The 70,477-nt window shown below is 46.3% G+C and overlaps 4 protein-coding genes across 5 annotated transcripts; 3 read left to right on the forward strand and 1 right to left on the reverse strand.

The window, feature by feature from the left end:
• Positions 1-28,396: 28,396 nt before the first annotated feature.
• On the forward strand, positions 28,397-31,854 carry HMX3 (H6 family homeobox 3). The gene is made up of 2 exons (XM_054436311.1): positions 28,397-28,877; positions 29,491-31,854. Exons 1-2 carry the CDS (start codon positions 28,478-28,480, stop codon positions 30,162-30,164), a joined length of 1,074 nt encoding a protein of 357 aa, XP_054292286.1. The 5' UTR covers positions 28,397-28,477; the 3' UTR covers positions 30,165-31,854.
• Positions 31,855-40,574: 8,720 nt separating this feature from the next.
• HMX2 (H6 family homeobox 2) lies at positions 40,575-43,130 on the forward strand. The gene is made up of 2 exons (XM_054436469.1): positions 40,575-41,085; positions 42,008-43,130. Exons 1-2 carry the CDS (start codon positions 40,818-40,820, stop codon positions 42,559-42,561), a joined length of 822 nt encoding a protein of 273 aa, XP_054292444.1. The 5' UTR covers positions 40,575-40,817; the 3' UTR covers positions 42,562-43,130.
• Positions 43,131-46,657: 3,527 nt separating this feature from the next.
• On the forward strand, positions 46,658-57,883 carry BUB3 (BUB3 mitotic checkpoint protein). Of its 2 annotated transcripts, none has more exons than XM_054435484.1 (8): positions 46,658-46,926; positions 47,361-47,555; positions 48,101-48,170; positions 50,210-50,361; positions 52,911-53,069; positions 54,745-54,922; positions 55,121-55,337; positions 57,561-57,883. In XM_054435484.1, the coding sequence occupies exons 2-8, from the start codon at positions 47,361-47,363 to the stop codon at positions 57,568-57,570; spliced, it is 981 nt and encodes a 326-aa protein (XP_054291459.1). In that variant the 5' UTR covers positions 46,658-46,926; the 3' UTR covers positions 57,571-57,883. The 2 variants fall into 2 exon arrangements, with proteins under 2 accessions (XP_054291459.1, XP_054291458.1); XM_054435483.2 differs by having other exon boundaries at positions 46,696-46,926; positions 56,329-57,883.
• A 6,226-nt stretch (positions 57,884-64,109) lies between these two features.
• On the reverse strand, positions 64,110-64,484 carry LOC129006132 (small ribosomal subunit protein eS26-like). The gene has a single exon (XM_054435485.2). It carries the CDS (start codon positions 64,479-64,481, stop codon positions 64,134-64,136), a length of 348 nt encoding a protein of 115 aa, XP_054291460.1. The 5' UTR covers positions 64,482-64,484; the 3' UTR covers positions 64,110-64,133.
• Between the last annotated feature and the right edge of the window lie 5,993 nt (positions 64,485-70,477).

The raw sequence follows: 70,477 nt of genomic DNA on the forward strand, positions 1-70,477 counted from the left end.
ATTGGGGCAATTATCTTTTGTTTTTTAATTTTAGAAAATTGTTTTACTTTCATACTTTTTAGACATAGGGTCTCACTATATTGGTCAGGGTGGTCTTGAACTCCTGGCCTCAATCCTTCTGCCTCGACATCCCAAAGTGCTGGGATTACAGATGCAAGCCACTGTGCTTGGCCTCTTTTGTTTTTTAAATGCTTATTAGGATTTTATAAATAGAGAACATCATAACGAAGAAAATTAGATAATCTTATTGCACAGTGATTTGGTTTGGCTCTGTGTCCCCACCCAAATCTCATCTTGAATTGTAACCACTATGCATCAAGGGAGGGAGGTGACTGGATCATGGGGACAGTTTCCCTCATGCTGTTCTCATGATAGTGAGTTCTCACAAGATCTGATGGTTTTATAAGGGGCTCTTCCCCGCTTTGCTTTCTCCTCTCTCCCTTCCCGCCATGTAAGAAGTGTCTGCTTCCATTTCTGCCATGATTGTAAGTTTCCTGAGGCCTCCCCAGCCATGGGGAACTGTGAGTCAATTAAACCTCTTTCCTTTATAAATTACCCAGTCTCAGGTAGTATCTTTATAGCAGTGTGAAAATGGACTAATATACACAGATAATACTATTGACCTTTTTTAAATAAACGGAGGAAGTACACTTAGAAAGTTCAAGAAGAGAGAGAGAAGTAGCTAATATTTATAGAGCACCCACTATGGTTTTAAGTATACAAAAATTGTGTAAGACAGACACCATTATTACCCTGGCTTTATGGATAAGAACACGTATGCACAGGGAAACAGCATGGCCAAGAGCACCCAGGTCAGAAGGGGCAGTGCTGGGATTTGAATCCCGCCTCTAGTGGAACAACTATGCCCTACTGCCTCTTACATAAAAGGATATTTTAAAAAATTATTAATTTATTTACTGAGATGGAGTCTTGCTCTGTCACCCAAACTGGAGTGCAGTGGTTCCATCTTAGCTCATTGCAACCTCCGCCTCCCAGGTTCAAGTAGTTATCCTGCCTCAGTCTCCTGAGTAGTTGGGATTACAGGTTCCCGCCACCACATCTGGCTAATTTTTATATTGTTAGCAGAGACGGGGTTGCACCATGTTGGCCAGGCTGGTCTTAAACTCCTGACCTCAGGTGATCTGCCTGTCCTGGCCTCCCAAAGTGCTGGGATTACAGGCGTGAGCCAAGGCCCCACCAGGATTTTTTTTTGAAAAGCCACTCACTTCTCCACCCCACCCCACAGAGGGAATCACTGTCAACAGTTTCTGGTAATTTCTTCCAGAAAAAAATAAATGCTTGCAATTGTATCATGTTCTGCTTACAGGCGTCAGAAATGTGAAGCTGCCAGCATGTTTTCTCATCAGCAAAATGGTGAGTTTGTTACAAACTTCACCCCCAGCCCAGCTTCCCTGGGGCAGCTCTCTGGTCTGTTTCATGGGCTGTGGTTCTGTGTATCTGTTTGTGAAGAGGAGTCTCATTGCTAAGGGAAGCAGCTGAGTAATCATTTGCGAGGGTCATTTCCAGGCCCAATGCCCACTTTCTAGAAACATAACATCACCCAAATACAGAGTTGGGCCCTAGTTGCCACTAGAGGAGATAGGGGCAAGAAAGGGGTCTGTGGCCATTGGGGAGGCTCCAGCCAAAGCCAGATTTGAGCTGGACCTGCAAATTAGTGAGGGCAGAAGGGTGTGGTAACCACCAGGAATGAATGTGGTGCAAAGTGACAAAATCACTCTGGAAAGTTCTGTAAATCAGCCTCAAGTGCAGATCCTTGCCATGTTTACTTGCCACGTAGGACACTGGCATGTCACCTCCCAGCAGGCCCAGCTCAGGTGTAGAGGATTTCCTTGGGCGGGGGAGCAGAGCACCATCACGAAATAGCTGACATTTAGGGGCTGGGTGGTGGGAAGAAGACAAACTTGAAATCCGAGAGTCACATTCAACTTCGGTGTGATTCTCACAGTCAGAGAGGGCCCCAGAAACAAGACTTCGGAGGGAAGAACAGGGTCAGGTCCTGGGTCCCACCCTCACCCGAGGGCATACACTCAGACAGAACCAATTTCCCTCACCGTCTGTCTCTTGCGGCATGTACTTACGTTGACCTTATACATGATGCAATTCCTCTGTGATGGAAAATAACCGCAGGTCATCAGGAGGCCGGGCCTCCTTGGGAGCCATCTACTTGTAACAATTCAACTTTTAAGAATTCTAATGGGTCACCAGATTTGCCGTTAGTAATGATGACAATCCTTTGGTGAGCCTTCCTAATGCCAAATGTATCTGCCTAACTTATTTGCTACACCAACAACCAGTGAGAAAATGGGGCACATAATCAGTTTTCCTTGATGTGTCAGCCACCTAGAAAGGGGAGTTTTCTTAGTTCTGTAGCCATTTCTACTTAAGGTGCTATCTCCTGTTTGAGATTTATAACTAATTCTGATACAATTTCAGTGTGGAATTGGGATGGTTATGGCTGTTTTTCTTTGATGGAGAATCAAAATATGTGACTTGAGTGAGTACTTGCCTTTTATTACCCATCCCTGTCTGTAAAATATCTGGTTTATGTGCCAAGGAAAGTATAAACATATGGCACAGTATTGGTTTTTCAGTAACTTGGCTTAAGCCAAAGGGGGGAAAAATCTCATCTTGACACTGTTTATGAAACAATTAATGTTGTCAACAGCCTTCCCACCTGCTGAGTTACACATAGCCTTCTAGACTATGAGGACTCCAAGAAGTGTCAACAATTCTAATATGAAATGTTGAAGCAAATCCATTTGAAAGGACTTATTTCTACAACTTATAAAACCTGATGATAGATAGCCCTTCAACTGTAGAGCACAAAAACTGCCTTATTCTCCAGCAAAATCCCCTCATCATAAAGCTAATATCCAGGTAGCAAGCAATGACGATATGCCATCCATTTCTGCAAATGGTATCTCACTTAATCCTAACAACAGCCAGGTGAGGTAGGTATTGCTATTGTTATCTTCCATGTTATAGAAGAAGCTAGTTCTCATTGAGATTAAGTAACCTGTTCAACCTCATGAAAGTACTTAGAGGCTGAACAAGGATTTCGGATCTGATCTTTGGGATCTAAGGGAGTATATGGCCCAAAGGCAGGTCACCCAGGAGGGCCTAGGGTGAACCTCACCTAAATAAACCAGACATTTCCAGATTTCTTTGTTTAAAACTCAGATTCTCAAATTCAGTTTTTTAAAAGACAAAACACTGTGAAATACATTCAAAAACTGTTTGGCAGTTTCTTATAAATTTAAACACAACCCTTGATATGGTTTGGCTGTGTCCCCACCCAATTCTCATCTGAATTGTAGTTCTAGTAATCTCCACATGTGGTAGGAGGGACCCAATGGGAGGTAATTGAACATGGGGTGGTTTCTCCCATGCTATTCTTGTGATAGTAAGTTCTCTGATGGTTTTATAAGGGAAAGCCTTATATGGGGAAACCCCTTTATATGGGGCTTTATATAAGGGAAACCCCTTTATATGGGGCTTTCCCTTATAAAACCTTCCCCGTGTTTGCTTCCCGTTCCAACATGATGGTAAGTTTCCTGAGGCCTCCCCAGCCCCACGGAACTGTGACTCAATTAAACCTCTTTCCTTTAGAAATTACCCGGTCTTGGGTATTTCTTCATAGCAGTGTGAGAATGGACTGATACAACCCTACTCTATGACCCAGCAATTCCACTCCTACGTATTAGTCAAGAGAAATGAAAGCATATGTCTACACAAAGACTTGCATAAAAATATGAATAGTCATCCTAAACTGAGAACAAACCAAGGGTGCATCAACAGATGAACAGGTGAACAAATAGTGGCACATCCATACAAAGGCATACTAGACTGCAAAAAAAAGGAGTGAACCACTAATACCTGCAACAACTTAGATCACTCCAAAAACATTCTGCTGAGCTAAAGAAGCCAAACACAACAGAGCAGATATCAAATGAGTCCATTTAGATGAAATTCTAGGACAGGCCAAAGTAATCTATAGTGACAGAAAATGGGTCAGCAGTTGCCTGAGTCTGGGAGAGAGAGGGAGACTGCAATGAAGCAGGAACTTTCAGGGACCAGGCAATGCTCTTTATCTTGATTGTAGTGGTGGTTACAAGGGTATATGCATTTGACAAAACATTGCACTATGTACTTAAAATTGGTACATTTTATGGCATGGAAATTATACTCAATAATGTTGCTTCTTTAAAATGCAGGATGGGGCGGTTATATTGAAAAGTAGCATGATTCTCAAGGTTAGAGGACCTGACTGCATCAGCCTAGCAATTTCTTGGACTGGCTGCTTCATCCCTCTGAGCCCCAGCTTCACCTTGCATTAAATAGAGATGAAGATACTAAGGCTATGCTGGGTAGCATGAATTTTGGCTTCACGGAACAGAAGTCCTGTAGCAGACTTCCCAGAGGTGTTTTCAACACCTCCACTTGTACCTGGTTGGCTAAAATCAAATAGCTTGACAATCTTAGCTGCAAGGAAGTCTGGGATATATAGTTCTTTATTCCAGGCAGCAATGTGCCCTCCTAAAAATTGGAGTCTGTTACAGGGAAGAGGAAAGAGAGTGCTGGAGGAGGCATCCAGCAGCCTCTGCTCCAAAGATCTCTTCTTCCCAATTAATCTGAGGAGCCAAATGCCTTCACTCACCTGTTCTGTGGAGCACAGCGCACATAGTTACTAGGCTGGTTATTGATTAGATATTTATTGATTCGATCTTGTTGGTTATTCCTCCTCCCTAATGGAATGTGTTCTATGCAAAAGCTGTCACTTTAGAATTCCACTAAAATAGCACCTTCTTCCACTGCTTTTGCACCAAACTTAATCACTCTCCCAGGAGTCAGAGATCCTGGTAACATTATCCAATTGGTCAAATCTAGGTCTCATCTGCAATAATTATTAAAGTAATAATAAATGTTGTAACAATGATCACAGCAGACATTAATGAGCCCACCCTGTGTGCCAGCCTCCCTGTGTGCCAGCCCACACTGTGTGCCAGCCCCCCTTGTGTGCCAGCTCACACTGTGTGCCAAGAACTTCATATGCATGTTCTCACTTAACTTTCTTCACAACACCCTGGGGTTTCAAGGGGACATTTACCATGTTTGGGCCACCTGACATGAGTTACAGGAGAATCACACCATTGTGTGGATCTTGGAGGTGGAGGCAGAGGAAGCTGAAGTGGGGCAAGTCTGCTATCTTCCCATCGTTGGTGGCTGGGATGAGGCATGTCACCTAGGCTTGACCTATCAGATGCTCCCAGCAGAGACTTTGCACCTTGGGAGAGAGGTGCAGAGATGCGGGACAGCTGGTGTTCTTCCCAGCAGAGGCTGCAGAGGCTGGTGGCCATGCTGGTGAGGGCCTGTGTTGGTGGCTCCCACAGCAGCCATGTCCTCACTGGCAAGACTGTCTGGTGGCACTCTGTGCCTGCTGCTGCCTGGACAGCCTTGGTTCCTGCTTTTTTCTGAGCCAGTTCTCCAGCTGTCCTCTCTCTTCTTGAATGGCCCCATGTCTTTCCAAAGAATTTATTTTGGCCTAATCCCACTGCCACTGCTGTCGAGACCCACCATGAATATTCTAGTGTCTAAGCCAGGGGGTGCTTGAGTCAACTCTGTAAAGAGGTACAAGACTGGCCTCCTTCCCCAGTACGCCTGAGTCCCACAGCCATGCTGCCTGGGCCCAGAGTCTCTCAAATCCTGTGTGACACAGCTCCTCATTCTCGCCTCCGTCTCTGTCCGTATCAGGCTGCAAGCCAGTCCATGGGGTTGGGAAGAATGGGGCAAACACCATGCCATTCTGTGTCTCTTCTCCTCTCATCTCTCCTTCTAGTTGAACAAAAACAAAATAAAACAAAAAAGTCTTACTCCTCTTTCTATCAAAGCCAAAGCCTCCACCCACATCAACTTACTAAATAGGAGACCACCAGGTTGCCAGCTTAAAAAAGAGCGCTGGGCACAGTGTAATCCAGCATTTTGGGAGGCCAGTGTGGGAGGATTACTTGAGCCCAGAAGTTCGAGACCAGTCTGGGCAATATTGTGAGACCTGGTCTCTACAGAAAATACAAAAATTAGCTGGGTGTGGTGGCTTTGCCCGTAGTCCCAGTAGTCTTGGGAGGCTGAGGTGGGAGGATTGCTTGAGCCAGGGAGGTAGAGACTGCAGTGAGCTGTGATTGCACCACTGCACGCCAGCCTGGGCGACAGAGCGAGACCCTATTTTAAAATAAAATTTAAAAGAGCTACATTCTAAATCCCATTGTGCACCTAGCTAGGGACCACCATAATAATAAATACACTGTACTCATATGAACGCACACTGGTAAGTGTGGTCCTCAGATGGAGTCTTCGGGAATACACACCCACGCTCTTTGACTGAGCTGGCTGATCTTGTCCTCAAACAACCAGTTTAATTTATGCTTTGGCCAGGTGTAGTGGCTCACACCTGTAATCCCAGCACTTTGGGAGGTCAAGGCAGGTGAATCACCTGAGTTCAGGAGTTCGAGACCAGCCTGGCTAACATGGTGAAACCCTGTCTCTACTAAAAATACAAAATTAGCTGGTCATGATGGCGCATGCCTGTAATCCCAGCTACTCGGGAGGCTGAGGCAGGAGAATCACTTGAACCTGGGAGGCAGAGGTTGCAGTGAGCCGAGATCACATCTTTGCACTCCAGTCTGGGCAAGAAGAGCGAAACTTCATCTCAAAAAAAAAAAAAAAATTCTTAACCATCAGCTTCACCATTAAATGACTTTCCAATCTACCGTTACTTGTTCAAACTACCATCATTTTGTCCTTAGATTTCAAAGCAAATTGATGCTTAGCAGAAGCCCACACTAGATCTTCTGTGTTCATTTTGTGATTTTATTACAAATAGCATCCCTACTTTATCCTCAAATACTTTCCTTTAAATGTTTTATTTCAAATCTACTTTGCTTTTTTAAAAAAAGAACATTTTTTCTGATTATAAAAATACTTGCTTATTGCAGAGAATTGGAAAATTATACAAAGTACTAAGACTAAAATAAAATTACCCATTATCCCATTATTAAAAAACAAACCCGAAAGTCTTATTATATTTTTCAGGTTCCCTGTCCTCTCCCGCAACACACACACACACACACACACACACACACACACACACACCCCTCCTCTGTCTCTGTCAAACACACATTGACACAGTATTTTTTTTAAACTGTGTGAGAACTTTTCCTTGTCATTAAGCAGACTTCAAAAACCAGTTTTGTAAGTAAACAAACAAAAAACCCAGTTTTAATGGCTTATGTAACATTCTATTCCACCGTTTGGCTATACCACAATTGATTTAACCATTTGCTTATTTACATTTTATTGTATTACAAGTAATAGTAGAATGTATGTCTGCGTATCGGTAGGTATGAATGTGTGCTAGGAATCCAGCTATTTTTTTTTTAGGATATACTGTATTCTAAAGGGAAACTGCTGGCTCAAAATGTTTGAATTTAAGAGCTCTTGATCCATATTGCCAAATTATTTTCTGGAAAACTTACACTGATTTATTCCCAATGGTGAGGTGTAAATATATCATTTACTTTTCATCCTCACCACCATTAAGCATTAGCTTCTTTTCTTGGCTTCGCTAATTTAATAACAGACAGGTATTTCACTGATGTTTTAATATGCATTTATTAAATTCATAAAGATTATGATCTGCTCATTATTTCTGTGACTTGCTCCTTATATTCTTTGCCTAGACTTCTGCACCAGTTAAATATTTTTGCAATGGCTCATAAATGCTTATTTACGTATTTATTTTGGAGACAAAAATCTCACTCTGTCACCCAGCCTGGAGTACAATGGTGCATTCATAGCTTACTGCAGCCTCAAACTCTTGGGCTCAAGCAATCCTCCCACCTCAGCCTTCTAAGTAGCTAGGACTACAGGTGTATACCCACTCAGCTAAAATGGGGACTCGCTATGTTGTCCAGGCTGTTCTCAAACTCCTGGCCTCAAGCAGTGCTCCCACCTTGGCCTCCCAAAGTGTTGGGATTACAGACATGAGCCACCATGCCTAGCCCTATAAATGCGATATATATGTGTGTGTGTATATATATATATGTATCTTTTAGATGGAGTTTCACTCTTGTTGCCCAGACTGGAGTGTAATGGTGTGATCTTGGCTCACTGCAGCCTCCACCTCCCCGGATCAAGCGATTCTCCTGCTTCAGCCTCCCGAGTAGCTGAGATTACAGACAGGTGCCACCACGCCGGCTAATTTTCTATATTTTTAGTAGAGATGGGGTTTCACCATGTTGGCCAGGCTTGTCTCAAACTCCTGACCTCAGTTGATCCACTTGCCTTGGCCTCCCAAAGTGCTGGGATTATAGGCGTGAGCCACTGCACCTGCCCTTGCTTTTTATATATTAAGGATATTAACTCTTTGTCTTATTTGTGGCAAGAAATTTTTCTAATGGTTTTTCTGTATTTATAGGCATATTTTGGTTGCATATGAAGACCATGATTTTTTTTGAAAAATTCTAAACTTCCAATTTGATAATAGAAATAAATGCAGAATTTCTGGACTTGCTATGCAGACTCTCGATTTACAAAACCTATTTCTTTCACAAAGTAGGTACAGGCTTAAGTGACCATGATTTCTTCTTCATAAACTAACTTCTGAACTGAAGTCAATCTTTGTGAAAGACACAGAAGTCAGCTCTATGTCTACACTGACCTCCCCTTTTTGGAACTTTCTGTGTGCTTCCCTGTGGTTCTCATGCCTTTCCTCTCCACTGCCTTCCAATGGCCTTTGCTCTTAGTCCCTGCATTCGAGAAATCTTCCCTGCTTTGGGTGAATATTGTCTCTTATTTTCCTCCCTCTCTTAAATATCTGCTGTCAGAAAGGAAAGAGATGGCCCTTGTAGTCAGGCTGACCTGGGGTCAACTCCATGTTTGCTATGTGACCTTAGGCAAGGCCTCTGAGCCTCAGTTTCCTTCTTTATTAAACATGATTATTGCAGGGTTTAGAGTTCAAGGGAGTCAGACCCAGCACAGAGCCTGGCTCAGTTACCAGCTTCTTTTATGAGTTTGGCTTCCTGAGTCCCTTTTCATCGAATTTTTTTTTTTTTTTTTTTTTTGAGATGGAGTCTCACTCTGTCGCCCAGGCTGGAGTGCAGTGGCACCATCTCAGCTCCATGTAAGCTCCGCCTTCCAGGTTCACGCCATTCTCCTGCCTCAGCCTCCCGAGTAGCTGAGACTACAGGTGCCCACCACCACACCCGGCTAATTTTTTGTATTTTTAGTAGAGACGGGGTTTCACCGTGTTAGCCAGGATGGTCTCGATCTCCTGACCTTGTGATCTGCCCACCTCAGCCTCCCAAAGTGCTGGGATTACAGGCATGAGCCACCGCACCCAGCCTTTACTGAATTTTAAAGATCAGGAAAAGACATATCTTTTCCCCCAGAGTTCTTCCCACTCCTCTGCACTGTAGCTGTTATTCATTAGCTGGGTAACTTGCCAGAGCACTTATGGGTACAATGTTTATACTATACTATTAAAAGTAAAGTTTTCTTCTATTATTTAATAATGATTTTTTGTTGTTGCTATTTTTAGATAATGAAAAATGTGTGAACTCTGTCTCTACCCCTTATTACCAGGTGCTCCATTACTGTAAATTGAAAAATAACATTTTAGGGAGTAATATTCCTTCTTCAGGTGATACATCAAATATACATCATCTTCATTTTTTAATTGATGCTTTAATCCCCCCATTAAGATACAAGCCGAAATAAATTTCATTCCCTTCTCTATAGATGCAATTTCATTTCGATCACATGTCAGTTGGAGCAATAAAACATCAATTAAACAATGAATTCCTGACAAATACATGGCATTTGATGCATAATTACATCCCCCACCCAATCTCATTTTCTTCAAGGCAAAGGCTTCCTCAGCCCACTTATGTTCCAGGTTTCACCCCCTAAAATACAGCATGAGCTTTGCACCTTTTTCCCCGCCCGCAGGACAGGAATCTTGGATACAGCCCACCAAGGAGGAGCTGGGCTGGCAGGGATCTTCTAATCATCTTGGATCTTCTAATCATCATCTTGTTATTGAGATGAGTCTTGGGAGGCAAAAGCGTTGCACGACCCCACCGCCACCCCACCAGGGTGCAAGCCAGGGCTAGAGCTCAAGTGAGCTCACTTTCTGCCTCAGATTCATCCCAAGAAAGGCCAAGAATGCAGGGGGTGGGGTGCATCTCAGAGAAGTGAGGCTCCCTGGGGGTCCCACCACCTGGCTGGGAGGTGCAGAGTAGCAGCTCTTCTCTCCATTCCAAGCTCCCTGATGCATTCCACAAACAGGGTTGAGGGTTCTCTGTGTGCGGGGCTCTGTGCGGGTCCTGGGGACACTGGCTGTGTGTTCGGTGCCGTGAGAGATGAATAAACCCAGTGCGGTGAGGGTAGGGGGAGAGGTGGCGCTCTGAGCCTGGGGAACCTGGGGAGCCAGGGGACGGACCTATGCAGGCACACCGGAAGCACGCCCCGTAAGGAGTGTTGAATGGATTGGGACATTCGGAGTCAGTGACTGCTTCACTACCAGAGCCGCCACCCAATGCCTGGACTGGGAGCAGCACTGCAGCAAGTTGGCCACCCACCCGAGCTGGCAGGCAGGCCCCAAGCTGGACGGCTGGAACCATGATCTCAAGAATGCTAAATGTTTGGGGGCCAAGGCTGCCTCCTGGAACCTAACGGTGGTTCCTTTTTCAGGAAAGGCTGTCATGATTCGACTACAGTGCCTGGTGGAGGGGAGTGGAGGAGGGTGGAGGCGGGGGTGAAATGGGCCGTGCCTGAAGTGTCATTTAAGGGGATGTTTAACTTCCACTCCCTGTTTCTGAAGAGTAATTTTCTGCAGAGACAGGAAGAATAATAGGAGGAACTTGGCTCATTTTGGCAAATTGCTCCAATTTTCCCACAATCTCAGCCCCCTGTATCACCTGCCCCCACCTGTCTATTTGGGCCACTTAATGCCCTGGATTCAGACCTAATAGAGGCTGTTTGTTTGGCCCTGGCTCAAAGGCTAGACTTGTTTTCAGGACAGAAGCTGGAAGAAAAACCAATCTGGACATCTAAATCACAGCCAGGACTCATTACATAAATGATATATTTACACAATTGATCGCTTTTCTACTGGGTAATTAATTCGGCATCGGAACCCTTAACGATTTAATTGTCATGTGTTTAAACTGAAATAGTTGCCACAAATTTCCAAAGACAAGAAGCAGATTGAGGAGAGGGCCTTCTTTTGTCCTCAGAGTGGGAGTGGCCTCCCTTCTTTCAACATTGCCATCAAAAGGAGAAAAACTTGCTGATAGCCCCAAAAGGGCTAACACGTCAGGACTGTGTCTGTTAGGGTGCATGCCTGTCTTGCCGGATTAGGCCATATAAGGAATGAAGGGGCCAGGTGTGAAGAGAACTTAAATCCAGAAACAGTAGGTGGGGCCCTGCTTCCACTCTGAATAGGACAGGCCTATGCCTACCCATATCCCCTGAATCCTGCTCATTCCATTCCACCTCTGCACCCCGGCACTGCTTGCTTCAGGCACTTCAGCTTCCCATGGCAAGCAGCTGTGACTGTTTTGGAGGACAACTGAAGCCATTTTCCCCTATGACCAGAGAGCCAGAGGAGCCTGGGAGCTCATGTTCCCCAGGGTGACCTTGACCACAGACTGCCTGGGAGCAGGAATATGAAAGGTCCAGCGCCCTTGCCTCTGAAAGGGACAACCCTGAGGCATGACTAGTCCATCAGAGCTCTCGGGAGGATCAGGATGAATCTCCTCAACTGCAAAGCTGTGGCCAGGGGTTGATCAGATTGGCTTCCCTTCCCTCCCTGCTCCGTGACTCCTGCCCCTTCCCAGTCTTCCTGGGGGCACTTCCTTAATAAACCAATCCTTCCCTCAGAGCCTGCTCTGGGGGAACCCGACTGAGGACAGCTACTCTCTAGCTGAGTGACGCTGGCAAGGCTCTTAACCTTCTCTGTGCCTCGGAGCGACGCTTCCTAACAGGGGGCACTTATGGAGTGTGTGCCAGGAAGCTGGCATGAAGGCACTTGCCACACTTTGTCTCACTTAATCCTCTCAGCAACTCCAAGAGGAAGCTACTTCCATTATCCCCATTTGACAGATGAGGAGGTGAGGAGCAGAGGAGTTAAGCCCTTTGTCCATATTCACACAGCCAGTGCAAGGGCTGTGTTTTGTGTCCCTCCCAAAATTCGCGTGTTGAAATCCTAACCCTCAATGTGATGGTATTAGGAGGTGGTGCCTCTGGGAGTTGATTAGGTCATGAAGATGGAACCCTCATGAATGGGATCAGTGCTCTTACAAAAGGGACCTCAGAGAGCTAGCTGGCCCTCTTGCCGTCATGTGAGGACACCACAAGAGGATGGCCATCTGTAAGCCAAGAACAGGGACCTCACCAGACACCTGGCACCCTGATCTCAGACTTCCAGGCTCCAGAACTGTGAGAGAGAAAGAAACAAACCACGGGGTCTATGGTACTTAGTTACAGCAACCCAAACTGACAAAAACAGCTGGTGAGTAGCAGGGACAGGATTCAACCCCAGGCAATTTGGCTGCAGAGCGTACCATTGACATCCCTCCCTCGTGCATAGCACAGCCCGCTCAGCAGAGATATGCTGAGGATCAAGAGAGAAGGTTGTGGCAGCACTGGTGATTTGCAGAGGGCCTGGGATCACCCCAGGACAAAGGAGGCCCACCTAGCACCTTGTCTCACCTTAATCCCTAGAGAAGAAAGAGGAGAGTGTCCAGGTCTCGGGCATATTGCCACTGCCGTGGTGCACACCTCATAGTTCTTCAGAGAAATGAAGTGACATGCCTTCCCCCACTTATGTCCTGCAGCCTCTCCTGCCTCCAGAGGCTCCATGACCCATGGACACCTCTCCTCACACTCCCCTACTTACACACATATACACACACGCCCCCCAGAATGGCCAAGCTGGCCTGCTGTCTTTGTGGATTAAAAACATTTGTGCATACTCAGGAGGCTGAGGTGGGAGGATCACTTGAGTCCAGGTGTTCAACACCAGCCTGGGCAACATAGCCAGACCCTTGTCTCCACAAACATTTTTAAAAAATTAGCCAGGTGCAGTGATGTGTGCCTGTAGTTTCAGCTACTCTAGAGGCTGAGGTGGGAGGATTTACTTGAGCCCAGTTTGAAGCTGCAGGGAGTATGATCACACCACTGCTCTCCAGCCTGGGTGACAGAGCAAGACCCTATCTCTAAAACAAAAACAAAAAACAATAACAACAACAAAAAACATCTGTGCGACATAAGGGAGTAGAGGCTTTGTCCTAATGTCATGACCAACATTTGGTGAAAGATAGAACAGGCATGAGGTCAGCCAAGGAGGCAGTGGTGGGGGTTTGATGGACCAGGGAGCCCTTGGCCAGTTCTATCTTCCTAGATTTTTTGTGACTCTGCAAACCCAGTTAACTGCTGAAGTGTAATATCCCAAGCTTTTGGCTTCATATCTATGGGCATTGTCTACCAGGGATATGGTATAGCACAGGTGTGTCCAATCTTTTGGCTTCTCTGGGTCACACTGGAAGAAAAAGTATTGTCTTGGGCCACACATAAAATACACTAACACTAGCAATAGCTGGTGAGCTAAAAAAAAATCTCATAATGTTTTAAGGAAGTTTATGCATTTGTGTTGGGAAGCATTCAAAGCCACCCTGGGCCACGGGTTGGACAAACTTGGTATAGCATAAGTTTTAAGAGCATGGGCTTAAAATCAGATAATGTACATGAAATATTTAGCACCACGACAGGCTCCTGCTGTAAAACACACATGCTACAAATATCCTGAGGGGGTTGTTAGTCATATACACTTTAGTAAGAACCAGTAAAACTCTTCCCAAATTGACAGATAGGTGACATTAAGTTCTTAAGCTACCCTAATCAGAAAATGGAAATTTAGTAATAGAAAGACACACAGAGTCCAAAGACAAAAATGCAGCCAGGCCTCAGGAGGTGAGTAGAACCACGTTCAAGAAAGTCCTCAGGGGCAGCCCCTCCACACTGGACATTTTCTTACTTCTCTTTCTCCAGATCTACTCTTTCTGCTTCATTATGCATATGGTGAGTAAAAGATGTCCAAACATTTCCAGCCAATGGGCATTGTCATGTGTTACTGGGGATGAGAGAGAGAGGGAGAAGGAAGATCAATTCCCAGGAAAGGAGGTATCTCAACAAATTGAGAGCCATTCATGCTGGAAGTGAGAGCATAGAGGCCATGGGTATGAGGGAAGGCAGTGTGGCTTGCAAACAGAATGCTGTGCAATACTTGGAGTTCGTATCCCTGTGCCCCACTTCACTTATAGCTTTGGTTCCTTGGGCAGATCGGTCAGCCTCTGCTTTCACAGATGCAATCCTGCAGAAAGATTAAGATGTAAGAGTACTGAATGAGATAGCATTCATGCAACATGTGCCTCACACTACACCTGCCCTCAACAGATGCCCAGGACATTTTGATGAAAGAGTGATGAAGGAAAAGGTCACTTTTTTTGCTTAAGGCTTACCCTGATCACTAGGCTTAATCTCTAGGTTTGGCAATCTGGAAATAAAATCTATAGTTGAAGTCAAATTATGTGGGAGGCTAAACACTAGAATTATTAAGTAAGAGAATTGTTCTACAATAGTATAGTATTTTTACAATTGCCCTTTTAAGAAACAGCATACCATTACCATTATTTTTTCCAAGTCAGAAATCTTGTTTATTTCATTTACTAATTTGTCTTCCCCACCAGAATGCGAATCTCGGGAGATCAGGACCCTCTGTCCTGTCCATCTGTCTCCCAGGGGATATGCTAGAGCCCAGCACTCAGAAACTACTTGATAAATTTTCATTTTAGAGTGTGTGCCCAGGGTTGACTTACAGTGACAGTGGAACACCAAGTGGTGATGCCATAGTTACCTGGTTGACAAAATAGGGACCAGGTAGAGCTGGACACAGAAACATCACAAATCACTACAGTTTTAGGACATTTATATGTTTTAACAGAAAAGAACTGCATTAGAGTTTTGAAATTATAATTTATATGCACACATATATATAAACACACCAGCAGGTCATTTGTTCAGTATTATTCTTGAAACTTCAGAAATATTATGAATCTAGAATGGGTCACGCCAAAAATATTCCAGATAAACTACTGTCCATTCTATACTATTATTTTCTCTTAATCTGATTATTCTCTACTCCACATATTTAAAACCAGATTCATCATGATTACCCTCTGTATCAATCAGCTCGTGCAGTGTAACAAACCATCTCAAACTCAGTGGCTTAAAGTAACAACCATTTATAACTACTCTCGTGAGTTGGCTGATCTAAGCTCAGTTCTGCTTCAAGCTGAGTGTCCAACTGGCCTTGGCTCTTCACCAAAGATTGGGCTTAGTTCTGTTTAGTCTGAGACCCATCCTAAAACGACAGCAGCTACCCCAGAGAAATTCTCTTCATCACTATGGCACAGAAGGGCAAGGTCCATCATACAAGTACATGTCAAGCCTCTACTTGCAACATGCCTGCCACCATCTCATTGACCTAAGCAGATCAGGTGGCCAAGCCTGAAGTCAGGATTGGTCAGGTACAATTGCCCATTATTAGACCAAAGCAAGTCCAGGGCCAAGCTTGATATCAATGGAGTGGGAGGCACAATCCTCCCACGGGGCGGGGAGTGGGGGATGTGTGTGTGACTGTTTTGAATAGCTATTTAACCTGTCACATCCTCAAACCAAGTTTTCCTCTTATGTTCCCCAAACTATTGTGTTTCCTTAGTTCTAAGATATATGTGCTTTTATATTTACCATTTCTAAAAATGGGATATGAACTACACCTAATATATGCATTTATTGTAGTGATTTCTTTTTTTTTATTTTACCTGAAAAGCTGTAATTGAATTGATGGTGCATCTTAAGATTGATATTGTTTTTAGAAGTGTAGACATTATTTATTTATTTATTGTAAACTCTATTTGATTGGGATAAGAACACTTAGTATGAGACCTACTCTCTTAACAAAATTTTAAGTGCACAATACAGTATTGATAACTATAGGCATGATGTTGTACAGCAGGTCTCTAGAATTGATCTTGCTTAACTGAAATCTTAGGCCCATTGATTAGCAACTTCCCATTAGACCCTAACCCCAGCCCCTGGAAAAATAAAATAGGGAACGCCATTTTACTCTTCTATTTATTTTTATTTTTTGAGATGTAATCTCAATCTGTCACCCAAGCTGGAGTGCAGTGGTGTGATCTCGACTCACTGCAACCTCTGCCTCCCAGATTCAAGCAATTCTCCTGCCTCAGCCTACCCAAGTAGCTGGTACTACAGGCACGCACCACCACGCCCGGCTAATTTTTGTATTTTTAGTAGAGACAGGGTTTCACCATGTTGGCCAGGCTGGTCTTGAACTCCTGACATCAGGTCATCCGCCCACCTTGGCCTCCCAAAGTGCTTGGATTACTCACAGCATGAGCCACCATGCCTGGCCTCTGTTTCACTCTTTAATTCTGTGTATTTGACTATTCTGGATACCTCATATAAGTGGAACAATGCAGTCTTGGCCTTCTGTGACTGGCTTATTTCACTCAGCATAATGTCCTCCGGGTTCATCCATGTTGTAGTATGTGTCAGAATTTCCTTCCTGTTTAAGGCTGAGTAATATTCCGTTGCAGTATCTACCATGTTTTGTTTATCCATTCATCTATTAATGGATATTTAGGTTGTTAACGTATCTTGGCTATTGAGAATAGTGCTGTAATGAACATGGAAGTCCTAATATCTCTTCAAAATCCTAATTTCAATTCTTTTGGATAAATACCCAGAAGTGGCATTGTTGGATCATACACAGTTCTACTTTTAATCTTGTGAGGAGCTTCCATATTGTTTTTCTGTGATGGCTGCACTATTTTTGTGTTCCCACCAACAGTGCACAGGGCTCTGATTTCTCCACATCCTCGCCAGCACTTGTCCTTTGTTTTCCTTGAGAATAGCCATTCTAACAGGTGTGAGGGGATATCTCATTGTGGTTTTCATGCGCGTTTCCCTGATGATGAGTGACATTGAGCTTCTTTTCATACATCCGTTGGCATTTGCACATCTTTCTTTGGAGAAATGTCCATTCAAGTCCAAATTGGCAATTTACGACCCTCCTCCTGAATGTTCTTATCTCAAGCACCTTCAACTCCTCCCTCTCCCTGACTCCCATGGCTAATTAGTCACTAGTCCTGTGGCTCTGCCTTCTCAGTTACCCTCCAATCCAGTTTCCTCTTCCATCCTCAGGGCCATTTCCCTGGCTCATATCCTCACGAACTCTGCTCTGAACTGTAGCCATAAACTCCTGCCTGGTCTCCCAGTCGCCAGACTCTCCCTGCTCCCATCCAGCCTCACTCCATGGCAGATTTATCTTCATGAACTACAGATTTGATCCTGCAGTCCCCTTACTTCCACATCTTCTCTGGCTCCCCATTGCCACAAGAATATCCCAGCTCCCTAGCCTGGTATTAGGATTCTCATGACTTGGAGACAACTTCCATTCTCACTGCCCCTTCTCTCACACAGACTGTGCTCCAAGTACAGGAGAGGGCGAACCCCATTGTGCATTTGCAAGTCTCTGTGTCTCCAAACACGCTGCCCCCTCTGCCTGCTGCCTGGAATACCCTCTCCTCTCTCTCCCATCTGTGCTTATTGAAAGCTCCATCTTAGAGACCTACACCATATCTCTGTGATAGCACTTATCCTGTTCTGACTTGACTTTTTAGCTTTCTGTGGCCCCTGTCTGGATCCTGCCCTAGACAGTAAAGTCCCAAAGAGCAGAGACTATATCTCAATTGAATTCTTGCCCCATTACAGGGTTTTAACACATGGTGGGTGCCTGTATGTGTTTTCCAAATTAGATTCTATTTTTAGCACTCTAGTCACCTCATATTCCGGAAAAACAACGCACACCGCTGGTGGGATCAACATGCAAACCACGCAGATCACAGCATCCTGTGCATTTAAAGATAATCAGTTTATCTGATTGGTCATTACAATCCTTTCACAGTTTTAGAAAACACTCATGTCTTTCAGAGACAGATCTTCAGGGCTAGAGTTGCTCTTGGGCCTCCCATTTAGGGAGAAAATTGGGGCAAACTCTTGTGTTGAAGTGACATCCTCCGTGCTGCCGTTCCTGAGAAGACCAGCCTTATCGAAGGTCAGTTATGAACTGTGAGTATAAGAATGCTGTCCTCTTTCAATTCTGTCCAATCTACAGGAGTTTCTACAGGAAATGAGAAAAGCACACTACAGAATCATAGCACTTTCAGGCTGGATCTATCTACTGCAGCATTTCACTTTATGGATGAGGAAACAAGGAAAATTGAGCTCTTCAGAGGCAAAGGAGTCAGCCAAGCCACACAGGTGGCCAGTGATGAGCAGGACTGACCCATATTCAGCCTTCAAGCACTTCCCCTGTGTTAGGGACTGAATATCTGTGTCCCCTCTCCCAAAATTCATATGTTGAAATGTAATCCCCAATATGATGGTATGAGGAGGTGGGGCCTTTGGGAGGTGACTTGGTCATGAAAGTGGAGCCCTCATGAATGAGATTAGTGTCCCTCTAAGAAGAGATACTGAGTGATTATATCTCTCTCTTCACCATATCAAGTTACAACAAGAAGGTGGCCATCTGCAAACCAGGAAGACAGCCCTCACCAAGAACCCAACTGTGCAGGCACCCTGATCTCAGACTTCCAGCTTCCAGAACTGGGAGAAATCAATGTTTGCTGTTTAAGTCACTCAGTCTCTGATATTTTTGTTATAGCAGCCTACACTGACTGAGACACACTGTCGCTGCCCTCCGGCCCTCTGTGCAGCCTTAACGTTTTGACAGTTGCCATTTACTGAGCATTTATTAGGCGACAGATTCCATGCTGGGCATTCTGCACACACGACCTCATCTCAGCCTCACAACTCCCCTGACAAGTGGCCTGTCATTTAGACAAGGGGTCTGAGACTTAAGAGAAGTGAACAGCTTGCTAAAATTCACATAACCTGTAAGTGGCAGAGTTGGAATCTAAAGCAAGCTCTGTCTGATTCTAAAGCATTTATTCGGTAACTGCTTCCCCACTTTCCAACCCAATTCCTATTCCCTGGCAAGTCCATTAGAACCCACAACAGGAGGAAAGAATTTTCTTTCATGACATCTCAGAAAAACTGAACCCTGTATGAAGACCTCAGCACAATCTGGCAGCCTCTCCGCAGCTAAGGGCCTGGTGCCAATTTCCAATCAATGGATTTGAGCCAAGTTGTCAGGGAGGGTAAAGCCTTGGCAAACTGGATGAAGGAGAGGATGGCAAGTTGCTTAGTATCCCTGGGCATTAGTATTTGTTTCTGTTTTGTTTTCTGAAAGGGAATAATAGAGACCCCTGACCACAGAGTCAGGAGGAAGATGTGGGAGACTGAGTGAGAAAGTGATTTTCAAAGTATATGCCTGACACTTACGTGAGGCACATCAGGGATGACCTGAGCAGTTCTAGGTGCATGAGGATCACCTGTGGGATGCTCAGCTTTCACCCTACACAGGTCCTTGCTTCCTGTTGTCATATGAATCTCTGTCACCTGGTTTTTCCCCTGTGTGTAGAAGGGAACAGAAATATATCCTATGGTCCATAATTCTACTCCTAGAGATGCTGAACAGAAATGCACACATATGTTTGTTAGAAAATATATATCTATCAGTTGTAAGTATAACTGCCCCAAACTAGAAACCGCCAATAAGTCTATCAAAAGCAAAATGAGTAAATACATTTTGTTGTATTCACCCAATGCAATACGAAATAGCAACGAAAAAAAAAACTTAAATTGCCTGAAACAAAATGACTACATCTCACTAACATATTCTTGAGCAAAAGAAGCCAGACACAAAAGATAGAAAACTACATATGATTCTATTTATATAAAGTTCAAATGGACCGGGCATGATGGTTCACACCTGTAATCCCAGGACTTTGGGAGGCCAAGGTGGGGTGGATCACTTGAGACCAGGAGTTTGAGACCAGCCTAAAAAACATAGTGAAACCCTGTCTCTATTAAAAATACACACACAAAAAAATAGCTGGGAATAGTGGTGCATGCCTGTAATCCCAGCTACTTGGGACACTGAGGCACAAGAATCGCTTGAACTTGGGAGGCAGAGGTTGCAGTGAGCTGAGATTATGCCACTGCACTCCAGCTTAGGTGACAGAGTAAGACTGTATCTAAAAAAAAAATAATAAAATGTTTTAAAATAAAGTTCAAATGCAGGCAAAACTAATCCATGAATTGTGATTATTCTTGTTGGAGATGGGGGCAAGGATGATTGGATGGGAATACAAGGAGGCCTTCTGGGATTCTGGTATGTTTGGTTTCTTAATCTGGGTGCTGGTTTTATGGGAGCATTCAATTTGTTAAAAATTGCTGGTAGTTGAGGTCCTCATTAACCACCGCCTAACAAGCCTCCTAGCCTCCTGGTCCTCCCTGCTCTGACAAATCCTTCACTCTATTTAAATGGTCTTCCTAGAACATAATCTGATCAGGTCCTCTTGCTTCCTGTGGCAAATCCTTCTATGGCTCCCCATTGCTTAGGTCTTCAGATCCTGATAGGCATAAGAAATACCTAGAGAACTGTTCTATTAGTTATTGACTACTGTTTAACAAATTACTCCAAAACTTAGTGGCTTAAGACATACATATTTATTATCTCACAGTTTCTGTGGGACAGGAACCTCAGATTCATGGTCTATTGCAAGGCTCCAATCAAAGCGTCGTCCCAGGGGCTGTGTTCTCATCTGAAGGCTTGATTGGAGAAGGATCCACTTTCAAACTCACAAAGTGGTTATTGGCAACATTGAGTTTCTCACAGGCTGTTTAACTTAGGAATTCAGTTCATCACTGGCTGTTGGTATGAGGCCACCCTTGGTTCACAAAAGCAAGGAAACTGAGAAGGGAATAGAGAGAGTCAGCTAATGCACAGAAGTTACAGTCTTGTAACCCAGTCATGCAAGTGACATTCCATCACCTTTATTGTATTCTGTTGGTTGCAATCAAGTTACTAGGTCCAGCCTATATTCAGGGGGAGAGAATTACACAAGCACATGAATGCTCAGAGGTGGGGATCACTGTAGGCAGGTGTTGAATTGTGTCCTCCAAAAAGATATGCTGAAGTCCTAACTCCCAGTATCTGTGAACTGACCTTATTTGGACCTTGTCTTACCAGAAGCTAGGAGAGAGGTATTCTTCCCTACAACAAATTCTTCTTTGGAAACTCAGAGAGAGCATGGCCTTACTAACTCCTTGATTTTGGACATTTGGCCTCCAGAATTGTGAAACAATAGATTTCCATTGTTTTAAGCCCTCCAGATTGTGGCACTTAGTTAAGGCAACGCTAGGAAAGTGATACAGGGATGGTGCTAGAAATCAGCCTACTACATCTAGCAAAATTGCAGATTCCTGAGCCCATGCTCTCCTTACTGCTGCCACAATGTGATTTGATGGGCTTTGTGGAAAGACCTATTGATTTTGATGCAGGAATTCAAGGGAAGCAGTCTCTTTGGCCCAGCGCTGTTCCCCATACTCCAGCTCTCTGTGCACCCTCCCCAGCACAAACTCTATGGCTACATTCTGACATTTCCTCTGCCTCTTTGTTCTTCTCTCTTCCCTATCTGATAACACACTCATCAAGACCCTGGTTGATCACCTCCTCCAGGAAGCCTTCACTGATTACACTAAACCACCAGACTGAATTAGTTGTTTCCTTCTCTGTGATCCCAAATCACTTTGTGCCTAAATGTGCTAGAGGCACTTTGCCTCTCACATTGCATTGCCATTATTCACTCTCTTTTCAGTTTTCATTTCTAGGCTATGAGAACCCCAAGAACAGAAATTGTGGTTGATTTAGTCTTGTACCCCCAGAGCCTGGCACAATGTCTGCCCAGGCATATTGCTAACTAAGTGAATAAATGAGATGACTCTTTACGGCTGCTCAGGCATTGTTGGGAGGAAGCTTCAGCCACTCCTCTCCCAGCTGTCTTTAGGAGTCATCTTGGCTTATATGACATGACCTTTGATTGTTCTAATTGTGCCACATTCATGTGGCAGTAGTGATGACTCAGGGAGAATGGGTCCTTCCTCAGTCACTGAGGGAAGAAGCACAGAATCAAATTACATCAGAGCTAGAAGAGAGACATCCTGGATAACAGCCCAACGTGGGCCATGGGGACAGGCTTCGCTATCGAGGTACTCAGCTCTGATGTGGCTTGCATGACCTCACTGAGGGCTACATGAGCTAGGCTTCCCCCTATTCTGTGGGGAAAGAGTTTCTCATACACAGGAGGCTGAGCTAATGATCCTTGTATCCCTCACCCCCTGCCCAGCCACCAGCAGAAAGAGGAACTATGCAGGGAAGGTTGGGGGAGCCCCAGCTGGGTCACTGGACCAGCTCCATCGGGCTCTCAGGACAAGAGGCATTGGAAAGCTTGTACCTATGCATGGTGGCTGGGAGGTGAATATTTTCATAACCGCTTGACTGAGATAGCACTAATGTATTATACAATCTACTCACTGAAAGTTTTAGTACAGTCGTGGAGTTGGGCAACCATCATCACAACCAATTTTAAAACATTTTCATCACCCCCCCAAAAAAACCCCATACACATCTGCAGTCACTCTTCATTCCCCTCATCCCTCTAGCATCTGCTAATCGCTTATTTCCTTTCTGTCTCTATGAAGTAGCCTCCTCTGGACATTTCATTTAAACGGAGTCAAACAATATGTGGTCTTTTACTATTGGCATCTTTCAAAGGCTCATCCACATTGTAGCATGTATCAGTGCTGGATTCCTTTGTATTGATGAACAATTTTCCATTGTATGGATAGACCACATTTTCTTCCTCCATTCATGGGATGTGGAATTTCTTTAGGTTGAGAATCCCACTGGAACTTGATGAATCTAAAGTTGACTTAAATGTAAGGCAGACGTGCCACTCTTCTGCTAAAAATACCCTGCACAACAAAACAAATGAATCGCACAGATTCATTGACTCAAAGAAGGAGACTCAGAAAGAGTACATACTGGACGTGGTTATTTAGATGAACTTCTAGAACCAGAATAACTCATCTTTAATTCTAAAAGTCAACAGTGGTCTCTTAGGGTGGGGTTTGGGGGAATTGATTGCAAAGGGCCAGGAGAAAACTTTCAGGGTGGGGAAATACAGTTGATAATTACTCAGGGGTATACATTTGTCAAAGTTTATGAGGTTGTATTCTCAAAATTGTGGATTTTATTGCATTGTAAATTATACTTCTTCTCCCCTAATGAGAACTCTGAGGATAGAGAGAAACCTGCAAATAATTACACTTGAAAGATTCTTGGTTTGGGGAGAAAGACTTTTTAAAAAATGTTTTGTAGAGACAGGGTCTCACTGTGTTGTTCAGGTTGGTCTCAAACTCCTAGTCTTCAAATGAGGTGGCCCTCCCACCTCAGCTTCCCAAAGTGCTGGGATTACGGATGTGAGCCACTGTGCCTCACTATAAGAAGAACTTTTAAAGAAGACAAGGGAACCAGGAAGAGAAACGGGGACATGGGAGAGAGCTGGCTCATTTCTGGATAGAAGAGTAAGGCCTCCTTGAAGCAAGGAGGCAACTCTTGGGGCATCTCTCCATTGTAGAACTGTGTTAGCTTTCTCAAGGCAACACTGCAAGAACAGACTTTGGCCTGTGGGTTCATCTTGAAGAATGAGTGAATGAGGAATAACAGCACAATAGCTAGGACTTACATAGCACTTACTGTAGGCCAGCCCTGTCCTTGTAACAACCCTATGAGGCTAAATGTTTTAATACTCTCTCCAGCTCTTCTTGTCATACTTGGGACCTCAGTTTCCCCATCTATCAATTAGAAATAATAATAGTACCTACCTCACCAAGTTATAGTGCCTGGCTTCTAATAAGGATTCAATGACCATGAGCCGATATTACCTCTATATAACTGTCACCCTCACTGTCATGAAAGGGTAAGGCATTCAGTCACTCTAAGGACATTGTATGTGATGCAGGAAACATATGTGATCAGGCACAGCTTGGCTATGACCTGTCTCCCAGGGCTGTGTATTTTCTAAGGGTCAGTCTTTAGTCAGAGGGAGACATCATTGGCAGCATTCCTGGTGGCATTGAGAAAGATGGGAGAGAACTTTCCAGGAAAGTTCCAGTAAAGAGCTTGTGTAGCATGTGTAGGTAGCACAGTTTCCCCAGGATCACAGTTCCAGGCTTTTGTCCATTCTGCCTTCAAAGCAAGGATCTGCAGGTCAGAAGAGATAGGTGGTAAAATGAGGCCATCAGGACCAGGGCAAACTCTCTATGTCAATTGTGGGGGCCTCCAGCCTGGGAGTTTTGCAGCTTTGGCTAGAAGCCTAAGCAGTCCCCACCCCCTCCATGGATAAGGAGGTGGGCTGTGCCAGGAAGCTGCTCCAAGGAGAAGGACTGTAGTATGGCTACGGAGGGAAGGAAGCAGCCTTCTCTTAGGTGAAGTACTGAAAAATATGGAAATGCTCCCCTCCTTTGGGAAGCGCCTTGCTTACTGACTTGTGTGTGTGCACAAACGTGTATGTGCTTTGTATCTGTGGTGGGCCTGGGGCAGGTGAGAACGCCATGCCAAGCACTCCTGTATCAGGCTTCATGCTTTTGTGTAAAAGTTGGGTGTTAATCACTGGCATTCTCCAGGCCCCTTCTGCCCTCTTGGCTCCTTGTCCCAAGGGTGGCTGGTGTAGAGACCCGCTCTCACAGCCCATTTGCCTGAGATTAGCCTGGGAAAGGTCCCCCAAAGGTCCTATTCCTTGGGCTCCTTTAGGTTTTGTAAAATGCAGCATCAAAAGATCTCAGATTTTCATTAAACTCTTTAAAAACAGCTTTTGGGTATGATCAGGCTATTTGAAGGTCCCTAATCAAGTGGGCCAATTCTCTGTAAGGGAACTGTGAATCCATTCATTCATTCATCCATTCATTCATTCGTCTCACTCAGGCATTCAGGCATTAACACAAGCGTTTCCTGAGCACAAGCGTTTCCTGAGCACAAGCGTTTCCTGAGCACAAGCGTCTCGTCCGCTGGTTGGCCGACGGCGCTGAGTCCTGTGAAGATGAATGAGGCAGGCCGGTCCCCTCCCCGAGTCCTTCCTGGAGAACACCTAGCCTGAGGTTAGGACCGGCACCTAAAGGATAGAACGAGACGGGGACCACAGAATGGGCCCTAAAACAGGCAGGAAAAGCGGGAAGGAGGATGACAGGCAGGCGAGACCACTTCCTGTCGTGGCCAGGTAGAGATCAGCAGAGATCTGAAAGCGATTTCACCCACTTCTCCCGGGATCCAGAGAAAAAAATGCTTTTGTTCTCTAACTGCGGCGGCGAAGGGCGAGACCTCAATGGCTTTTAAACGTCCTGCGCCGGGACGGTGGTTTCTCCAGCGGAACCTGCAGGCTTGGTTCAGAGGCTGTCCCATAGAGGGCGCTGTCTGCCCGACTTTGAATGGAGTCGTGAGTGCAAGAATGCTGGCAACACCTCTCGCCAGAGGGCGAGTGAAGGGCTGAGTCCGCGCCCAGACCCGACTCCCACCAGCTTTCTCGAAGGGGAAGGGAAAGATCTACTCAATACATCCCGCTTTTCAAGCCCAGCAATCCCTAAAACTGAGAGGATGGGCTGAGAGTGCTGACACTGGAGAAGCTCCTCTCCCTGGCCAAACACAAGCACATAACAGCGCCCCTGCGCGCCCCTGGGAGGGGAGTCAACCGGAGAACTTGGGGCGACAACCGGAAAGCCGGGATCCGGTAGCCGCACAGCAGGGATGCGGGCGGCTGTCCCGGACTCTTCTCCCGCCACACTGGGCCTGTCCCCTCCCCATCTGAGTCTAGCCCTGGAGTTGTGATCAGCCACGAGTCTCCCTCCCCAGACTGAACCCTCAGCATTCCCAGTTTAAAGGCGACTTTCGTGCGTCAGAACTGTAGCCAAGTTTGCATGCGTCTGCCCTGAATGGCGGAGCTCCCAAAACACACAGGCATACACGCCGGGGTCTCTCCACGCATACTCGGCCGCGTGGCAGGCTGTGTGTAGGCGGTGCCCACCCAAACCTCATAGACCTACGTGCATCGAGCTACTTCTGCGGTTGGGGGAAAATGACCTCTGGGTATCCAGCAGCGGTTGGGCGACCTAGGCCCAGTTTCCTCCTCTCTGGGCACGGTTTTCCACTTACAAAATCCAAGTATGAGACCCACCTTGCTGGGGTCTCAGGGCAGTGATCCGTTCCAACCCAGATTTTGGATGGCGTAGCGTTTTGCATTCCAGTAAAGCCCTGTGTTAAACTCAAGGGAGTAATAACAGTAATTGTTTATGGAAGCGCCATTTACGTTTCCAGATTTCCAAAGCAAAAATGGGGTTCGCTGCTGTAGATGAATGCAGAAAGAAACATTACATATGCCCGTCGAGATTTGGTGGGGGAGGGTCTGACGCCCCAGGACCGAAAAACAAAATCTACGTCTCAAGTGGGGACCCCACACGGTCACGTCTGCCAATGCAGGGCGGCCTTGAATTAGGCGAGGCTCAATCTAACGAAAAAGAAAGCGGTGGGGAGGTGAAGGGATCCCCAAAAGCCCTCGTGTGCGGGAGCTTCACCAGGGTGGAAGAGGGTGAGGCCAGTTTGTCACCTTTCTCTGATAAGAAAGCTGTCTCTCGGAAGGGGACCTCACAAACAATTCTGATTTACTTGATGCTTAAATCTAGAGTCTTAAGTGTCTGCCTCACGGGCTTCTCGTGCGAACCGGGGAGCTGTTTTTAAAGCCAGTGGAGTGGAATGTCCTTTCACTAAGCCGTTCTGCAAAGGTCCAGTGTGGTTCTCTAAGGACTTGGCTGCTGTCGAGACGCGCAGCGGATGCCGCTGCTTGCCGCGGCGGGGGAAGCTACGCCGCTGCGCCTTCGGTTCACCTTGCCCCTATTAAAGCGTTAGTTGGGCAGCTCCAAACGCCAGCCGGCAGGAAAGACTTCCTGGGAGAAAGTGCTGTCGTCGGGGTCACAGACTCGGAGTTGATCCGCAAGCCTTGGCACCGGCGGCCAGAGCAGAGGAGTGCCCTTCCGAGAGCAGCCGTCGGTGCCGAGAAGCTGTTGCCCCAGGAGCCCCACCGAGTGACGCGCGGGTTTTGGCCCCGGTCAGCGCGCATACGCACACAGGCACACCCACTCCTGGTCCCGGGGGAAGGCTCACTCTTCGGTTTTCCAGGGCTAAAGGCCAGGGCCACGCGGATTTCTGAGTCCGAAGACGCAGTGCGAGGACTTACACTCGGATTCCCTTACTATCGGCTGGACGGTGGGTGGGGAACCCAAATCCCTCTCTTCTTGGCCTCGCCCTTCCTAGCAGGCTTTAGGAAAGATACTGAGGTCGCCGGACCCCAAAGGGTAGGAAAGTGATGAGTTCTCCGCGGGCCGAGGTCACGTCCTGCCTCTTGGGCCGGCGCTGCGTGGCTCTCCAGCCGCGTGGGGGCGGCGGGCCCCTGTCCAGCCCCAGGGGGCGGGGGAGCGGCAGCTGCGAGCGCAGATAACCCCGAGGTGACCCGGGAGGGCCTGGTCCGCCCCTCCCCCCTCCCGCAGGCCTGGCGGCGGGAAGCTGGTCCCTGCGCCGCAGGGGGGAGAGGCAGGCGCGGTCTCCGGGCTCGCGGCTGTCAGTGCGCTTCGGCCAGGGGCGCCGCCTGCTCCGCGTCCCTCGCTCGCCTCCTGCGCTCGCAGGAGCGCTCCGAGTGCCTCTTTAGCGGGAGCCAATATCCTTTTGTGCTAATAGGCTTGTCCTCATTTGCTACCTAATTGGACTATATAAAGCCAATAACAGGCGGGCTCTTATAGCCCGAAGCCAAAGCGCCAAAATCCGAGGGAAGGCGAGGAGGGGGCGGTGGCGGAGGCGGCTGCGGGGCCGGGGCTCGGCTGAGCCTTCGCCTGCCTAATCCCATTTGCCATTGTACGCGCCCAATCGCCGTATACTCCCCGCATTTAACTTGGATGACATTTTGATTTCATCATTAGCATCCGGCGCCGGATTGACGCAGCCTCGAGCCGGGGACTGCTCTTGCTGCCTCCTCCGCGGGAGCCGCAGCCGCAGCCGAGCCGCCTCGATCCCTCTGTGCGGCTGCAGGGCCGCTCCCCGCCTGGCCGCACCCCTCCCCCATGCGAGTCCGCCCGACTGGGTCCTCACCCCGCCCTCCTGCCGTTGGATTTGCGCCCGGGGCGGCCCCCGACTTTGCGCCCCGTAGTTGAGTTCCGTTTATGGTCTGATTTCCGGCCTCTCGCCTGCTCGCCCCGCCGCCCGCCTGTCCCGCTCCCTCCCTCCCGGGGACCCGGAGGAGAGGGGACCATGCCGGAACCCGGGCTGGACGCTCCCGGCACCGCCAGCGCACAGCCCCCACCGCCGCCGCCCCCACCACCCGCTCCCAAGGAGTCCCCGTTCTCCATCAAGAACCTGCTCAACGGAGACCACCACCGGCCGCCCCCTAAGCCGCAGCCGCCCCCACGGACGCTCTTCGCGCCAGCCTCGGCTGCCGCAGCCGCCGCCGCTGCCGCCGCCGCGGCGGCCAAGGGGGCCCTGGAGGGCGCCGCGGGTTTCGCGCTCTCGCAGGTGGGCGACCTGGCTTTCCCCCGCTTTGAGATCCCGGCGCAGAGGTTTGCCCTGCCCGCGCACTACCTGGAGCGCTCCCCAGCCTGGTGGTACCCCTACACCCTGACCCCCGCCGGCGGCCACCTCCCGCGACCTGAAGGTACCGACCTCTCTTTGAACTTTCGTTGTCCCCCTGCGCGCCCGTCCCGTCCCGTCCCCGCCCCGCGCTGCTTCCCTCCGCAGCTCTGGGACCCCAGCACCCGCAAACCCTCTGTTCGGCCAGTTTTTTTCCGGCCCCTGGCCTGCCCTTGCGCTGGGTTGCGCTGCCCGTTAATCCAATCCCACTTGGTGAGAAAAGAAGTGGAATTGGAGCCCCGGGCACGGTGCTTCCCGGGAAAAGTGGCCTCGGGCGTGAATAGGGAGGCTTCGGACGGCCGGGGCTCGGGACACGGCCTGGAAGGAGGGGGTGATTCCAATGCGCCTAAGCCGAAAGGGAACCGTTCTGCCGGCCCCTGGCGAGGAAGCTGAGGGAATGGAAGGAGGTGGCCGCGCTGCCACCATCTGCTCGCCTGTCCTCGGGAGGAGGGGGATCCCAGGACCTGGCGTCCCTTCTCTAGCCCAGCCTAGAAGGAGGCAGCCCGCGGGGATGGTGAGGCCTCAAGGCCTGGGACCTGGAGGCCGGCGCGGGTTGAGCCTGCCGTCCCCAGGCGCCGGGCCTCGCTCAAGGCTGTGTCGGTGTGCATGTGTGTGCGTCCGTCTGTCTGTCTCCCCAGCCTCGGAGAAGGCCCTCCTGAGAGACTCCTCCCCCGCCTCAGGCACGGACCGCGACTCTCCGGAGCCACTGCTCAAGACCGACCCCGACCACAAGGAGCTGGACTCCAAGAGCCCGGACGAGATCATTCTGGAGGAGAGCGACTCCGAGGAAAGCAAGAAGGAAGGCGAAGCGGCGCCAGGCGCGGCCGGGGCGGGCGTAGGGGCGGTGGCGGCCACTCCGGGCGCAGAGGACTGGAAGAAGGGCGCCGAGAGTCCGGAGAAGAAGCCGGCGTGCCGCAAGAAGAAGACGCGCACCGTCTTCTCGCGCAGCCAGGTCTTCCAGCTCGAGTCCACCTTCGACATGAAGCGCTACTTGAGCAGCTCGGAGCGAGCCGGCCTGGCCGCGTCCCTGCACCTCACCGAGACGCAGGTCAAGATCTGGTTCCAGAACCGCCGCAACAAGTGGAAGCGGCAGCTGGCGGCGGAGCTGGAGGCGGCCAACCTGAGCCACGCCGCGGCGCAGCGCATCGTGCGGGTGCCCATCCTCTACCACGAGAACTCGGCGGCCGAGGGCGCGGCGGCTGCAGCCGCGGGGGCCCCGGTGCCAGTCAGCCAGCCGCTGCTCACCTTCCCGCACCCCGTCTACTACTCGCACCCGGTGGTCTCTTCCGTGCCGCTGCTACGGCCGGTCTGAGGCCCCAGAGGGATGGGGGAGGGAGCGCCCGGCCTCCTTGTCCGGACCCCGGAGGAGACTGGGCTGGGCCGAGGGCGCCGAGACGTCCAGCGGCCTTCAGGAACTGGGGCTTCGGCGCGCAGCCTCGGCTTCCCCTCCCCCAGTCGGTAGCATTTTGTAAGTATTTGCAATGCATTTTCGTGCAATTCATCCCTAATGGATTGGAGGCGCTTCCCCTCTTACTTTTGGTTTTTGGCTTATATTAAGAGAAAGCAGGAACAAGACAAAATTTCCGGGTCAAATATTTCTGCCGATAGTTTTTGTAAAATGTGCAGCCCTCCCTTCCAAATTTCCATTGCGCTGTGGCTTTTTGGTTTTATTTTTATAGAAAGAAAATAAGCGCAAAACCTAAATCCCTCTAGTTTATTCTTTTTTGCTTTTTTTTTTTTTTTTTCGAGACGGAATCTTGCTCTATCTATCGCCCAAGCTGGAGTGCAGTGGCGCGATCTCGGCTCACTTCAACCTCCGCCTCCCGGGTTCAAGTGATTCTCCTGTCTCAGCCTCCCGAGTAGCTGGGATTGCAGGTGTGTGCCACCACGTCCGGCTAATTTTTGTATTTTTAGTAGAGACGCGGTTTCACCATGTTGGCCAGGCTGGTCTTGAGCTCCTGACCTCGTGATCCGCCCGCCTCGGCCTCCCAAAGTGCTGGGATTACAGGCATGAGCCACTGCGCCCGGCCTAGTTTATTCATTTTCTATAGAACTGTTTTCAGAATCCAGAGAAGGAGAGAATTCATATGATAGTACTTTTATTTCTGGATTTCTGGGTATGTTTCTTCCTCCCAACCCCCAAATCAATTATCCACCTTAATTTTCAGAATATGAGCAGCCTCTCATTAGAATCCCGACTCAGGCCGCTTTTCTCTTCTGGAGAGGTCTGTCACGATTAGCCTCTTCGTCGGTCTTACTTTGTGATGGAAGAATTCTCTAAGCGTTTAAAGGGAAAAGACAGCCAAAAATCAGAACTCTGACTATTGAAACAGCTCCATATCTGGCCTGGTCTAAGTGGTCTTATTTATTAGTAGCATTTATTTTGAGAATTTCATTTGTAAATTATTATTAATATTACTATTATTACTTTGTTCCCTGTTTTGAGAGAGTAATTTCAGTATTTTTAATATGATATCTTTTATCCTTTCCTCTTACTTTTCATGTTCTGCAGTAATTGTTGTACGTTGACCTGTGCAATATTGTACAAAATCTCCTGAGAAAGCTGTTTCCTCCTCCACCGTGGGAAACAGACCTTTTCACTGTATAATCATGGTCATTCATTTAGAAAGAAAAAATTAGGCAGGGGAAAGCGGGGAAGAAAGAAACAAGCTTAGGTAGTTATGCTAAAAGGAATAAGTTAGGCATACTGGAGCGCTTTAAGTGAAGGACAATCAATTTAGAAGAATTTTAACTTATTTGATAAATGTACAGATTTCTTGTAAAGTTCACCCTCTACTCCACAGGGCTCCTGGCTCTGTCACCCAATCTGTTTTCTTTCAGTCGGTACACCTGTTGTTCTGCGATAGTTTGTTTCTCCTCATCTCCCTCACCTCTGCCTGGGTTGAGTCCCTTTTTAAGAAAAAGAGAAAAAAAACCCACAAAATATTGTTACACTAATGTTGTCGTGACATTGAATTAATTAAAAAGAAAAGAAAAGCTTTTCATGTTGCCAGAGTGTGTAAGTTTGGACGATTTTCCCTAGAGCAAGTGTCTCCAAAACTCTTTTCTGTCTTGCTCGCTGACTGCCTCTGCGCTCCCTAAGTACAACCTGGACGCACAACCCTGTATTCCGGGAGGCGGTGGAGACAGAGGCGGCTTTGTTCGCGACCAGAGGCAGTCTCTCCCCTGTACCTTCCGCGGCCTGAAACGCCCAGCGAGCAGGGAAGAATGCTGGGCGGAAGGGGAGTGGACCTAGGCTTATCTAGTTGGCGAAATTGAGCAAAGCGACAGCGCACGAGGTGAGATACCAGAGACAGCTGGTATTTCCGAACACTGGTCTGCAGCCTCCCGTTCTGTTCTTAAACCTGGGTTCCTTCGGGAGCCGAGAGCTTTTGGGCAGGGCATCCCTGGGCATTCGTCAGTTGGTTAACTTTGGTGGGCTCTGGTTGGAGGGAAGAAGGGAGTGAGTTCAGAGTTTAGCTGCAGCCGTAGGCCGATTGCCAGGTCAGGCTAGGAAAGGCTGGGCCACAAGAGGACAACCCCAGGGACAGCCAGCTCTTGGGACAGCGGCTGCCACTACCAGGAGAGGGGAACTTCCGCAGGGCTTGCGGAGCTGAGATTCCCGGGGCTGCTCGAGCATGGGCGCGGTCCTGATGTACTAAGTGTGAGGGAACAGAGGCTACCTCCTAGCTGCGGCAGCTGCAACAGAGAAGACCTTGTTTCTTCCGTGCCAGGCTCTTCTCTTTCCCCTGGCGCCCAACACCTCCTGGGCGGCATCTCTAGATCCCCGACCCTGTCCTGGCAGACGCCGGGAAGCGTAGCGCTCACCACACCCGCCCGCTACTGGGCTCCAGGCCGCTGCGCTCTTAGTGAGCAGCCTGCGGAGGCACAGCGCTCCGGAACCGCCTGGGAAGGTGGGTCCGCCCGACAGAAGCAGGTGCCTGGGCGACACTCGCTGGCCGGGTGTGGCCTCCTGCCTTTAAGCTGGGGGTCTGCACGTACAATTCCTGGCGGGGCACCTTTGAACCTGGGGAGCCGAAAGGGGGAGATGAGGAACCTAGAGGCTGAAAAGATTCCAGAGAGCAGCCATAGGGCGCGACCGCTGGGGAGCGCCTGCACGCCTCCCTTTCCACTCGCAGTGCGTTGCTAGGCTCCTCAAATTCAATCGACACAATTGATTCTACTGCGGCTGAAACGTCCAGTATAGTTTTCTGTTAATGGAAAACTGCCCTCCGAATAAACCGACATGCGTATTTATGGCAAAATTTTAGCCTGGACCCCAGTGAAGATAGATCTCTCTTTATTTCCCTCTGGTTTGGAATAAAAACGAGGCCATGTGTCATAAATGAAAAATAAACAGAAATTCGGGTCAAAATATGTTGTTCCTTGTGTTACCTACAAACATGGTGATGCCTTTTACTGTTGGCAATACCAACCGCAGGACAGGCCAATAACAGCTCATTAAAAATAATGTTGCAATAGCAAACACGTTCTTAGATTTTTACAGCCAGAACACGATGTTATCAAAGGCCAAGAAAATGCTTCTTTATTTGTGTTTGGATTCTAGAAAACGGTTCTTGACTGACCAGGTCTTTACAAAGTCAGGAAATAACTGGTTCTCCACAAGCACAGTTTATCCTTTGTCCTGCTCCTACAGCCTCCCTTTTCCTCCTGTTGGGGAGCCCCACGGCCCTGGACCCCTGAGCATTCCTCCCCCAAACAGTGATGTGCGCCCTGGAGGAGGGAGGTGGTGCCAACTTGGCCTGGGGACTGGTGGCTGTGTGAGTCTAGAAGCTGGCCCAGGTGGGAAATGTCCCCTTCCCTCCTGTCAGGGGTCACCATATTTATCCCAGGGCAAGCGAGGGGGTTGAGCCAGGGTGCGGGGCTGTGGAGCACAGAAGCCACTCTACAGAAAGCATCCTAAGCTCAACTGCAAGTTTTTCTGTGGTTTTCACGCCAGGAGAAGCCAAGAAGGCACTTAGTGGGGCTGTCACAACTCCAGAGCTGGCCGTCTGCTTCCCCCACCCAGAATGCCCCCCTCCCTGCTGCCTCTGCAAAGATTACTGGGAGCTGCTGCCACCACTCACCAAAATGGGCCTTTTTTGGGAAAAGTGAATGTGCCTACACAAAATTCCTCCTGGACATTCCCTAGGGGAAGACAGGGCATCCCATGTCCTCTCTCCTAGGACACTGAACTGGCACTCTCGATTTTGTCTTTTCACCCCTCCTTCAGACTGTGGAGCCCAGCTTCTCTCTGCCAACCCTAGCTTTAGATTCTTCCCCATCTGCACCCCAATTAATCTTCAAGTCAATGCAAATGACTTCAGCTTCCAGGCTAAATCCTTTCTGCATCACCCAAAGAGACACACATGGAAACAACACACGGGATACACTCACATTTGATATAAACACTCACCATACACATCCACACACTGTAGACTTCCTAACACCATTTCCGTGGGTTCCTAGCATACCCAATCACAAATGTGTTTGGCATCACCACCATCGCTAAGGCACAGAGTAATTACACACATCTTGTTCGAAGTGACCCTTTTCTCCGATGGCCTTAGGCTTAGGCAAGCTGGGAAGAATCCTGGGAAAGGACTGGGCAGAGTGAGGTGGCGCTCCCACCTCTGCTGCAGGAAGCCTGAATGAACATCCTTTGGACCGGGATGCCTCGAAATCCCTCCTCACAAGCCATCTGGGATAAACTAGCGGAGCCTGCCACCATCCCACCGCAGACCCCCATGCTCTTGTAGGCTGGGATCCTACTCAGTGTTCGCCTCCTTACAGTGCCAGGCTCTGCCGCTCTGAGCACCCCCGAGGCCTCTGGACCCTGGGAGACCAAAGAGCCAGAACGCGAACTGTTTCTGTTGGCAACACAGATGTATTTCTTTTATTTGGTAGTAAATAGAGTGGGTGTGTGTACATCAAACAACAGCAAGACAGATATAAACTGCCCCCCCACCACCGGGCGCTCATTCTGAGCCGCGACGCCCCCTCAACAGGCTCCCGGCACCGCAGAGCCAGAGGCCACGCGGTGAGAACCCCAGTGCGTGCGCTCTTCTTGTGTGAGAGGCCGGAGGTAGAGTTGGGAGAAAGAGGAGCAGGCGAAAAGATCAGTGGAATCTGCTTTCCCTTCTGCGGCCTTCTGGGCCAGCTAGGGCCTGGGAGTTGGGGACCAGGGTCGGAGGCTTGGGGGCGGGAGGGCGGTGCTGCCGGCAGCTTCCTGCAAGCGCTTTGACGAAGCCTCGCGTTGTCCGGCCGCCTGCGCAAGGGCCACGCGCTGCTGCTTTCACCCTCTTGCGCCCGCGGGGCACCTGGACTCCCCTTGAGAGTCCCCGTGGGGCCTGAGCTTCTGCTGGGCGCTACCCTGCCCTCCACGATTCCATTTTGCCCCATTTATTCGGGTCGTCCACTTCCCGCGGCTCAGTGACCCAGCCAGGGGGCGTCTTCCGCTTAGCGGTCCAAATGTAGACTCTGCAAAGGGGCTGAGAAGACCTGTCTACCGGGGTGCGCACGATGGGGTCAGGGTGTAAGAACACAGGAGCCTCATAGAAACCTCTGCTTGGGGTCCAAAGCGCAGCCTGGCACTTCCAGAGGACAACATCCGCTCCCGCATGTACACGTGGCCCCTCAGGAGCCAGCCGCGGGGCTCCCACTCTCGGCTCCCCGCCCTCTTGCTGACCCCCACCCCCTAACCCGGGCTTTGAGGTGTGAGCGATTCCTTGCCTCTGGGCCTAGGACTCTGGAAGTGTGCACGGCCGTTGTGCTGGGTGGATGGTGTTGACCTTTTGACCTGAAAACAGTTTGGGGGCTGGGGAGCGGGGGAAGGATGGCGGAAGAGAGGAAAGAGCCACGAGAACAACTAGGCGGGATGTACTTTTGAGCCCTGCCGGGTGCCTCCGATCAGAGTCTGGGGTTGAGATTTGGGCTGCACTTGTCCCCGGTGTGTCTCCCCCGCGGAGTACCCTGAAGGTGCACGAGGTGGGGGGCATAGGCTGAGGTGGGTAATCGGATCCTGGATAGAAACACAACCCTCGTCCTCACTGGGGCCCATGTATGCGCCTGGGATTCCTCCCCACCCTTCCATCTCCAGGACCCCTAAGGGTATCACTCGAGCGACGGGGCGGTTCCGGAGACCCGAAGGAAGGGATAGCTGGAGACTGCAGCGCGCCTTCTCCGAGAGTCCCCTGGAGGTGCGCATGAGTTGTACTCGCCAAGATCTCTTCCTTGGCTGCTGCTCCTGACGATGCATTTCCGGGGGAAACTTCCCAAAGTCTGAGTTGCCGGGGTTCCAAAAGGATACCTTTGGGTTTAGGCCTGGGAGAGGTATAGATCCAGCGAGAGAGCGCGTTGCGCCTATCACTGAGGCAGGAGCGGTGAGGTGGAGTCACCTGCTGTGCCTCACCCAAGCGCTAATGTCTTAAAGAAATATAAAGAATCCCCTTCTTTCGTGAGCTCCTTCACCGCCCTCACCCCCGTTGGTGATGGAGTGCACGCATCAGATTTTCATCAAAGTTCTATTAAGTGAAACATAGGTTGCAGGGCACCCTTTGATTGAAACAGTTTAAATTTTAATTGTGTTTTTAATTTGACATATAGTTGCAGAAAGGAATGACACTGCGTCGCCAAGGGGCGGTCGATTTTCTTAATTTCTCCCAGAGGAATTGATGAGTCTATCAGGCCACTAGATTGGAAACCCATTAAAGCTCTCTGGTTAGGCTGTTAATTGGAACTTGATGGATGTTGGGGGGAGGGGGGTGGGGAGTGTCGGGACTCGGCTATGCTGATCCAATCTTCATGACTTTCTGTTTTCCAATAAATTACACAATTCATTTTCCAGCCGCAGATTACATAAATTGTACACCTCTGGGGCTCTCTTTTTCAAATAGGGAGCCCTTTTCCCCAAAAGCCTATTGTGAGATGTCATTTGCACCAAAGAACGAACAGCAGAGGCCCTTGAATGAAAATCGAAACATAATCAACGTTTATACTTAGAAAATTTATTGAGATCATTTTCTCTGCTATTTCCTTATTTTAAAGTTTGGACGCGCCATATATCATAATCCACTCGCGTGGGGGGGGGGGCAGACTGTGTTTAATATTTATCGAAGCTTGATTCCAAGATCAAACTTGTTTATGACTTCATCTGTCATTTCGGAGGGAGCCTTCTTCTACTATTACCCGGCTCAGCCAGCCTATTTCCCAACTGCCGCAGAGCAGAGAGGATCAATTTTTATTAGGCTCCTCGGCAAGTTTGCTCTGGGCCGCTTTAATATTGAGCACTGGCATAATCTCGGGACCTAAACTTTAAGCGTTCTTTCAGGCTCAGAAAGTTTATCATTCCTTGGAACCTGGTTATGCCTAATTCCTAGGAGAGGGAGACAGGGGGTCGATCCCAAAGATGCAGAGGGGCCATTCTCCAAGGTGTGGGTATTAAACTGAGTAGGATTGGGCGGAGCTATCCCAAGGCTAGGGGGGTGGGCGGGGTGTGGGATAGTACTGAGTTGAAGGATTGCCACTCCTTAGGGGAGAGACACGAGGTGTCTGTGGGTGATGGTTCCAGGAACTGAGTGTTCCTGGGAGTGAGTTTTGTAGCTACACTGGGCCCAGGAGAGGGCGTCTGGGCCTCCGTGCTCCCGGTGAAGATCCCCATATGCTAGAAAGGGGTGGCAAGGCAGGTTGTTTCTTGTCCCTCCCGTCCTTGCGGTGTGACGGCTATAGGTGCTGGAGGGGCGGGAGGTCCCTCGGGCTATCAATCGAGGGGAGCTCAGGGGAGCTGCAGTCAGTCAGGCTGCAGAGCTGGGTCTCCACCACAGCCTTCCTTGCCCCAGCCCCGTGACCACCACCATCTCTTCCCTGGTTAAGTGCACACACTAGTAGGAGCTCAGTGAACGTTTGCTGAATGAATGTGTGAGTGTGCGTAGGCGTTTATGCAAGTGCCTTCATGGGAATTAATGCGTCCTTTGCCGGGTGTGGCAGCAGAGGAAGTGCCTCGGTGAAGATCAGACCCTCGAAGCGATTAGAGGGACGGGGCAGAAGAAATACAAGACAAGATGGATCTTTTTGACTTCCCAAACTATCCCTAGGGGAAGGAGAGACAGGGACACAAGGCTTCATAACTTCCTTGTTTAGAGTCTGCAAGCCAGGCTCCTTGCAAGGGTCGACTCCCCAGTCTCTCACTGTTTCAGGGCCTGGGAGTTGCTTTTCCGAGGCCCACTTCGAGGTCCCCTGTCCTGACAGAGATCACTCCTTGGGCTCTTGCCCCACCCATATACCCGCCCCCGCCATCCCGAGTCAGCAGGATCCTCACAGTCTCCCCCGCAGCCATCCTCCAAGCTCAATGCCAGTGTCTGCTCCTCTCTCCCTCCTCCCAAATGCGATGTATTGGCAGTGGAACAACCTTGAGCACGAGTCTTGCTTTCTCTGCCTGGGCTAGTCTCTTGTTTTCTTGAGCCTCAGTTTCCCGGCCTGTACATTGAGTGACTAGATCTGTGTCACTTGTTTGCCATCAGGATTAAAGCGAAAAATGATGGGGAGCTTCCAGCATGTTCCCGGCACGAAGTATTTACAGTTCAGGAAGGTTCGACCAACTCTCCCTACCTGCCCCCAGCTTTCTTCCCCAGCGGGGTGGCTGGCACTGCTCCCCGAGTTAGCTGGCCAGTTCCCCTCGGGGCTGCCTTGACCCTGGCTCTGGAGGCAGCGCCTAGCTCAGGATGCCTGCGAGAAGCGGATGGTTAGTGAGAATCGGACGATTCTTTCGCTGAAACTCCCGTGTACCCCCCAACAGCGCGGGAGCACGCGCGACCCGCTGCGACGTGGCCCAGGAGCCTGCGCCGCCGCGGCGCAGAGGAGAACGCACAAATTGTATTTCAGCGCCAGGTCCTTCCGGGTTAATGAGCTGACACCATGATTAAAGCTGACCATTTGTAATGTGTCTCGACCCTGCCGCTGAGCCCTGAAGAGGTTAATGCGGTGACGGAGGCAGGCACCTGCCCCTCGCTGGCCTCCCGGGCCGTGGCGCGCAACCCCTGGTCCCCGCCCCCTCGCCTGCCCCTGCCCCGGCTGCGCGGCCGATTCCTAATCAATTAGCCCATTAACGAGCCCTTCGAGGAGTTAAGTAGGGAGAGTTCTGCCACGGGCAGGGCCGCAGTCGGTAACTCACCGCGGCTAATGATATTATAAGCGCTTTACTTAATAACCCGGGCGCGGCGCAGGCGAGGAAGGAACTGCACCGTCATGGTGCAGCGTCTGGACATTTGTGGGGACTGATTCCAGAGTCTCCACTTACCCTTGGCTGCACTTGGGGGGCACCCTAAAGACAGGGCTTCCGGAATCTCTTGGCCAAGAGGTCCAGAGGCCACAGCCTGAGGGGGCGGGGTTGCTTGAGCACTTCGGGCCTTGCCTCATTTCAGTTTCCAGGAAGCTTGCGCAGACGACTGTGGCCCCAAACCGCTTTGCTTGGCTGGGCTAATTCTAGCTGGGGTAACAGCTGATCTAGGAATTAAAGGGGCGAGAGCCAGGGCACAGAAGGGGGCTATGAGAACACAGAGGGAATCACTATTTACTGAGCACCACGGTGTGCCAGGCTCGGTGCTGAGTAGTTTGACCTCACAACAGCCTCTGCGAGGGAGGCACTGCTTCCTCCAATTTTAGGAATAAAGAAACCGAGCCTCAGAATTTCCAAATGTCTTCCTCAAGATCACCTAGCCGAGATTTGAGTCAATTCTAAAATTCTAAAACCGAGTCCTGTCACCAGCTCCTTATCTTCTTCCTGGGAGCAAAGCATCTATTTCTGCAGCAGTTCGGAAACCTTCAATATTTACAAAACAAAAACACAGATTCACTCAAAACACGGGTGGGCCGTGGGCTACCCGGCCAGGTTTATGGAGTACCTACTATGCGCTGCTAGTGCTTCGAGGCTTTTAATCCCTACCTGAGGCAATCCGAGAAGTTATTTTCAACTATGAGGGCAGAGAGGCTTTAATCGGTATGAGTTGTGCAAGTTCACGCAGTGTGTAAATAGTTGTGCCGGGATTTGAACCCAGATCTCCTGACTAGAGGTCTTACGGCTTCCTCCCTCCCCCTAAAGATTCCGTAGGTCCGTAGGACCTGTGACAGGGATGAGGCCTGCAGACGGGGAAGGGGACTGTCTGCTCCCAAGACTCCTGGCCATGCTGGAGAGGATGAACGTCCGCCTGGAGACGCCTGCTCCTAACCCACCTCACCCCCACGCAGGGCGCCACGGTCCCAGGAGTGCCGGCTTTGCCCGCCCACTGAGGCTAGAAGGGGTGGAGGGCTAGGGGAGGATCGTGGAGCAGACTGTACAAGCCCCTGGGAGGCGCGGAGACCCGTCGCCTGCGGAGGCGTCGAGCCACTCCAGCTCCAAGTCCCGCACCGCCCCTGCCTCTGGAGAGAGGGGTCCAAGGGGTCCAAGGAGTCGGAGTCGCCACAGCTGCCGCAGCCGCCAGGGACCTGGGCTGGAATCTGCAGCTGCTTTCAGCCCTGGCTGCCCCTGGTTAGACACCGCTGATGCCCGCCAGGCCCTCGGTGCGCTCTGGGGGCGCACCGGTGCTGTGTGCCTGGCCGGAGCGTTTTGAAATTTTCCGGGGCCGCTCGGCGGCGCTGCGATTGGCCGCGTTCGGGTAACCTCTATGCAAATAAGGCCGCGCCGCCTCCGCGCCGCCGGAGACCCGGCGAGCTGGCAGGCGAGGAAGGGGCATTTGCACCGGGGCTGGGCGGGCGCACCCAGAGCCGGGCGGGCAGGAACCCCTGCGCAGCCATCCGGTGCCCGCATGTCCCTGGCGCGGAAGGGACGGCTCACCAGTCTCGGCGCCCCCTCCCCCTAGATTCCCTCCCCGCCCCTCCCCGCTGCCTGCCTGCTGCACCACCTTCCACCCAGATCACCCAGATCGTCTCTGAAGGGAGTTCTTGGTTTCCTTCGATTTCTTATGAACCCAGGATGGGCAGCAAAGAAGATGCGGGCAAGGGGTGTCCGGCGGCCGGTGGCGTCTCCAGCTTCACCATCCAGTCCATCCTGGGCGGGGGCCCCTCGGAGGCACCGCGGGAGCCCATCAGCTGGCCAGCCAGGAAGCGCAGCCTGTCGGTGTCCTCGGAGGAGGAGGAGCCGGACGACGGCTGGAAGGCGGCCGCCTGCTTCTGCCCAGACCCGCACGGCCCTAAGGAGCAGGGCCCCAAGCACCACCCCCCCATCCCTTTTCCTTGCCTGGGTAAGGATCGCACGTCGCCAGTGTGGCAGCGAGCGAGCGCGAGGGGAGGGAGGCTGAGCGCCCCGCCAAGACTCCCGCGCTGGGCCCCCTCTGGCCAGAGCTGCGGCAGCCGGGGTTCGGGACCGCGGGGAGAGGGGCGCGCACTGTGGTGCCTCCTCCGCCCGGTGGGCCCCTGGGAGGAGGCGAACACAGACCCGTGCGGGCTTGGGCTTCTTGGGGAAGGTTGAGTTGTTAAGAGAGTGGACCACAGCGAGAGGGACGCGCGGCCGGCCTTACACGCGGCTGTCCTCAATCACTGCACATCTGGTACTTTCTTTCCGGACACGAGGTGGAGATCTGCAAGTCGGGTCTGGGCAGTCTGTCTCCACCGTAATCTCTTTCTGAGTCTTCTTCCTCACTCGCTCCGTATCTCTGCCTTTCTCTCTCTCTCCTCCTTGGAATGATTAGCACTCCAAGATGATTGACAATGGTACATTTCAGAGACGGTTCCTCTTTACAACATTTGACGAAGGGGAGCCCTGCGTTAGTCCTTAGCGTGATTTCCAAACAAACGGCCTGTGAAATGATGCCACCTTATAAAGCTCGATGAACTCTTCCAGCTCAGTTACCACCAGGCAAATTCGCCTTTTAAAACTATGCTAATGTTTCCCCCTCCAGATCTCCTCTCCCTGTTGCCCCTGGCCCGCTCATAAAGGTGGGAGCACAGAGACCCCATACTCCAAGTAGCTGGGTCCCTCTCTTGTCGCTTTTAAGGGACGGGGTGCTGGGTTTGGGGGGCCAGTGAGAGGGATAAGAGGAGGGGATTGGTAAGGTGGGACCAAGACTGCAGGCGCTTGCCAACCGCTTGGTCCCAGGGAGAGCTGGCGGTCTCCGAGGCTCCCCAACCAACTCCATGGCCTTTCTGTCTGCTCTCGCTCCTTAGGTACCCCCAAGGGCAGCGGAGGCTCGGGCCCGGGCGGCTCGGAGCGCACGCCTTTCCTCTCTCCTTCGCACTCGGGCTTTAAAGAAGAGAAAGAGAGGCTCCTGCCTGCGGGCTCGCCCTCGCCGGGGTCCGAGCGGCCGCGGGACGGCGGCGCTGAGCGGCAGGCCGGCGCGGCCAAGAAGAAGACGCGCACCGTCTTTTCGCGCAGCCAGGTGTACCAGCTCGAGTCCACCTTCGACATGAAGCGCTACCTGAGCAGCTCGGAGCGCGCCTGCCTCGCCTCCAGCCTGCAGCTCACGGAGACCCAGGTCAAGACTTGGTTCCAGAACCGCCGCAACAAGTGGAAGCGGCAGCTCTCGGCTGAGCTGGAGGCGGCCAACATGGCGCACGCGTCGGCGCAGACTCTGGTGAGCATGCCGCTGGTGTTTCGGGACAGTTCGCTGCTGCGCGTGCCGGTGCCGCGCTCGCTCGCCTTTCCCGCGCCGCTCTACTACCCGGGCAGCAACCTCTCAGCCTTACCTCTCTACAACCTATACAACAAGCTCGACTACTGACCCGACCGCCGCCCCGTGTCGCCCGCCTGCTCCCCGGGCCGCCTCCAGCTGCCCGCAGAGCCGGGCGCGGACTGTACTCTAAGCAGGGCTCCGGAGCAAGGCGACGTGTTTCCAGAAATATGAAGTGATACACCATGTGTATTCATTAGCTCTTATTTATGGCCTCTGCCTTACTTTTTGTTTTGATTATTTCGGGTATTTATCGGCATTCCTTAAGTCAGAGCGCCTGCTTTCTACCTAGACCGAACCAGTACCCTTTGAAAACCATTCGGAGTGGGATGTTCTCAGGTGGTGGTGGGAAAGGGAGATTTGGCCAGACAGGCTGTGGTTGGTAGGGAAAAAAATCAGGAAAACACCTACAAAACCAGGTACACTCCTCCCCCATATATACACCTGTATATATGTACATGCATACACGCTTGGCCAAGCCAGGCTCTCAGAGGCTTTGGACAATTACCAAATTGCTTCTTTTCGTTTCCCTCATCCCGAGGATGGGTAGGGACGAAAAGGGGAGAGTTCAGATCTGTAAATATTTTTAAAAAGCAAAAAAATAAAACATTTTAAACATCTTTGCTAACTTTGGTGGGATTGGTTGCCCGGCATGATAACGCACGGAAGGTTTTCAGGGTTTTCGGTGGAAAGACTTGCATGCGTCTGCCTGCAGAAGCCTGGCTCGCTCCACGTGGAGGGTGGGACCGGGGTCAAGGGTTAAAGGTCGGGACCTTGGCGCCGCCCAGACTGCACGTGGCTGGAGCTGCCCGCCCACTCTCCCTCCTACGCCCAGAATCGTCGCGCGGGCTGGGGCGCACCCCGGCTGGAATCCAGCTCCAGAGTCCGCGCGGAGAAAGACAAAGACTGGGAGGCAGGCCTCGCCATTTAAGCGATTGCCTTACGGGAACAAGCGAGCCGGGTGCCCAGCGTCATATTCCCGGCACTGGTCTCGCCTTGAGCTTGGCCACAGCAGCTCAGGCTACTACATGCCCTGTGCCGCGCACTTCCTCTCCAGGGGTATAAAGCAGGCGATGGCGCTGCTTGTATCTGGTAAAGCCTCCACTTTGCTCGCCGCGAGCTTGGCGCGACCAGCTTGTCGCTGCGCCCAGCTACCCGGCCGGTGGCAGAGTTATGTGTCTCGCGCGGAGAGGGAACTGGGCGCGGTGAGGCAGTTCTTCGGCTCAGGAGAGATCCAGGGCCCGGGACCAGGCAAAGAAGGTGAGGGAGGCAAAGGCGCTTCCCTACACTCTTTTGTTGTTAATAGTTTGCATTGGTTCAGCGTGTGGCTGGATCACCGGCTAGCACGCTGCCGCTTGCTCTGAATGGAACCGTGATGCGCGGCGGGGGCGCCCACGGACTTCCTCGCCCTGACACCTGCGGCCGCGCAGGGGCTGGGAGGGCGCTGCATCGGGAGAATAGCCGCGGGAGTATCGTGCAAATTGCAGATTCTCGCTCCCGATAGATTGCAGCCACCTGTTCTTGGCAAAACCTCGGAAAAGGAAGCCTGAGCTTGGAGGAAGCCGGTGGTTCAGCACCACCTGGGGCGAGCTCCTCCGGCCTCTGGCTCGGCAGAGCGGATGCAAAGGAGCCTGGAGTCAGCAGCGCTGAGACCCTATCTCATCCGCTAGAAGGAAAACATTTGCGTGTGAGAGTTGACTCTGAGCTGCAAGTCATCGAAATCATCTACATTTGTGAATATATACAGGATATCTGTAAACGTCTATGTGACTCGCAGTATTTTTTGTAAACTGGCCAAACATATTCTATCTCATGTCCATTTTGAGATCATGATTTTTCTTCTCACATTAGATTTCATAAAAATCACAATCTATTCCAAGGTGATGTCAGAAGGATGTTACCCAAGAACACATCTGCCGACACTAAGTTAGTTCAATTACATTTATTTCAACTGAGCTTACATCAGTAAATATTTACTGGGCCCTAGTACCTGCTGGGAAACTATGCTATTGGGTAGTCAGATAAAAGAGACAGTGGATTCGTTTTCTTGTGATTTATCGTATACGTATACTTCGTTTCAATGAAATTCTTTTGCTTCAGATGGCCCTTTTGAAATATTTTCTAATGTTCTTGGAATATTCCACGAAAAAACCAAACTGCGTCCAAAGAACTGCTTCTATAGGAATATTCCATCCATATCATTTTTGTTTGCATTTCAATAGATTACAGTTTTTACAAAAGATCATGGTTTTAACAGTATTGGGTCACTGTATCCTCTGTAGGTTTCCCTTATAGGAAGTGGTTTCTTATAGCCATTTCAGTCACTTAATGACAGTGATTTGTGCCCTTAAAATTTTAGAGAATGATCCTTTTCCAGTTTGTCATGATGTGTATATTTCATTCTTTTTACTAATCCAGAAACTAGCTGTCAACCGTGATCCAACAGTATAATTAGTTCTTAGGAATTCCTCTCTTACAGGTAACTAGGTTTTACACACACACACACACACACACACACACACACACAACTTTGCATTTGGATTTAAATGTTCAGGACTCCATTGTTGCCAGATTTCCTGTCTCAAGACTATCAATTCATTTGAATAATCAGCAAAATCATCAGCCTCCTTTCAGCCTCTAAACTGGATTTAAAAGATTGACGTTTCTTAAAACTCAAATCGAGTCGGGCTGCAACTGCACGCCCAGAGGGACCTGAATCATACACACACTGGATAATGAAATACACTTAGATTTTATTAGTGGGTAATTCATGCTCAGAATCTTGGAACAATAATATAATTAAATAAACAACTGGGAGAAGGAACCAGATAAGTCAGGAGGTAAAATTATTTAGGTAAAGTTAGAATGGAAGTAAGGAACTGCATTTCAAAATTTTGAATTCAGCCGTTAACTTGTGGAAAGAGAAGAGATAGAGAACCAAGTACCAGGACTGGCAAGGAAGGAGGGCAAGCGTCTTTCAGCAGTAATATCATCAATGCAGTAGGCAGAAAGGTTGCTGTTGTATGTATGTTTCTTGTGTCAGGAATCATACAAAGAGATGCATCCAATTCAGGGTGTGTGAATGCATAAAGATCATCAATACTTTCTCATTAATGTCCCTTAAAAGTTAATCATTTTAACCCCACAATTTTCTCTCACTTCATACAAAATCAAATAAAACAATATATATTTTTCTTTTACAAAAGGCAGTGAAAAAGCAGTTAAAGCATGGATTAAATTGAAATTTTTCAGTGAGCCTTTGACATTCAAGAATAACTCAGTCACTTCATTCTACTGATTAAGTATTGCTTTTCTTTCATGGAGATAAAATAATTTGTCATTACTCAAGCAACCTTCTTGATCCTCATTTCTAGAGGATTCTAGAAAACAGCAAATGGAGCACACTGAGCCTGCAACTTTGGGGAGTGGCAGGACAGAGTGGAAGGGGAGAGGCTTGTAGCTGTCGTTTCAGGACCCTTCAAAAAACAGCTCTAAAAGAAGTGGTGGGAGCTTTAACACATTGCAGAGTACTGTCTCCCAGGCTGTTCACCCTTCTGAAGGGGGGTTCCTCGAGGGCAAAGGCTGGTCTGATTACATGCATCTTTCCAGAGCCTCTCACCAGGCCTGGCGCCAGTGGAGGCTCAATAAATGTTTGTGGAAAGATGGGGTGGAGAGATAAAGCATAATATAAATATGAATGGGTTTCTTCAGCAGAACTTGAGACAATGGGAAATGGGAGACCCTGGTTTATAGGTGGAAATTCCAAAGAAATGAGAAAAAAAAATCAAGCAAAATAATGCAGTTGATAGAGCAAATATTTCCTTCTCTACATCAACTTTTGGTTAGCTTCATGGGCGTGTGCACGCCCAGGCATAGGGAGAAAACTTTAGCACTATAGAAGTATTGACCAAAATGGGATTCTTGTGTTTCAGAGACTAACTTCAAGAGGAGGGCGCCATGGACAGAGCTGTAAAGATCTTTCCCGCTTTCTATTAAGAGGGCGGGCAGAGCGTCAGCCCCTAGAAAACTACATTTTCCAGAATGCCATACGCGGGCGGGAGAGGGCGCGAACAGAGCCTTGGCGCGATGCTCCTTGGGAGGTGTAGTTTCCACGCCTCCAGCTCGAACGCCGATGCCTCAGCGCAGTGGTAAAATGAGCCCACGTGATCGGAAAAGCAGCGGTTTCCCTTTGAGCCGGAACAGGATGACTGGGTTGACCGATGCTCGGCAGCTGAGCAGACCAATCGGTCGCCTAGACTGAGACGTTGGCGTTTGAAATCAGCCAATGGCAGGTCTACACTGGAGCTTCCTCTCCGCCTCCTTCGCCCAGCCTGAGAGTGCTCTGAGGAAAGCAAGGAGGCGGCGGCGGCGGCGAGCGGCGAGTAGTGGGAACGTTGCTTCTGAGGGGAGCCCAAGGTAGGGAGGCGAGGCGACGGTGTGTGGGAGCGGGCTCTCCAGGGACTTCCCGGGTCCGCAACTGGCAGGGCCGTTCGATTCGCAGGGGATCCCGTTTCGTTTCTATTGTTTTCCCTTTATCTTTAGGAGTGCCCGGGGCGACGGGACCCGGGAGAGGGGAAAGGGAACAGTCTGGGGTCCGGGCATCGCTGCGGGCCGGGCTGGGTTTAGGGGGACGGCGGTGCGGGCTGGGCCGGTTTGGGCGCGGCGGGGGCCGGGTGATGGAGCGAGTCTCGACCTTGGCGGGCGAGTGCTCGGCGCAGGCGCAAGCGCAGAGGCTCCTCGTGGTCATTCCCTCGGCCCCTCCCTTTGGGGGTCCCCCAATGCCAGGCTATCAGTGCGCAGCGCCAGCCCGCGGGACCCCTGGGGACTCTGACTGAGCGCCTGTTCTGCAGATGACCGGTTCTAACGAGTTCAAGCTGAACCAGCCACCCGAGGATGGCATCTCCTCAGTGAAGTTTAGCCCCAACACCTCCCAGTTCCTGCTTGTCTCCTCCTGGGACACGTCCGTGCGTCTCTACGATGTGCCGGCCAACTCCATGCGGCTCAAGTACCAGCACACCGGCGCCGTCCTGGACTGCGCCTTCTACGTAGGTGCCCTCCCGCCCCGCTTCTGCCCTCTTACTGTGTTAACGATTCTCCATGTTCGGAGCGTTTCTTTTCCAGTGTTGGGTAGAGGCGTCTGTCGGTGGGATTATTTGGACAGTTCTTTAGCTTTTCAGGAGCACCTACCTTGAACCGGTACCGTTTTGGGCTGAGGACATGCAGACATTGGAAACTCCGTCTCCCCTTTCCGTTACAGGCTTGTGGAGTAACTCTGTAAACTTCCTGAACATATGATCATTATATTTGCAACAATACTGTTTTGGCTGCCGTATTGAAAGGAACCGTTTAGGGGAAATGTATGTTTACCCTGAGCTAGCGTGTTGGCTAGAATAAAGCAGCCCTCCTTTAATTTCCTGACACAGGAGTTTAGTGACCACTTGCTTTTGATGCTGTTTTTTGGTTTGTTTACCATGAATAGTTGAGCCCAGTGCATATCCCGAGCGTAAACTGAACACTTGGTTGTAGAAATAGGAATGTTGAAACCCTTTCAAAAGTTCTAGTTTTTAAATGGTTCAAAACTATTTTATAGGATCCAACGCATGCCTGGAGTGGAGGACTAGATCATCAGTTGAAAATGCATGATTTGAACACTGATCAAGGTAATGTGACCATATCTTTACCAGTTTGTTTTCTTGGCTAGTGTTCTAAAGTATAAATGTTTATGTAGGAAGAGTAGTTCCTAAATTAATTAGTTACGAAGTTGCTTAAGTACAGGTGGCTTGAATTTAGGATTTTTTTATTTAAATGATAACCATTAAGTTACTGATTACAGAATATTATGCATGTATTTTTGCAGTAAAGCCAGTTATGGTCACCATTGTCAGTGTTTACATAAATTGACACTTAAGTATTTGGCCTTTATTTTGTCCTTAGAAGTGGGCTGGATCCCAGACTGGCCAGCGTTTCATTAGGATTTTCCACTACAATGCTGATGTTTTGAGAGTTCAGTTTTCAGAAGCTAATTTAGTTTTCAGAAGCTAAAGGTAGATTTAAAACCTGACAAAAAATAGGCAGTCATGTCTATATTAATTGTGTTTGTTTTAGGTATTTAGCAAAATATGTTTCTGTTGCATTGTTTGAATGAGTAACTAGATGATACATTTCTTTTCAGTTAAGTAATTTCTTAGAGGTCCAGATATGAAATGACTTACTCAGATTTTTTTGGTGACATTGGCACAGTGTAGAGATTGGACTGGAACCCAAATGCATAGAGCTCTCTAGCTGAGCATTTGTTTGCATGTGTATTCATCAGACATAGATATCCTAAGGAGATAGGAGGGTACAGAGATATGACTAGATAGAAGATGAGTTGAGCAACAGGAGAATGGATGGAGGATGGCCACATTTTGTCAAAAAACTAAGCACCCAATTAGAAGAGGCTTTTGCATGAAAGCTACTTTCTTCTGTAACTTATACTGCAGGTATTTGGTTTTGTTTGCCAGTAGCTTACCTTGTGTAATAAGTAAGCTTGTAGGTCTAGGTTCTATTTTTTGAGAAACTTGTAGGGGTAGGGAGAAACACTGAAAATCAAGAAGTTTGCTTTTCAGTGTTTCTCCCTACCCCTACAAGTTTCTGAACAAATATTCCCTACATAGAGAATTAGCTGTTTATTCTGTGAAAGTCACTGCCAAACTTCATGAAATCCTTTTTCTTTCTTGGTTTTTTTTTTTTTTTTGAGATGGAGTCTCACTCTGTTGACCAGGCTGGAGTGCAGTGGTGTGATCTTGGCTCACCACAGCCTCCGCCTCCCGCATTCAGGCAATTCTGCCTCAGCCTCCCGAGTAGCTGGGACCACAGGCGTGCTTGGCTAATTTTTGTATTTTTTAGTAGAGGCGGGGTTTCACTGTGTTGTCCAGGATGGCAGGATGGTCTTGAACTCCTGATCTCGTGATCCGCCCACCTTGGCCTCCCAAAGTGCTGGGACTAATCTTACTGTTTGCAGGTCAGGACCATATATTGTTCATTCCTATATCCTTAGCAGTTGGCACAGATTCTGGTACATAGTAGATGTTAGTTGAAGGAATAAATGAGATATAGTGAGAAGGTTCAAATTGAAAAGAAAGAAAATGTCTATTGAAAATTTGAACCACAGTGGAACCAAGTGGAGTAATGAGAGGACTTTGCTCCCAGTTCTCATACCCTTTAGCCATGTAAATAAGTTTCTTAGCAGCATTGGCTTAATGTTCAACATAAATGTTGTTGATCCAGAAGACCAGAGTTCTCCATTCATTTGTTCATTCAACAGATATTTCTTGAGCACCTAGCCTGTACCAGACCTTGCACTAGATACGGGCAGAGATAACAGAGTTAAACGCAGTTCCTGGTAGGAAATCTAGAATCAAGTGAGGAAGATAACAGACATGCCACTATGTTAATGTAATCTGAAATTCAAGACAGCCTTTGGTATGTGCCATACTAGTGAGTCATGTGAAGTGTGCACTATAAGGTGAACAGAGAGGAATGGATAACTTTGTAGTCATGGAGAGATTTTTCTGTCTGTAGACATTTCCATGGGGTTGGATGAGGCAAATTCATTACAGTTGAATGAATGTTTCTTTTAATTGTTTATTTTAGGAATCTTTAGTAAAGGTAGTAAGCTAGATGTTGGGGATTTTTTCCCCTTTTTTTTTCCCTATAGAAAATCTTGTTGGGACCCATGATGCCCCTATCAGATGTGTTGAATACTGTCCAGAAGTGAATGTGATGGTCACTGGAAGTTGGGATCAGACAGTTAAACTGTGGGATCCCAGAACTCCTTGTAATGCCGGGACCTTCTCTCAGCCTGAAAAGGTAGGCTCTTTATATTCATTGCAGGAGTTGATGGTTTTGGGGTGATTTTTGTCTTGATACATGATTGTTGACTATGCTTGTTGAATTTAAAGGTGAAAAGTCAACATGGGGGAAAAAAGTTGACAGTTGGTTTTATAAATCCAACTACATAGAAATGCTTTAATGCAAAAGAAAATTAACTTTGGGATTTTGGGCCAACTTTTATTTGTCAGTTGTTATATTTGCTTCCATGTATTGTTAATGCTTTAAATCGCAGAATTGAGAAGCAACTCGCTGCCTTTTCAGAGAAGTCATTTAGCAGACTGTTCGATTGTCTTAAATTGACACTCAGTCCCAAACCAGAAAATTGGATGGAGCATCACTTATTTTCATTTGTTATCTGAGGTTTCTTTTGAGTTGACTGTTGAGAGGGCAAAATGGGTTATCTTTTCAAGTTCAGTGAGAAAGGTGTTTTATGTTCCCTGGCTTCTACTGTTTGTATATTTATTTTTTAATACTGACAGATGTAGTTTCAAGGTGCCTTAGTGAACAAAGCTTTTTAAAACCAAAACTTTGTGTATTATTCTAACCTTTTGATCTGTATGATAAAAGTGTAATTGAGTATTCCTTCTGTATCCTCATCAGACTTTATCAGGTGGTAGTTAATTTTAAAGATTGATTGTTTAAGCAGTTTAAAGGTATCCTTCACTTGAGTCTATTTCCTTAGCGTAAATATACTATTCAATTCCTGTTAGCCATCATTATATACAATAGTGCATCCAAAGAGCCATTATTTTTGTCACATCACAGTCGAATCTACTCCTGGCAAGACCTTTGTTCAGAATAAAATAATTGCATTGTTTCTAGTTTTGATTTATGGTTGTATGTAACATGTTAAGAACTGTGATAAATTGCTGACAGAATATCATATAATGGACAGCCACACTGAATCAAGCTGCTTATTGGTTCAGCAAGGTTCATTATGTCACTTTTTTTAATACTTCCTTTGATAAATGTATATACCTAGTCAGTAGCATGACAGTGGTTTCACTTGATTTATGATCAGTGGGGATAGAAAGCACTATTAGAAGCTTGTGTGTCACCTATATAGTAAAGATTTAAGATAAAATTCCCAGTATGATTGTACCATTATAAATCGATCTCTTTCTGGATTCTCCATTTTTAAAGTTTGGTACTTTATACATCTTAGATTAATTTTCATTTTACTGCAAACATTTTGTTTTCTGAGTAAGCTATGATAAATCTTAACATTTCTGACATTTAAATCTGCTTATATTAAAGCTATTGTTTTGAATCTTAATTTTAATTCCTTATTTTTCCTTGGTCACATTAATTGTTGAATTTTAAGGCCAGATTCTAGAGAGGGATGGGACATGGCATTGTTAAAGCTAACTTGGTTCTTCAGCTGATGGTATGTGGTTAACATACTAGTGATTATTAACATATGGCTTAAGTATTGAATGTTGAAGAGACATCTTACTTTGCCATGGGGCCTCTCTACATTTTTTATGGCGGTTCTTCAGGTTTGAAAATGCTAAGTCAGATTACAGTTTCTTATTAATTGAAAATAATAGAGCACAGTTGTGAATCGCAAGTCTAGAGTTTTTAAGAGTGACTGAACATGATCAGGAGAATATTTTTTTGCCACCTTTTTAATGAGTTGGCTACCTCTGTTTTGTTTCCAAGTAACATTATATTTGCGAATAAACCACTAAGTGTTTGCTTGTAGGAAATTCTATGGTTTATTTTAAAGGAATTTTTGTGGAAAGTTTAATATTGAAGAAAGACATTATAAGGGGAAAAATAGGGGATACACTACTTTTAAAAATTTTCCCTAATGTTGAACTTCTATCTTGAATGCGTAGTATTACGTCAGGGCACAAGAATTGCTTTGTCATATGTCAGACCACTATCTTGTCTTTTAATTTTGAGTTTGTATGCCACCAAAGGCTACTAAACATCTAATTAGTGGTGGCTCCCTCACCCTTCCTGGAAAGGCCTATTGATTCCATGTAACAACTGGGGAGAAAAAATCAAGATTTTTAGAGTTGCAAAATGAAATATTCTAAAAGGTGGTTATAGAAAAATAATTTTGAAAATGATTGTTTTATGAAAAGCCAGAAACCCATTAAACTCTACCTTGAATTATTTTATGGCTCTATTATCTCATTTTTCAATTTTCTTTACACTTTTATGTTGTCTCTAAATGAAACATGAAGGCTGGGAAAAATAGTTTAATTTGTTTTAGTAGTGGAGAGAATTAAGACTTCAAAAGCTCCTTTACAGAATTACTTAGAATGTACATTATATGATGCTTGGTGAAGTATGAAGAGCATCATGGATTTGCTATTTTGTGTGAATTACTTGGTTTGAATAGTTGCAGTATCTAAAATTGGTTTGAATAATTGCAGTATCTAAAATTGTTACCTGTGGGGAATTCAGTCAGCTAATTTTTTATGGTCTTATGATCAGATGGGCTTTATTTTGGGGCAAAATGCCATTTTCAGGCAAGAAGGTGATTTTTAGCAAGTTTTGATCTTTTTTAAAAGGTATATACCCTCTCAGTGTCTGGAGACCGGCTGATTGTGGGAACAGCAGGCCGCAGAGTGTTGGTGTGGGACTTACGGAACATGGGTTACGTGCAGCAGCGGAGGGAGTCCAGCCTGAAATACCAGACTCGCTGCATACGAGCGTTTCCAAACAAGCAGGTACTGAACTATACCTCCTTTTCTTTCTGGAATTTGAAAATAATATGATCTTATATTAAAATGATTTGGCGACTAGCCCCTGAAGCCTTCTTTTTTTTTTTTTAGTAGTGATTTAGAATTTGCTGTTAGGTGTATTCTTCCTTGATATTTTTGACAGCCATGTGTTAAAAGGAAGTGCGTTAACCCCCATTTTAGAGACGACCTTGATGTTCAGAGAGACCAAGTAACCTGCTCGGGAAGTGGTTTGAATAGAGGAGGTCTTCTGATCTTTTGTTGATCCTGGTCCAGGATGCTTCATAGGTATACAGTAATCAAAGAGGGCTTTGCAGATATTTCAGTTTACAAAATGCTGAATTAAAATTTATATCTGGATTTTAAGCTTATGGAATTTGCTGTTTTCTTTTTGCCTTTTTGTAACCCTAATGCTCATAGAGTTCTTTCCTCAGTTTGACAATAGAACTTTGATAGTTTTTTTTTTTCTTAAACTCAACTGAGGTTAGAGAGGCAGGGCCCCTCTTATGACTGACTCTTGATGTACAGGGTGGGTCACCTTCCATCATTGCTAAATGATATTAGCCTGTTTATTAGTGAGCTCCCTTCTCCCTCAAGTCCTTAAAGCTCTAAGAGGAGATGGTGGTGTGGTCAGGTGCAATAGGAATTTTGCAAGAGGAAAAGTCATTAAAAACAGAAGGTGTCTCTGGTATCTTATCGCTGTCCTTTGGTGGTTGTAGAACTTGAAGCAGGTATGTTATTCTCTTTGCTTTTTAACCTGCAAAGGCCAGTACCTCAAATGGTGATCACAGTTCCTTTTTTTAGGAAATTGTAAGTTTCCATTGAAGATAAAGAATTGCAGTTATGTGAAACTTTAGAGATATAAATATGTGATTAAAATATGCTTACATTGTGAACATTATTTTAATGCCATTATATCTAATATTTTCTATAGGATTATTTTTACTTTGTAATGGAAGTTAAAAAGTAGGATTTTACTGACTTATTTATTTCTTCATAAACAGTTTTCAGGAATCTTTTTCATACCTTGAAGGATTAAAAAATCACAGATGTCATATTTGGTGTGTTATCTCTTATTTTTTAAGATATTGTCATTTCAACGAAAGATGAAAAAACGTTTGAAATTGTAAACCACTTTTGAATGTCCCTGAAAGTCTTTGTGCAAACCTGATTTGCTATATTAAATGCAAGAAGTAGTATGACTGAGATGGAAGACTGGTGTTCTAGTTGATTTGGATTATTGATGCCCCCAATGAAGGAAACACAATTCTTAACAGTTGTTCGTGATGAAGAGGCACAGAACATAGAAGAATATATTTTAACTGAGGGAACAAACTTGAGTCTGCTGGGCAGGACAACAGGACAACAAATAAGCGACACTAAAACACTTTAAAATTTTCTTTAGGTTTGATGAAATAAGTAGACATTTTTTATTGTAATGTGCAAGGCCCTGGTACCTGTGAGGAAAGCATGTGATGACAGTCTTATTTTCTTTTTAAAGTCGTCATAGCTATGTTAGTACAGCCTAAACACTTCATTAAAGCCTGCTGTACTTCTCATTTCTGAAATAATCACTCTTTAGTGTGGGTTGAATTTGGGAATTAGCACCTTGTTTTTGGAAGCTGGAATTTACCATTTTCTTCCTCTGGTTCTCTCTTGGCAGGGTTATGTATTAAGCTCTATTGAAGGCCGAGTGGCAGTTGAGTATTTGGACCCAAGCCCTGAGGTACAGAAGAAGAAGTATGCCTTCAAATGTCACAGACTAAAAGAAAATAATATTGAGCAGATTTACCCAGTCAATGCCATTTCTTTTCACAATATCCACAATACATTTGCCACAGGTAAAGTATGGCATGCTGACCTATATTTAATTATTATATTATTTGGTGCTTGCTTTTTATGGTATTTAGTGAAAAAAAGTCTGTACAGTGCTTTAGGGAAATGTAACTTCTATGACCTTAAAAATTAACTGTTAAGAGAATGGTTATTTCTGTATCTGGTGTTAAGCACCATTTTAACTGTTTTGAAATTACTTCCAGGTGGTTCTGATGGCTTTGTAAATATTTGGGATCCATTTAACAAAAAGCGACTGTGCCAATTCCATCGGTACCCCACGAGCATCGCATCACTTGCCTTCAGTAATGATGGGACTACGCTTGCAATAGCATCATCATATATGTATGAAATGGATGACACAGAACATCCTGAAGATGGTATCTTCATTCGCCAAGTGACAGATGCAGAAACAAAACCCAAGTGAGTATGCTTCACCTGTATTTGAGCCTTTTCTTGCATTCAACCCAGGATTTATTAATTTTTCTAAATTCATGAATAGCATTGTTGATGCCTGCTCGATATTACAGCTGACTGTAGGGTTGGAGTTGATGTTATCATGTTCTCCCAAGCTTTCAATATCCGTAGGTTGATAGACGTCTGATGGATAAAATTGTGCCTAGTTGTTTTGTAGAGAAGAATGTCAAACTCTCATTCTTCTTGAATAGGCTCTATTATTTGAATCTCTGGAGTTATTACCAGCTCATTGCTTCAAAATTAAGTTGAGGAATTCAAGAATAATTTATTTTAGTAAATTCTATTTAAGATGTTTAAGAATTTGAACTGCCAAAAATCTTTCCTCTCCACAGAGGTTATTTCTTTAATATTAACACAAAGTAAGTGACCTTCAGGTCTTATTGGAAACCCAGAGTAATATGGCCTTGCCTGGAATTGCAAATTTCCTTAGTTTTGAAATTTTCATAGATGTCTTTGGTTCTTGGTTGTAACTGTTGACTGAGAAGAGCCATTTACATTTTTTGATACCAACAGGGCAAAGCTTTTTACTTAATTACCTCCACCAGTCTTAAGGGAAATCTGATACTTCAGCATGTGTTAAACTATAAAATACCTACCCCAAGTATCTGCCCAGTTCCCTGTCCCCTCTCCCCAGGCCCTTAAAGGAAGTTTCTCGATACATATTTGTAGAATAACTGAATGTTTTCAGGATTCCTATACTTTGCTGAGTTAAAATGGGTATGGTACCCTTGCTGATTGGTTGAGCCCCTGAGAGGGGGCAGAATATTAAATATTCCATATCAGATATGCTTTTACAGGTTTGACTTTAGAAAAGTCTTAGCATGTGAAGCCTGTTGGATAAAGGGCTGTGTTTGCATTTAATCTGTCACTTTTGTATCTCCTGTCCTGGCTGGCCATTTTGATCTCATGCTGTTCTTTTTTTCTTTTGAACTTGTAGGTCACCATGTACTTGACAAGATTTCATTTACTTAAGTGCCATGTTGATGATAATAAAACAATTCGTACTCCCCAATGGTGGATTTATTACTATTAAAGAAACCAGGGAAAATATTAATTTTAATATTATAACAACCTGAAAATAATGGAAAAGAGGTTTTTGAATTTTTTTTTTTTAAATAAACACCTTCTTAAGTGCATGAGATGGTTTGATGGTTTGCTGCATTAAAGGTATTTGGGCAAACAAAATTGGAGGGCAAGTGACTGCAGTTTTGAGAATCAGTTTTGACCTTGGTGATTTTTTGTTTCCACTGTGGAAATAAATGTTTGTAAATAAGTGTAATAAAAATCCCTTTGCATTCTTCCTGGACCTTAAATGGTAGAGGAAAAGGCTCGTGAGCCATTTGTTTCTTTTGCTGGTTATAGTTGCTAATTCTAAAGCTGCTTCAGACTGCTTCATGAGGAGGTTAATCTACAATTAAACAATATTTCCTCTTGGCCGTCCATTATTTTCTGAAGCAGATGGTTCATCATTTCCTGGGCTGTTAAACAAAGCGAGGTTAAGGTTAGACTCTTGGGAATCAGCTAGTTTTCAATCTTATTAGGGTGCAGAAGGAAAACTAATAAGAAAACCTCCTAATATCATTTTGTGACTGTAAACAATTATTTATTAGCAAACAATTGATCCCAGAAGGGCAAATTGTTTGAGTCAGTAATGAGCTGAGAAAAGACAGAGCATATCTGTGTATTTGGAAAAATAATTGTAACGTAATTGCAGTGCATTTAGACAGGCATCTATTTGGACCTGTTTCTATCTCTAAATGAATTTTTGGAAACATTAATGAGGTTTACATATTTCTCTGACATTTATATAGTTCTCATGTCCATTTCAGTTGACCAGCCGCTGGTGATTAAGGTTAAAAAGAAAAAAATTATAGTGAGAATGAGATTCATTTCAATGTAATGCACTAAAGCAGAACACGAACTTAGCTTGGCCTATTCTAGGTAGTTCCAAGTAGTATTTTTGTTGTCAAACTTTAAAATTTATATTAATTTGCAAATGTATGTCTCTGAATAGGACTTGGACCTTTCCTGAGATTTATTTTATCCGTGATGTATTTTTTTTTAAATTCTTTTGATACAGAGAAGGGTCTTTTTTTTTTTTTAAGTATTTCGGTGAAAACTTGGTGTAAGTCTGAACCCATCTTTTGAAATGTATTTTCTTCATTGCAGGTCCACCTAATCATCCTGTGAAAGTGGTTTCTCTATGGAAAGCTTTGTTTGCTTCCTACAAATACATGCTTATTCCTTAAGGGATGTGTTAGAGTTACTGTGGATTTCTCTGTTTTCTGTCTTACAAGAAACTTGTCTATGTACCTTAATACTTTGTTTAGGATGAGGAGTCTTTGTGTCCCTGTACAGTAGTCTGACGTATTCCCCCTTCTGTCCCCTAGTGAGCCCAGTTGCTGTATCTGAACAGTTTGAGCTCTTTTTGTAATATACTCTAAACCTGTTATTTCTGTGCTGTCTAATAAACGAGATTCAGAACCCTTGAATGTTGGATGTTTTTGAATGTTGGTAATTAATATAATTTACTTAAAAAGGCTTGTGTAAGGCAAAACTCGTCATCACAGTCATGTTGGGGGATGACATTTTACCTTTAAGTCCACTCTCCCTCGTCTAATTGTCTCCTCTGATGTGCGTTGGGGATTCAGTCCTGCATAAAGTGATTTGTTGGAGTTCAGCCATTTCCCTCATGCCCCCTTGTGCCCTCTTGGTGGATCAGCAGGGCCTTTGAGCCAAGTGTGCAGCTTCACTCAGGATGGGCAGAGACTATGTGGCAGCCTCTGGGGACCTTTTGGCTCAGTGCTCTCCTACTAGTGCCGGTGCAGTAGTGCTTAGGTAGCTTGTGCATCCGTGTTGATGTAGTCATAGTCCACACGGAGCCAAATAACAGACCCTTCTGTACTTAGCCATCAAATACTAAATCACAGTGAAGCCCTTGGGATGGTAAATAATGTAATAGCCAGGGACTGATGGTATTAGTTCTTTAGTGTGATTATGTGCTTCTAAAAGTGCCTAACCACTTGGTTGAGGACAGACCATAAGTTTAAAACATTGTATAAGTGAAAGAATTAATGTAGTATTGTTATAGGTAACCAAATTAAAGTAATGTTGTGGACTTGTTTTTGAGGTGGTGAGGGAGTCTTTATTTTGTGGTTCCATGTGGATTTCCTCTTGTCTCTGGAAATCAAATGTGCCTCCCTGCCATCTCTACATACCCCTTAACCAGCTCTCCACAATTTACTTGTTTATGGTTATAGCTACCTTTTCCCGAAGTTACCCAGGTGTAGTTACCTTGGCCTTCTCATTGGTTTCCCTTACCCATATAATCTTTAAGTGTCTCTTCTGTTTATCTTTTCTTCCTACTGCTACCATCCCAGGGCCTTCTGGGTGAATGTGGCAGCCTCCAGTTTCTGCCTTAAGTCCTCCGTCTAATAAAGCAGTGACTTTTGAACCTTGTAGTTGTGACCCAAGTAAGAAATACATTTTGAACTACAGTTCAGAACACAGAGGTCAGTATATTATATATGACAGAAGGATCCTGAAACATGACTTGCCCTTCTTGCATGTGATGTATCTGGTGCATGCGTGCATTTTTTTCTTTGCTTTTTAAGAAATCCTGGTTATGTCACCTTGAATTGATTTTACAACAAAGGCCTGTCACCTGTAATTTGCAAAAACTGCTCGATCAGATTCTAAAAAATTTCTAAAAGATTTTTAAAAAATGTATTCTTATGTCATACTTGGAATCCTCCACTGCTTCCTGTTGCTCATAGTCGCCCTTCAGTGATTTCATAAGGAGGCGTGCTGCTTCCCAAGCTTCCAGATCATCAGGAAGGGGCCGCGGACTGTAAGGTGCTCTCAGAAGATGGGACTAACCTTCGTTGGGAATATAAGTAAGCGGATGGGATGGGAAGTGACAGCAATATCTGGTTCTGAGTTCTGTTGTGTAAAAACTTAAAGGTATATTAGCAGGTTAGCCTTTGTTCTGTGGGAGATCCAGGCCTTGTTAGAAGGACCAAGGCCAGAATGCCCAGTTTAGCCTTAGCATTCAAACCCTTCATTGTTTTTCCTCCATTATCTGTTAAACTCCTGCTTTGCCAAAGGTATTTTCTATACCCTAATAACACTAGCTTCCTTCCCTCAGTGGGGACTCAATGCACATTACCCTACTGAGAGCTTAGATCACTACAACGAATCCTTGTAAATTTGTTTAACTCAGTTTTCCCCAAATTCATTTGAGCCGGTTCTACTTTTTCTGGTCTTGTTCCCACAATCATTTTACCTTTTACCACTGCCCCAGAAAACACTGGGGTTCTTCTCTTACGCTGAGAGCCAGGTTACTTTCTTCACTATCACTCCGACGCTTGTGTTGATTCCCAAATCTCAGTCTGCACGCTGAGAGCCAGGTTACTTTCTTCACTATCACTCCGACGCTTGTGTTGATTCCCAAATCTCAGTCTGCCCAGGGTCATTCTCTTTCTGAATTGCTCTTTCAGGATTTAATTTGAATCCTGCAAAGTCCTGTTCAAGGCCCCCTTTTCCATGAAGCCCTTCTTCCTTGTTGCAGCTCACAAATAAGTGTGCCCTTCCTCAAAACATGTATGAAACACCTCCTGCTTGTATACCTTTAGCAGTAGTTACTCATATTGCCTAGCATTTAAACATTTTTGTATGCGTACATCTTGCTTTCCTACTTAAAGCAAGAGCAGGACTGCATCTTTTTGTATGCTCTCTGGCACATGACTGTTGGACCACTTTGATATTGCTGAATTATATAGACTCCTTTTAAAATAATTTGAAATATAATTTTGGAGTACAGACATCTTGTCCAGTGCACTAGACAGGTGACCTTTGGCTTTGTTCATTAAGCATTTAGTAAGTGTCTTAGAAGTGATATGTTTACTGCAGAAAAATTGGGATAGCATGCAAAAAATGAAACATACTATCGCAATCCTATGATACAACTTAAAATATTTCCAGCTTCATGGAGGTATTTGATGAAAATTTTATATATTTAAGGTATACAATGTTTTGATACATGTATACATTGTGAAATGATGATTACCACAATGAGGTTACTAAACATCTCCATCACCTTGTTAAATTGAGTTAAACAAATTTACAAGTTGACAAATTACATTTATAAATTTATGTAATTTTTTATTTTTATTTTTTTGTCTTTTTTTTTTTCCTTTTTCTGGAGAACGGGGTCTCGCTATATTGCCCAGGCAGGTCTCGAACTCCTGGGCACGAGCTATCCTCCCGCCTCTTGCCTCCCTAAGAGCTGGGATTACAGGCGTGAGCCACCGCACCTGGCCTATGTAATTTTTTTATGTGCTGAGAATAAATAATCTCAGCAAATTTCAAGTATACAATTCATTATTACTAAGATAGCCACCACACTGTATGTCAGGGCTCCAGAACTTACTCATCTCATGGGAGGCAGCTACTTTTAACATTTTTGGTGTATATCCATCCTTCAGGATTTTCTGTATATTTCTCTAACAGTAAAAGTTTTTGTTAGCTACATCATGTGAAATGGCTGGGTAGACAGATTTAAAGATGTTATTTGGGATGGTGTGACTTGTACAAGCCACAGAGCCTGCATGGTGTCCACTTTGAGGGGGATGCCCATAGCTATACTTAGAAGTCATCCCCTAGAGCAAGCTTGTCGAATTTGTTGTCCATGGGCCACATGGTGCCCAGGATGGCTTTGAAGGTGGCCCAAAACAAATTCATAAACTTTTGTAAAACGTGAGATTTTTTGCGATTTTTTTTTTTCCGAGACAGTCTCGTTCTGTCGCCGAGGCTGGAGTGCAAGTGGCGCGATCTCCGCTCATTGCAAGCTCCACCTCTCGGGTTCAAGCAATTCTCCTGCCTCAGCCACCCGAGTAGCTGGGATTACAGGCACCCGCCATCACGCCCGGCTAATTTTTGTATTTCTTTTAGTAGAGGCGGGGTTTCACCATGTTGGCCAGGTTGGTCTGGAACTCCTGACCTCAGGTAATCCGCCCTCGTTGGTCTCCCAAAGTGCTGGGATACAGGCACAAGCCACTGCACCCAGCTGTGACTTTTTATTTTTTTAAGCTCATCAGCTATTGTTAGTATATTTTATGTGTAGCTCAAGACAGTTCTTCCAGTGTGGACCAGGAAAGCCAAAAGACTGGACACCCCTGCCCTAGAGCATCTGACGCCTGGATACAAAAGAGCCTGTGGCTATGACTAACAGGATTCTGGCCATGAGGAATTCCGTGACATGTAGGGAAAATGGCAGCTTCAAATTTGCACCCCCAGGTATCATGTGGGCAGGTGCTCCATGTGGCTGGTGATAGTTGTGAGTGAGTGTTGCACGGGCTTTCCCTCTATCGGCTGTTCCAGAGCGAGAGGCTGCAGGTATCTACTTACATACCTATGGCTAAGATGCGCCTGAGCAAGTGAGGGCCAGTTAGTATACATAATTTTTACAAAATTTGGATATTACATAAATATCTTGCTTCATGCACTTAATATGAGATTTTGCCCATGATTTATTTTTTACCTTATTTTTAAGGGCTGCCTAGTTAGTATTTGATTATTTGAGCAACTATTTAGTGCCTGTGATGTGCCAGCCACTGCTAGGTTCTGGGGCTCAAAACACTGTGACAGACGCTGTGCTACCACAACGTGGCCACATTTTGTTTTCAAGACCTTGGCCAACCTTTGGTCTTCACAGCCACTGCCCTGGTAGTAAGGGACTTAGTTAAGTTTGGTGACTGCTTGAAGTCTGAGATCACCAAAGTGGCTAATGCAGGCACTGACAAGCTGGGCACTAGGAAAAGCAATGTGGGCAGAAATTCCCTGTTCGAGAGCCTTCTGGTTATACTTTAAAAAGAAGAGAGCCTAGCATCTTGTCAAATCTTTGAGCCCACTCACTCAGAGGGCCTGTCACTCATCCAGAATTGAATCTGCTGGTTTAACAGGTCAGGCAGTGTGATTTGACAGCGGGAATCTGAGAGTCCAGCCTTTGAACCTGGTTTTGAATCCTGACTTTACTGCTTATTCAGGGGGCCACTAGCTAAGTTAATTTGTGAGCCTGGGCAACATGGCGCAACCCATCTGTACAAAAGATACAAAAATTAACTGGATGTGGTGGTGCATGCCTGTAGTTCATAGCTACTCTGGAGGCCGAGGCGGGAGGATAACCTGAGCCCAGGAGGTTGAGGTTGCAGTGAGCTGAAGTTGCACCACTGCACTCCAGCCTAGGTGACAGAGTGAGACCTTGTCTTAATCTAAAAAATAAAATTTCTGAGCCTTATTTTCCTCATCTGTAAAATGAAGAGAATACCTAGCTCATGGAGTTAGAAACAAGTATGTTAAATATTTATCAGAGTGTGCCTGACAGTGAGTAGAAAATATCTGCTCTCTTTGGATGAAAAATATTTAACACTTCACTCTCAGATATAATTATTAGCTGACTTTTTAGATTCTTTTTTCTTTTACATGATATAGTTCTCAGATATATACGGGATTTCTAGTTCTTAAATGCCAGTATTTTTTTTCTGTTAAAATATTTATGAACTATTTCAAACATTCAGAAAAACTAAAGATCATACCCATAAACCCACTGTCTAGATTTTAAAATGTTCAATGTTTTTCCGTATTTTATCTCTTCATTTTAAAATAAAGTTTTGCACATGTTTGAAGCCTCATTTGTACCCCTCCCTCGCCCCATTTCCATTTTCCACTTTTCTTCAGTGTTGTACCCATTTATGCTTTTTTTGCTTATGTAGTATCCATATAAAATATGGGCTTTGTATTTTTGCAAGTTTGTATAAATGGTAACTGGTAACCATTTCTATCCCAGAATAAGCCCACCCCTATTTAACATCAAGTGTGGTTAATAAGATGTAGGAAAGGGAAAGGGACAAAGCTACAATCCGTCACTGACTGGGAAACAACTTAGCAACAGCAAGGCTGGGCAGGGGAGTGGCAGAACTGAGCGCCCCTCCTTTGAGGTCAGCCACCATTTTTGTAATGGAATGACAGTTGTCTCTGACTTGGTGAAAACTGCATAGTCAAACAGAAATTGTTCTTTTCCTCAGGAAACTATATGAGCATGTTAGTATTCAATAGATAAGGTGGATTAAAAACAACATCTGTGTTGACATCTGAGGCGCAAACACAGCGCTGGTTTCATGGTTCTTCTCTCCTTTGACTTCCCCACTTCAGTCTTTGAAATGTCTCTGGGTAGCCCATCTTTCACTTGGGAAAGTACTGATTTATGCTATTAAGACTAGTTATAGCAGTTTCCTTTCAGAATGGCACCTGGCTATGTTGCCTTTGGAATTAGCACTAAGAGAAATGAAAGAAAGCTGCTGTACCGGTGGCCGCAAATACCAATTGCGCCATTGAGTACAAAGGCACTTTCCCCTTGATCAGTGGTGTGTTGTAACGGTGCTTTCATTTTCGAAGGATGCCCACGGAACTTGTCCTGGGGTGGTTGTAAGGCACTTAGTTGGGAATCATTTTGTGTCCTGATGAAAAAAAAATCAGAAGATAAAAACTAGACTGTACTGTGATTTATAGAGGGCTGTAACTGGGAGAACATGACGTGAGTTGGCCAGCCCATTTAATATAACCCATGATTTGGCAAGTGGTCTTCAGACTTTATTTATTTATTTATTTATTTTTAAAGTACAATTTCCATTTTATTTTTTCTCCAGAGAATAGTCTGTCTTCAGTCTTTAAGGACTCAGCTCCTTACATGGGCTTTGGTAGGGGAGGTGGGGCAGCACCTGCAGGTCTACATCGGGGTGGGGGTGTTCGGTCCTTGCGGGCTTCACGAGATTGATTCCTGACTACTTTGCTGTGAATTGCACAACTCACACAGTAATGTAGCTTCACATAGAGCTTGGGAAGCACGTAGGCATCGAAGATGCTTGCTTCAGAAATGTCCCTGACTGCTGTGGCCTCCACTATGTTTCGAATGACGAATTTCTTAATGGCCTTGTCCTTGGGCATGCATTGGGCACAGTTAGTGCAGCAAATAGGCTGCACGTGGCCATGGCCCTTTTTGGCACGACCGTTGTTCCTTCTTTTCTTTGTCATCTTGGAGGCACAGACCAGAGAGACTTCAGACTTATTTTAAGTGAAAAGCAATTGGTTTTATTTTGTTGTTTTGCTTTCCTTAAATACACCACTGGTATGACTTTCCAAATCGCCTGACTTGAATAGAAAAAAGGAAAATGAAATGCTTTACTGAGCTTTATTTTAGCAGGTGTCAGATTTCAGTAATTGAAGGTTCTTTTCCAATGGTTTACTTTGTTGACTAATTTCCCAAGAAATATTCTTTCACCTCTGACCATACTAGCCAACTCTGTGCAGTTAACACAAACCTGAAGAAGCCATACAAATTATACCTACCGGTCTCAGAAGCACCTAAGTTTGCTTTTCTAATGTTGTAATGAAGTACCTTTCATCCCCTTTATAGGACTCTGTTATAGGCTATTGCAGTAATTTAAAACCTATGTACCTAGACTCCTGACCTTGTTATAACATCACTTTATAATTCTCAAAATACTTGGCTCTTGAAGATTTTCTTAGCACCAGCCATGTATTCTTAAAGAGCCCAGACAATTTGTCTTCAGTGTTATATTACCCTTCTCAGCTGCTGAGACCTAACATTCTTATTGAATTGTCTGACAAAAAATCCTTCGGTTCCTTCATCATTTCACAGGCTAACATGGCATTCAGTTATTAGCATTCTCCACGTAAAGAAATACCCTCGCACGGAATAGTAGCAATGTATGCCTTCATCAAGCATTGGATATAGAAGCAACTCTCTTGCTGGGTTCACTGTTAGTTCATCAAAATTGCTGGTCATATGGAGAAACACAGCTTTCCATATGTGACTCTAGCATAAAGGTGATCATGGAAATGGAGGACAAGTATACCAATAAGCTTCTCAACACAATACCTTTTGTTTCTCCTGTTTATCAGGTGAACATTGACCTCAGTTGCTAGTAGAAGTCTAGAATGGGCATTGTTCATTGAGAGCTTGTTACTTGGTAGCTTGGCTTTCCGATCACTTTAGTTATACTAACAGAATATATATTGTTAGTTGTGTACTGTTAGAATGTGGACTTCACCTTTGCTTTGCTTAGCTTTGCAATAGGACATACTATCTCAAAACATCCCGTACTTGTGTTGCCATCCATTACCCAGGGTTTTGCTTTTGTTTATTTATTTATTTTTTTGAGATGGAGTCTTGCTCTGTCACCCAGGCTGGAGTGCAGTGGCACGATCTCGGCTCACTGCAAGCTCCGCCTCCCGGGTTCACGCCATTCTCCTGCCTCAGCCTCCCGAGTAGCTGGGACTACAGGTGCCTGCCACCATGCCCGGCTAACTTTTTGCATTTTTAGTAGAGACGGGGTTTCACTATGTTAGCCAGGGTGGTCTTGATCTGACCTCCTGATCCGCCTGCCTTGGCCTCCCAAAGTGCTGGGATTATAGGCGTGAGCCACCACGCCCGGCCCAGGGTTTTGCTTTTGACTCAACTCTAAAGCTATTGAAAAGTTAGATCAGTTGCATTTATTTGGACTCCACTGACACAGAATATGATAAATTGACATGACAGGAAAAAAATCAAATGAGATTACAGAGGATATCCTAACTCCTAAATTGTGAATTCTTTATAGATTTTAACACATTGTTAATAATAATAGTGATATTTGACCTGTATATTGAACAAGACCTCTGTGTGGAAACACTTGACTAGCTATCTGCATTACTGAGGTTGGACACATTTAATATTTCTAGGAAAACACTTTTTGGCTGAAAACAATAAATCAGTTCGATTCACCCAAGACCTCCAATTCAGGACAACCCTATGGAAACGTGCAGGGAAACTAGCCTATGTGGATGAACTGGGAAATAATTGGACTAATGCAAAATTTAAATTTGAAATTTTAATTTGGCCACTAGTCAGAACTTTAGCAAAGATTTTCTTATTCACTTTTGACTCCAAAATAAATAGAACTCAGGAAAAAGCTTTCTTTTCTCTTTTGGGCTGTGTTTAGATTTCTTTGGCCAACGTTCCTGATCAATTTCACCTTTTTAATCTAAACTGGCTTCTCCCTGATTAGAGCTTAGTAAAATGGATGAGAAGAAAAAATAAGATTAGGCGAAATTGTTTTTAATACCTGTTGCTATAAGCATCTAGTTATTGATTTGGAATTATGAGGATAGATATGCTTGTAAAAGGTCCTGCTTTTGGGCAACTCAGGAGAACCTGGTAAGAGAAGGAAGAGGACTTGTTGAGCAGATTGACAGCTGTGCCAGAGTATGAGCCAATAAATTTGTGGGTGGAATTGTCATTACTTTTGTGAGATAGGGATTCATCTTTGTTTTTATTAGCTCTCCAGAAATAGAGATAAAGGTCAGGAATTGGTAACTGAAGGAATCAGTTTGAAACAAGCCTCCTCTGAGCTATTTTGAAACTTGCTGTATGTGGTTCTCTCAACCCTTTGGACATCCAAGAATTGAGATCTAAAAAGCTTCTTAAGGCCCAGCCTCTTAACTGGATGCTGAGGGCCTCTGAGAAAACATGGAGTCATGGCTGCTCTAATGGAGTCATCCATCACTGCCAACTGCTTGCTGGAAAAATTAGGGGTCTTTCACAAGAGCCTCATAACCTTCAGGGATTAGAAGCCTGTGCCAGGCTGAATGTTACAATGGCATTCCATTGAAGGTCTTCTCTTGACCACTGCTTACAGGTAATCATGAAGGTCTGTAATTCAGGGCATACGGTGTCTTTTTCTTCTCTTTTTGCTGTTTCTCTCTCACTTCTTTGTTTGTGTCTCCCTTCCTTCTTTCCTTCAATCAATAAACAGTAAAAGGCATTTGTGCACAGCTTGACTTAGGAAAATGTGGCTGGTGGGGTTTTGAAATAGTTGTTTGCTACTCCATTATGCCATTTGGTCCAGGTGGTGGTGGGTGGCAATGGATAAATGAGCCTGTTGGCATGCCCATAAGCCCAAGAGTTGGATCTGATCTAGCATGCATATGCCATGAAGGAATTGTGTCTTTTGAAGGCGTGGTGACAGGGCCCATTTTACTTATAGTACAGTGAAACCTTGAAACACATGTATTGTGGAGAGAATCTTCCAGGCAGTAGCTTAGGAGACACTCTTATCCTCACTTTTGGGCCCCGCTCAGATTTAGCTGAACATGGAGTTTCAGAAGATAGTAGGTATTTGGGGACACCATCAGGTGTTAAAATTGCATATTAATCAGGTGGTTATTGGGATACTATAGAGATTTTTCAAGTCTAGTAATTTTGGAGGGAGGAAGATGGGAAAATATTGTGAGCTTGTTCTTGAAATTTTCATTCTGAAATAAGACTTCATGAGAGAATGTAGGGTAGTGATAATAGCTTTGGGCTAGTTGTCAGGAGACATGTGGCTTGGGAGATCATGTTTGAAGACCTTGAGTTACCTTCTGACCATATCTCAGTCATGATTTTAATCACATCCTCAGCCATTTGAATTATTTAGCATCTTTTTGAAATTACATATTTTACTCCTAATTATATGACAAAGATATATACCATGAAATATTTATCATGTAATTATGATTAAAATGTGCAGTCTCCCCAAAGATGTGAATAATCACTTTAAGTATTCTATATTTAATTAAAGGAGTCTGGTGGACTGTGCTGGGTCAACTTGGTTAAGCTGAGAACTACATTTCCCAGCGTCCCCTTCCCTATATGCTTCCGAGTTAGAGCTGGCCAAAAGGGGAACACACATGGACAGGGAAGGCTGAAGAAACATGGTGGCCATAATCTTTGGGGTTTCTTTGCTGTCAGGTGCAGTGATGGATGGTTGCAGAGGTGCCTGATAGAGTTTAGCTTCTCTTTACTCATTGGCTTTGCCCAAGGGCCCACCACCAGATGCTTGGCTATAGACCCACAGGACATTAGCTACACAGCCTTTGCTCAGATCCTTTTGCAGTTCTGTGGTGGCTAAACGTGCCTGGCCTCTCTGACTGCTTGTGTTTGCCGATCCTCCAGCACCCCATCCATACCTTCATGCCTCCCCAACAGCTCCTCCCACAACTACAAGGTCAGATTCCTATAATAAAGCCCTATTCCATGAGCCCCTGGGACTCTGCTTCCCTGTCTGAACCCTGACTGGATATAGGGAGTAAGAGAGTTACAGGCAAGTGTGAATGAAGTCTGTTCAAAAGGGCTTTCGTTCTTTAAAAGCCTTTTGCTTTTAAAGTTGTTGTGAAGGGCAAATGTTTAGAGGTGGATGAAGGTGCTAAAACCTTTCAGCTCCTGCGGTCTCTAGAACATAATGGGAGTCTTTTTCATATGAAGATGATCCTTCTGACCCTCCACCATTTCTGAAGGTGGATTTGTGCTGATCAGACAAATTCAGATTTGTGAAACCTAAAACAAAATCAATACTCACCGCATGTCTATTTCTGTCCTTCGTTCCTTCATCTCTCTTTCCGTCTCATATGACCCTTATGCTTTTAGGACTTGTGGTGGGGATTTTTTATTAGAGGTGAAGGTTTTTTATTTTTTATTAGAGGTTCCTAGACCAGGAATACAGCAAATCCATGCCCTTGACCTCACTCAGGAACATGCCTTAATGTGCTTAGCTCACCAACCACCACAGTACTGTCTTTGTGGATCACGTTTTGTTTTCCTAAAAGATTCATTCATGTGTCCATCCATCCATCCATCCATCCATCCATCCATCATCCATTCACCCATTCATTCATCTCTTGAACCTAACATTTCTGACCTAGCCTTGGACATAGCATTGAGTTTAGGAAGCTGGGCTCTATAGTAGACCTATCAGGCTTGAATGCAGGTGCTGTAACTCCCTAGCTATGGGATTTGGGATCATTAACTTCTGAGCCTTGTGTTCTTACCTTTAAGTAGTGATAATAACAATGCCTATTGCATAGGGTTGTTACATGTATTAGCTGAGATAGCAGATATAAAGTGATTAACACCATGCACAGTGTTAATTGCTGTTATTGTTATTATTCAAAGATGAATCACATGTGACCTTTGTCTTCAAGAAACATAGTTTACTGGGATGGGACAGGCATATAAATCAGCCAGGTGGCCTGAGGCTGAGAGAAAGGAGACACTAATTAGTCCACTTAGAAAGAAGCCCCCTCTCCCTGACCTTGAAAGGGATGTGAATAAGCAAACACATTTGAAGAAGTTCCAAAGTTACCCAAAGTCATTTCCAGTTCCCTCATATGTCATTTCTTTTGAGTTGTCATACATTTTTGTATTTGCTTCTTCCCCTTTATGTAAGCAGGCATTTTCTCTCTTAAGCCTAGAGATATTAGAGTTGTAGTGGATGAACATTATGTAGATACATATAAAATTTAAATACTTTGCATAATCATTATGAAAATCATTGTTAAGAAAAAGTTTCCCAAGCTATCGCTTTGCCACCATAATCTCTGCATGGGGGCTCTTTCAGTCCTGGACTAAGCCCCTTTTTGGGGATGGTACCCAAAGCCACAGAACTATGTACATGCCCCTCTCCACCCCCATCACCTCCCTAATATATTTAAGTGGACACCAGATGGATACTTGACTCAAGGGCCTGAAGACAGTGACCTTGGACTTTAGTTGTCCTTCTCAAGAAAGATGAGCTGGATCAACTGGAATTCATTCCTAGGGGACTAAAGAGACTGAACCCATTGGTGGTGGTCTTTGCAGCTAGGTGGAGAGTCCTGTGGATTTGGGGGCTGGGGAAGCCACTTCTGGTCCACATGCAAGCAGGTGAGAAAGTTGAGAAGGAGCAGAGGTATGCACTGAGGAGCAGAGACCATGAGGCCCCTGAGAAATGGAGGTCTTGCCTTCATTGAGACTTGGTCTAGGGATATGTTTTGCAATGGCATCTAGGCTATATTTTCTAATACACATCCTGCATACCTAACTTTGTTGGGTATGCAGAAACGTAACCTTTGTTGGGAAACGTACCCTTTGTTGGGAAACATACCCTTGGTTGGGTATGCAGATCTTGTAGAACTGGGATACAATTCTACAGGATCACTTGTAGGGCTTT

This window comes from Pongo pygmaeus, chromosome 8 (genome assembly GCF_028885625.2).
Source record: "Pongo pygmaeus isolate AG05252 chromosome 8, NHGRI_mPonPyg2-v2.0_pri, whole genome shotgun sequence".
In the NCBI taxonomy this organism is placed as follows: Eukaryota; Metazoa; Chordata; class Mammalia; order Primates; family Hominidae; genus Pongo; species Pongo pygmaeus.

Bases quoted from the DNA above. Each gene is read 5' to 3' on its own strand.
- HMX3 (XM_054436311.1), top strand. From the start codon at position 28,478: ATGCCGGAACCCGGGCTGGACGCTCCCGGCACCGCCAGCGCACAGCCC. The intron at 28,878-29,490 runs GTACCGACCTCT...CTGTCTCCCCAG, and splicing joins CCACCTCCCGCGACCTGAAG to CCTCGGAGAAGGCCCTCCTG.
- BUB3 (XM_054435483.2), top strand. From the start codon at position 47,361: ATGACCGGTTCTAACGAGTTCAAGCTGAACCAGCCACCCGAGGATGGC. The intron at 50,362-52,910 runs GTAGGCTCTTTA...CTTTTTTAAAAG, and splicing joins CCTTCTCTCAGCCTGAAAAG to GTATATACCCTCTCAGTGTC. The intron at 53,070-54,744 runs GTACTGAACTAT...CTCTCTTGGCAG, and splicing joins GAGCGTTTCCAAACAAGCAG to GGTTATGTATTAAGCTCTAT.
- LOC129006132 (XM_054435485.2), bottom strand. From the start codon at position 64,481: ATGACAAAGAAAAGAAGGAACAACGGTCGTGCCAAAAAGGGCCATGGC.
- HMX2 (XM_054436469.1), top strand. From the start codon at position 40,818: ATGGGCAGCAAAGAAGATGCGGGCAAGGGGTGTCCGGCGGCCGGTGGC. The intron at 41,086-42,007 runs GTAAGGATCGCA...CTCGCTCCTTAG, and splicing joins CATCCCTTTTCCTTGCCTGG to GTACCCCCAAGGGCAGCGGA.